This window comes from Pantherophis guttatus, chromosome 18, assembly GCF_059756535.1.
Source record: "Pantherophis guttatus breed Tessera chromosome 18, ASM5975653v1, whole genome shotgun sequence".
NCBI lineage: Eukaryota > Metazoa > Chordata > Lepidosauria > Squamata > Colubridae > Pantherophis > Pantherophis guttatus.
Genome location: NC_142080.1, coordinates 12304716 through 12376571, shown reverse-complemented (window position 1 = coordinate 12376571; position 71856 = coordinate 12304716). Strand labels below are relative to the sequence as shown.

Genomic DNA, 71856 nt, shown 5'->3' with positions numbered 1-71856 from the left:
CTCTTCTTGAAAGCCTCCAGGGATGAAGCTCCCACAACTTCTGAAGGCAACTTCTGTTCCATTGGCTGATTGTTCTCACTGTCAGGAAATTCCTCATTTCCAGGTTGAATCTCTCCTTGGTCAGTTTCCATCCATTATTCCTTGTCTGGCCTTCAGGTGCCTTGGAGAATAGCTTGACCCCCTTCCTCCTCTCTGTGGCAGCCCCTGAGATATTGGAAGATGCTCTCCTGTCTCCCCTGGTCCTTCTCTTCTCTTCACTAGACCAGCCAGGCCCAGTTCCTGCAACTGTTCATCATTTGTTTTAGTCTCCTAATCCTCCTGGTTGCTCTTCTCTGCACTTTTTCTAGAGTCTCAACATCTTTTTTATACTCTGGTGACCAAAAGTGGATGCAGGACTCTAAGTGTGGCCTTACTACGGCTTTATAGAGTGGTATTAGGACCTCCCTTGATCTTGATTGTATCCCTCTGTTAATGCAATTTAGGATTGTATTGGCTTTTTTGGCTGCCACCACACACTGCTGGCTCATGTTTAAGTTATTGTCCACTGTGACTCCAAAATCCCTCTCACAGTTCCTACTATTAAACCTGGTTTCCCCCAGTCTATATGTGCACTTTTGGGTTTTCTGGCCTAAGTGTAAGACTTTCCTTTTCTCTACATTGGATTTCATGTTGTTAGAGAGGGCCCAGGGTTCAAGTCTGTCAAGATCCATCTGGATGTTGAGCCTATCATCTAGGGCAGTGATGGTGAACCTTTTCAACACCGACTGCCAAAAAGGGAGCACGCACGCGTCTGGGCCACAACCAAGAAGAGGAGCTTCTGCGTGCCTGAAATGAACTTCCGGTTTCAGCTACTGAACTTCTGGTTTCAGCCAACTACTCTTCCGGGTTCCTGGCGCACATGCGCACGCAACGATCAGCTGGCCGGCGTGCACGCTCAAGCAGGAAAACAGAAGGCCAGCTAGAAGATCTTCTAGTTTCCGGTCCTGCAGCATGCTGATGTCAGACTGCAGTGCTATCTCAAAATTAAATGAATTTCCAAACTGCCAATCTTTAAGGAAAATCTTTCTTTAATTGAGCTCAGCCACCGGATCATGACTCCGCGCGGACAAGACTGACCTTTTGCCTCCCAATCCCTCCCTTTCCGATCCCCAAATCTCTGCTTCTTATTGGCTGTCTTCCAAGTCATTCTTCAGACTTCTTTTCCTCCTCATTTCTCAGGAATGTGCCCCCCTCCCATCATTTCCACGACAACCGGGCTTCAAAGGGATTTATCAGGCAAAAGTTTCAGAGTTTATCTTTCGCTCTCCTCTGCTCTCTCTATGCCAGCGTCGCAACGCTGACATCTGATTGTCGTGTGTGCATGCGCGCCAGAAACCCGGAAGAGGAACGGGCGATGCCGTGCGTGCCAGGCGACATGGCTCTGTGTGCCACTTCAGGCACATGTACCATAGCAGCTGTTAAATCTACTTACCTTCCTTACCGGTTCGGAAGTGCGCGCGCTGTGCGTGCCTCACATGTGCGCGCAGACTTTCTGCACATGCACAGAAGGTAAAAAAGACACATTACTTCCTGGTTAAAACCAGGAAGTAACGACACCGGGGTGGGGGGGGCAGAGCTTTGCTCCACCATCACTACCAGATCGCTGAATCACACACCATGATCGCTACCGGATTGCTCAATCCGGTCCGAACCGAAAGCATTTCACCCCTGTAGCATAGGTTTGCCATCACAGATCTAGGGTGTCGGCTATTCCTGCCAGCTTAATATCATCCGCAAATTTGATAAATTCCCCTTCTAATCCCTCATCTAAGTCATTTATGAAGATATTGAAGAGTCCTGGGCCTAAAGCGGGGCCTTGTGTTACCCCACTGCTTACTTCCCTCTTGGTTTGGGGTCCTGCTCTCCAGGGTGATGTAGAGAAGGTCCTCTCCTTCCTGGTGATGACAGCTCTTGAGATCTGAGAGAAGGTCCACTCCTTCCTGGAGATGACAGCTCTTGAGAGCTGCTATCTCAGGAGGAACGCAAGGGGACGTACTCTTCTGCATACCAGAAGGAGAACTTCTGGGCAGCTTCAAAGGGCTCTTCCACCATTCTTATCAGGACTGTAACTGGAGAAGTATGTCCTTACATGGTCAGGGCTTTGAAGGACAACATTTAACTTGTGCTCAGTAATTTGGTCTTCATGGAAACCAGTACAGACCCTCCAGGAGACAGAGAGAATCCTTGTAGACCCAATCAGCAGCCTGGTTGCTCCAACCTCTGGACAATTTTCAAGGTCAACGGCCAAGGGGTCACTACCAAACTTCAAGACAGAACCCAGACCAGCCAGGAGTCAACTCAGTTTCCCTTCATGTAGACGTAGCCCAGGGGTGGGTTTTACTTACCTTTACTACTGGTTTGCAACGGGGCCGTGCATGTAGAAACTTCCTGATGACATTGGGGGGGGGGGGCACAGCCTCCTGCCAGTTTTACTACTGGTTCTTGCGAATCGGTCCGAACCGGGGCAACCCACCACTGATGTAGCCCCATTAAGGACTACACATTGAGTTCAGTTAGTCAACCACATGAATCCATCTGGTGGTGATGCTGTCTATCCCAGCATTTTTTTAGCTTACCAAGAAGTAGGTTGTGGTCTACTTTGTCAAACGCCTTACTGAAGTCCAAGTATACTATGTCCACAGCATTTCTCTGGTCCACTAATTCAGTCACTTTGTCAAAGAATGCAATAAGATTTGTTTGGCATGATCTGTTTTTAACAAACCCATGTTGGCTTCTGGTTATAACTTTGCTTGCATGTTCGTAGATCTGTTGCTTGATTATTTTTTTTCCAGAATCTTCCCAGGTATTGTTGTCAGGTTAATAGGTCTGTAGTTTTGTGGATCTTTTTTTTGAAAATGGGAAACACATCAGCTCTTTTCCAGTCCTCAGGTAAATCTTTGAAAGATTTGGGTCAGTGGTTCCGAGATCACATCTGCCAGCTGAGATTCTGTTGCTCTGACCTGCCCCAGAATGCAAATTTGTCACAGTCGGACACCAAGCTTTTGTTCAATCAAATAAATTCGATTTACAAATAATGTAATATGGCAAGGCCTTGACTGGAGCAATTAATGGATTCCCCCCAAATAATCACATCAATCACATCTGCACCATTCAAAGTAATGTTTCTATGGAAAATAGACCACAGGTAGTCTTTCAAACTTTCAAACATTCAAAATTATGGGGGTGCTGAGTGACTTACCATGGATCCTCGCACTTACGACAGACGCAATGCTATCATGTGATCAACTTTTGGGAGCTTGGATACAGGCATGTAATTATGACAGTTGCAGCATCCCGGAGATTATTATGATTGCCATTTGTGACTTTTCCTTCAGGTTCTGACAAGCAAACCCAGGAGGGGTCCCCACGATGTAAAAAAGAGGTTGAGAATCTGGAAAGAGTACAGAGAAGAGCAACCAGGATGATGAGGGGACTGGAGGCTCAAACATACGATGAACGGTTGCAGGAAGTGGGCCTGGCTAGTCTAGGGAAGAGAAGGACCAGGGGAGACAGGAGAGCATCTTCCAGTATTTGAGGGCTGCCACAGAGAGGAGCAAGGGGGTCCAGCTATTTTCCAAAGCACCTGAAGGCCAGACAAAGAACAATGGATGGAAACTGACCAAGGAGAGATTCAACCTGGAAATAAGGAGAAATTTCCTGACAGTGAGGACAATTAATCAGTGGAACGACTTGCCACCAGAAGTTGTGGGTGCTCCATCCCTAACAGTAACAGAGTTGGAAGGGACCTTGGAGGTCAACTGGTCCAACCCCCTGCTCACGCAGAAGATCTGTACTAGGGATTTGAACCGCCGACCTTTCGGATCGACAAGCTCAGTGTCTTAGCCACTGAGCCACCTAGTCAGGCTATCCCTGGAAGCTTTTAAGAAGAGATCGGACAGCCATTTGTATGGCATGGTATCTTGACCAGCGAGTTAGACTAGAAGACCTCCAAGATCCCTTCCAATTCTGTAATTCTGGAGGATTTATTTAACAAGAGTGTAAAATTGGGGCCGACTCGCTTAATGACCGCCTTGCTTAGCAATGGACGTTCCAGTCCCCACTGTGTTCCTAGGACTATCTGTAATTGGTTTCAGCCGAATGGAAAGAGACCGTGAAAAATTTTGAAACCCAATTTTTATACAGGCACGTGAATGAAAGATTAAAGGGTAAAAAGACAATACACATTTATTTCAATTTATTGTTAACGGAGTCACAGAGCGGTTTACAGAAAGGAGCCTCGCGTTGGATTAGCTTCGTTCTGGGAGTGATAAATGCAGGGAAAAACAGATTTTTCCGCCTTGTGATGTTGGAGGCCGCTCAATTCAGAGTCACCGAGTGCAGCTCGGTTCTCTCCGCTGAGTCAGAAACTTTGCAGAAACATATCCACTTCCCCTGCTCCGTTTTCTTTTAGTTCCCAATGAGTTCCCCTCAGGCTTGTGCGTCACCCCACAAAGATATAGCCGCACTTTAAAAATAACCTACCGGTGGTTCTCTGACCAAAAAAAATACCTGGTGCATTATTTCCCGATCTTGGCAATCTGAAGATGTATGGATTTCGATTCCTAGACCAAGCCAAGTCCAAAAACGCCAGACAATTCTTGGAAGCTCTCAGACAAATCGGCCATCAACAGGCACATAGAGATAAAGCAACGTTTGCACACCATTCAAAAGAGACAAGCTAAAAGCCAAAAAGGAACAAAAAAAAAAAAGACCAAAATATAGCAATTGACACCCGGATAAGTAGATGAAGACCAAGATTAACATTAGACCCTCAATCAAGAAGTAAACCATATCCCAAACAAGGAACTGCCAACTCAAACAAACAAGCTAATATTAAACAACAGGCCAATCCACGAACCTCCCAGGAGAAAACCACACTCCCACCAACAGAGAAGTAATCCCACTCCTTTTTAGCACTGATGATGTTACCTAGTTTGGTAATGAAAGGTCTGCACGAAAACAACCAAACTCAGAAAGCACCAATGTTGTCTTCCTCCTCCTCCTCCTCCTCCTCCTCCCAAACCTCACTTCCTTCTAGCCCTGATGATGATACCTAGCTGGGTCAGGAAAGGTCTGCAAGAAAACCACCAAACTCAGAGAGCACCAAGGATCCCTCGTTTCAACCCCAAGCTACAAATATTATCTTCTATTAATACTTTTTTCTTTTTTTTACCATATTTCAGTCCTTGAGACTTATTCGTTTTTCAAAAACTCATTTTTATTCTGAACCTTTCACTTTCACCATGCAAACGGCATCTCTCAATACATGGATTTTTCACCGTTGTCTTCTTAAGATAAATTTGCATAGAGAACTTTAGATATTTTATTAGATCGATAGATTAGATTTACATCCCACCTTTGCGATTTTTAGAAATAACTCAAGGTGGGGAACATTTATGCCTTGTGGTAAGATTTTTCTTAGCCTGGCTCTTAAAATTTCCGAGGTAAAGCAAAGGAAATATAAAAACAAACAGACAAAATGTTTTGAACTTAGCAACTACTTTCAGAATTGCTCCTCTTTCTGGGGTGTCCTGTGTTTTCCAAGAAAAATGTGGTCGTGACTGTATATAGATGTCTATAACTGAAAATAATTCCTATTTTGTAAGCACACTGGAGCCTGGATCTTTGCTCTGTTTATTCTGCCTTGTTTTCATCTCTACGAACTGATTGCTTAATCTCAGCTTTGCGGTCTGGCTGCAAGAACATTGTAATCTAACCAGAGGAACAAAATATTTGCTTAGCTGTTTCCAGAAGCCAAACACCGCTTAGACCAGCTGTTCCTTTCTCTTCTCCTTTCCCTGCAACAGACTTTTCAACCTTAACTACTTTAAGACATGTGGACTTCAACTCCCAGAATTCCCCAGCCTGAATGCTTTAAGAGGGGTGGACTTCAATTCCCAGAATTCCCCAGCCTGCATGCTTTAAGATGGATGGACCAACTCCCAGAATCCCTCAGTCAGCATGCTTTAAGATGGGTGGATTTCAACTCCCAGAATCCCCCAGCCAGCATGCTTTAAGATGGATGGACCAACTCCCAGAATCCCCCAGTCAGCATGCTTTAAGAGGGGTGGACTTCAATTCCCAGAATTCCCCAGTCAGCATGCTTTAAGATGGATGGACCAACTCCCAGAATCCCCCAGTCAGCATGCTTTAAAATGGATGGACCAACTCCCAGAATCCCCCAGTCAGCATGCTTTAAGATGGGTGGACTCCCAGAACTCCCAGAATCCCCCAGTCAGCATGCTTTAAGATGGGTGGACTCCCAGAACTCCCAGAATTCCCCAGTCAGCATGCTTTAAGATGGGTGGACTTCAATTCCCAGAATCCCCCAGCCAGCATGCTTTAAGATGGGTGGACTTCAATTCCCAGAATTCCCCAGCCAGCATGCTTTAAGATGGATGGACCAACTCCCAGAATCCCCCAGTCAGCATGCTTTAAGAGGGGTGGACTTCAATTCCCAGAATTCCCCAGTCAGCATGCTTTAAGATGGATGGACCAACTCCCAGAATCCCCCAGTCAGCATGCTTTAAAATGGATGGACCAACTCCCAGAATCCCCCAGTCAGCATGCTTTAAGATGGGTGGACTCCCAGAACTCCCAGAATCCCCCAGTCAGCATGCTTTAAGATGGGTGGACTCCCAGAACTCCCAGAATTCCCCAGTCAGCATGCTTTAAGATGGGTGGACTTCAATTCCCAGAATCCCCCAGCCAGCATGCTTTAAGATGGGTGGACTTCAATTCCCAGAATTCCCCAGCCAGCATGCTTTAAGATGGATGGACCAACTCCCAGAATCCCCCAGTCAGCATGCTTTAAGATGGGTGGACTTCAACTCCCAGAATCCCCCAGTCAGCATGCTTTAAGATGGGTGGACTTCAACTCCCAGAATCCCCCAGTCAGCATGCTTTAAGATGGGTGGACTCCCAGAACTCCCAGAATCCCCCAGCCAGCATGCTTTAAGATGGATGGACCAACTCCCAGAATCCCCCAGTCAGCATGCTTTAAAATGGATGGACCAACTCCCAGAATCCCCCAGTCAGCATGCTTTAAGATGGGTGGACTCCCAGAACTCCCAGAATCCCCCAGTCAGCATGCTTTAAGATGGGTGGACTTCAATTCCCAGAATCCCCCAGCCAGCATGCTTTAAGATGGGTGGACTTCAATTCCCAGAATTCCCCAGCCTGCATGCTTTAAGATGGATGGACCAACTCCCAGAATCCCCCAGTCAGCAAGCTTTAAGATGGGTGGACTTCAATTCCCAGAATTCCCCAGCCAGCATGCTTTAAGATGGATGGACCAACTCCCAGAATTCCCCAGTCAGCATGCTTTAAGATGGGTGGACTTCAACTCCCAGAATCCCCCAGTCAGCATGCTTTAAGATGGATGGACCAACTCCCAGAATCCCCCAGTCAGCATGCTTTAAGATGGATGGACCAACTCCCAGAATCCCCCAGTCAGCATGCTTTAAGATGGTGGACTTCAACTCCCAGAATCCCCCAGTCAGCATGCTTTAAGATGGGTGGACTTCAACTCCCAGAATTCCCCAGTCAGCATGCTTTAAGATGGGTGGACTCCCAGAACTCCCAGAATCCCCCAGCCAGCATGCTTTAAGATGGATGGACCAACTCCCAGAATCCCCCAGTCAGCATGCTTTAAAATGGATGGACCAACTCCCAGAATCCCCCAGTCACCATGCTTTAAGATGGGTGGACTCCCAGAACTCCCAGAATCCCCCAGTCAGCATGCTTTAAGATGGATGGACCAACTCCCAGAATCCCCCAGTCAGCATGCTTTAAGATGGGTGGACTTCAATTCCCAGAATCCCCCAGTCAGCATGCTTTAAGATGGATGGACCAACTCCCAGAATCCCCCAGTCAGCATGCTTTAAGATGGATGGACTTCAATTCCCAGAATTCCCCAGCCTGCATGCTTTAAGATGGATGGACCAACTCCCAGAATCCCCCAGTCAGCATGCTTTAAGATGGGTGGACTTCAATTCCCAGAATCCCCCAGCCAGCATGCTTTAAGATGGGTGGACTTCAATTCCCAGAATTCCCCAGCCTGCATGCTTTAAGATGGATGGACCAACTCCCAGAATCCCCCAGTCAGCAAGCTTTAAGATGGGTGGACTTCAATTCCCAGAATTCCCCAGCCAGCATGCTTTAAGATGGATGGACCAACTCCCAGAATTCCCCAGTCAGCATGCTTTAAGATGGGTGGACTTCAACTCCCAGAATCCCCCAGTCAGCATGCTTTAAGATGGATGGACCAACTCCCAGAATCCCCCAGTCAGCATGCTTTAAGATGGATGGACCAACTCCCAGAATCCCCCAGTCAGCATGCTTTAAGATGGGTGGACTTCAATTCCCAGAATCCCCCAGTCAGCATGCTTTAAGATGGATGGACCAACTCCCAGAATCCCCCAGTCAGCATGCTTTAAGATGGATGGACTTCAATTCCCAGAATCCCCCAGTCAGCATGCTTTAAGATGGGTGGACCAACTCCCAGAATCCCCCAGTCAGCATGCTTTAAGATGGATGGACCAACTCCCAGAATCCCCCAGTCAGCATGCTTTAAGATGGGTGGACCAACTCCCAGAATCCCCCAGTCAGCATGCTTTAAGATGGATGGACTTCAATTCCCAGAATCCCCCAGTCAGCATGCTTTAAGATGGATGGACTTCAATTCCCAGAATCCCCCAGCCAGCATGCTTTAAGATGGATGGACCAACTCCCAGAATTCCCCAGTCAGCATGCTTTAAGATGGGTGGACTTCAACTCCCAGAATCCCCCAGTCAGCATGCTTTAAGATGGATGGACCAACTCCCAGAATCCCCCAGTCAGCATGCTTTAAGATGGGTGGACTCCCAGAACTCCCAGAATCCCCCAGCCAGCATGCTTTAAGATGGATGGACCAACTCCCAGAATCCCCCAGTCAGCATGCTTTAAAATGGATGGACCAACTCCCAGAATCCCCCAGTCACCATGCTTTAAGATGGGTGGACTCCCAGAACTCCCAGAATCCCCCAGTCAGCATGCTTTAAGATGGATGGACCAACTCCCAGAATCCCCCAGTCAGCATGCTTTAAGATGGGTGGACTTCAATTCCCAGAATCCCCCAGTCAGCATGCTTTAAGATGGATGGACCAACTCCCAGAATCCCCCAGTCAGCATGCTTTAAGATGGATGGACTTCAATTCCCAGAATTCCCCAGCCTGCATGCTTTAAGATGGATGGACCAACTCCCAGAATCCCCCAGTCAGCATGCTTTAAGATGGGTGGACTTCAATTCCCAGAATCCCCCAGCCAGCATGCTTTAAGATGGGTGGACTTCAATTCCCAGAATTCCCCAGCCTGCATGCTTTAAGATGGATGGACCAACTCCCAGAATCCCCCAGTCAGCAAGCTTTAAGATGGGTGGACTTCAATTCCCAGAATTCCCCAGCCAGCATGCTTTAAGATGGATGGACCAACTCCCAGAATTCCCCAGTCAGCATGCTTTAAGATGGGTGGACTTCAACTCCCAGAATCCCCCAGTCAGCATGCTTTAAGATGGATGGACCAACTCCCAGAATCCCCCAGTCAGCATGCTTTAAGATGGATGGACCAACTCCCAGAATCCCCCAGTCAGCATGCTTTAAGATGGGTGGACCAACTCCCAGAATCCCCCAGTCAGCATGCTTTAAGATGGGTGGACTTCAATTCCCAGAATCCCCCAGTCAGCATGCTTTAAGATGGATGGACCAACTCCCAGAATCCCCCAGTCAGCATGCTTTAAGATGGATGGACTTCAATTCCCAGAATCCCCCAGTCAGCATGCTTTAAGATGGGTGGACCAACTCCCAGAATCCCCCAGTCAGCATGCTTTAAGATGGATGGACCAACTCCCAGAATCCCCCAGTCAGCATGCTTTAAGATGGGTGGACCAACTCCCAGAATCCCCCAGTCAGCATGCTTTAAGATGGATGGACTTCAATTCCCAGAATCCCCCAGTCAGCATGCTTTAAGATGGATGGACTTCAATTCCCAGAATCCCCCAGCCAGCATGCTTTAAGATGGATGGACCAACTCCCAGAATTCCCCAGTCAGCATGCTTTAAGATGGGTGGACTTCAACTCCCAGAATCCCCCAGTCAGCATGCTTTAAGATGGATGGACCAACTCCCAGAATCCCCCAGTCAGCATGCTTTAAGATGGATGGACCAACTCCCAGAATCCCCCAGTCAGCATGCTTTAAGATGGGTGGACTTCAATTCCCAGAATCCCCCAGTCAGCATGCTTTAAGATGGATGGACCAACTCCCAGAATCCCCCAGTCAGCATGCTTTAAGATGGATGGACTTCAATTCCCAGAATCCCCCAGTCAGCATGCTTTAAGATGGGTGGACCAACTCCCAGAATCCCCCAGTCAGCATGCTTTAAGATGGATGGACCAACTCCCAGAATCCCCCAGTCAGCATGCTTTAAGATGGATGGACCAACTCCCAGAATCCCCCAGTCAGCATGCTTTAAGATGGGTGGACCAACTCCCAGAATCCCCCAGTCAGCATGCTTTAAGATGGGTGGACCAACTCCCAGAATCCCCCAGTCAGCATGCTTTAAGATGGGTGGACCAACTCCCAGAATCCCCCAGTCAGCATGCTTTAAGATGGATGGACCAACTCCCAGAATCCCCCAGTCAGCATGCTTTAAGATGGATGGACTTCAATTCCCAGAATCCCCCAGTCAGCATGCTTTAAGATGGGTGGACCAACTCCCAGAATCCCCCAGTCAGCATGCTTTAAGATGGGTGGACCAACTCCCAGAATCCCCCAGTCAGCATGCTTTAAGATGGATGGACCAACTCCCAGAATCCCCCAGTCAGCATGCTTTAAGATGGGTGGACCAACTCCCAGAATCCCCCAGTCAGCATGCTTTAAGATGGGTGGACCAACTCCCAGAATCCCCCAGTCAGCATGCTTTAAGATGGGTGGACCAACTCCCAGAATCCCCCAGTCAGCATGCTTTAAGATGGATGGACTTCAATTCCCAGAATCCCCCAGTCAGCATGCTTTAAGATGGATGGACCAACTCCCAGAATCCCCCAGTCAGCATGCTTTAAGATGGGTGGACTTCAATTCCCAGAATCCCCCAGTCAGCATGCTTTTGTTGTTGTTGTCCTAATTGATTTTGCTTTGTTTTTCTTCTGATGTTTGCATTTTAACTTTAGAAATAAAATAAATTTAATACAGGTATAAGAAGATGGGTGGGTGCCCAAATTTTTTTTGCTTTAATACAAATCTACCACATATGATAAAATGATCATCTTTTGATTACGTTCAGGGGTGGGGGGGGGTTCTCTGAGGGTTTGCAGGGGTTCAGGAGAACCTCTAGCTAAGATTCTGTGCCGTTCGGAGAACCCCCAAATCCCATTCCTGGCTGGCCCTACCCACCCCGCCCCATCCTGCCCCTCTCAGGAGTCCCCATGCAGCCCGTTTTGGATGCAGTTAAGTGCAGGGCGCGTGCAGAGGCTCGGGGAGGGCAAAAAACGGGCCTATTGGAAGTTCGGGAAGGGATCAAACGGGCCCATTTCCAGCCTCCAGAGGGCCTCCAGAGCCTGGGGAGGCCATTTTCGCCCTCCTGGAAACTTGAGAAAAGCCTCCGGAGCCCGGGGAGGGCAAAAACGCCTCCCTGCCCGTAGTGCAGGAAGCCGACTAGACCACACCCACCATGGCCACGCCCACCCAGCAACCTGGCAGAGAACCCCTTGCTAAAATTTTTGAAGCCCACCCCTGATTACATTTCCAACATTTGCAAGACCTATTTTTAAACTTGTTAGCTAACCTAGCAGGTGGTAAATGCCATCGATAAAACAATTTATATCAGTTTCCATTGTTCCTTTCCCGTACATTTTGCCATTTCTCTAATTCTATGCTATAGCCAAAGTTTTTCTTCCGATTGTACCGTTGTGTCTTTTATTTATTCATCTTCCGTTTTTAAATTTACTAAGAAGTTGTATACCTCCTTAATTAATTTTTCATCAGAGTTCAACAGTGTCTTATCGAAAGGTGTTTGTCCTTTATAAATTTCCATAGAAGCCTTTCCTCAACACTTAATCTTGAATCCCTCTCTAAATAAGTAAAGTCTTACACTTAGGCAAGAAAAACCCAAAGTGCACCTAAAAACTGGGTGAAACAAGGCTTAAGAGCAGTGACTGTGAGAGGGACCTTGGTGTCTTAGTGGACAACCAGCTAAATATGAGCCAGCTGCCTGCAATTACTGCTGGTTCGAATCTCGCCAAGGCTCAAGGTTGACTCAGCCTTCCATCCTTTCTAAGGTAGGTGAAATGAGGACCCAGTTTGTGGGGGCAATAAGCTGACTTTGTATAAATATACAAAAGGATGAAGGCTATTGCTGAGCACATTGTAAGCCGCCCTGAGTCTCCGGAGAAGGGCAGCATATAAATTAAATTAAAAAAAAAAATTGTGAAGCAGCAGCCATAAAAGCCAGTGCAATCCTAAACTGCATTAACAGAGGGATTCAATCAAGATCCAGGGAGGTACTACTACCACTCTCTAAAGCCTTAGTAAGGCCACACCTAGAGTCCTGCATCCAGTTTTGGTCACCGCACTATAAAAAAGAGGTTGAGACTCTAGAAAGAGTGCAGACAAGAGCAACCAGGATGATGAGGGGGCTGGAGGCTGAAACATACGATGGACGGTTGCAGGAACTGGGCTTGGCTAGTCTAGTGAAGAGAAGGACCAGGGGAGACAGGAGAGCATCTTCCAATATTGGAGGGGCTGCCACAGAGAGGAGGAAGGGGGCCAAGCTATTTTCCAAGGCACCTGAAGGCCAGACAAGGAAGAATGGATGGAGACTGATCAACGAGAGATTAAATTTAGAAATAAGGAGGAATTTCCTGACAGTGAGAACAATCAACCCATGGAGCAGAAGTTGCCTTCAGATGTTGTGGGAGCTTCATCACTGGAGGCTTTCAAGAGGAGACTGGGCTGCCATCTGTCAGAAGTGGTGTAGGGTCTCCTGCTTGGGCTGGGGGTTGGACTAGATTACCTACAAGGTCCCTTCCAACTCTGCTAATCTAATCTAATCTAATCTAATCTAATCTAATCTAATCTAATCTAATCTAATCTAATCTGGAACATCACCGTGACCTGTTTTTACACATAATTGCGGTGACTTTATTGTGTGCCCCGAGATGGAAAGATTTGGCACCGTCCGTAACGGAGGAATGATTGGTAATGATGATGTAACTGGCTGAGAAGGCCCAATTGTTCTCTTTGGCCATAGAAAACGTCCTATCTGCCTTTATTGCAGATTGCAAACTCTTTATGGACCTCTTGCATGAAAGAGAAATAAAATAGAAACTCGTGATTCAGACTTTGGAGGATTAGACAGGCCAGATTGTAAAAAGAAGGGAGGTACGTTGCAACCCTAGAGCAAGCAGTAAATTGATCATGGCACTTACAATTGATATAACAGAATAACAGAGTTGGAAGGGACCTTGGAGGTCATCTAGTCCAGCCCCTCACCCAAGCAGGAGACCCTGCACCATTTCTGACAGATGGCAGTCCAGTCTCTTCTTGAAAGCCTCCAGTGATGAAGCTCCCACAACTTCTGTTCCATGGGTTGAATGTTCTCACGGTCAGAAAATTCCTCCTTATTTCTAGGTTGAATCTCTCCTTGATCAGTTTCCATCCATTCTTCCTTGTCTGGCCTTCAGTTGTTTTGGAAAATAGCTTGACCCCCTTCCTCCTCTCTGGGGCAGCCCCTATAAAGATCAGATGCTACAGATAATCCTCAATTTACAACAGTTCATTTAGTGACCATTTGAAGTTACAGTGGTACTGGAAAAAGGGACTTATGACCGGTGATCAAAAACGCTTGGCAACTGGCATGTATTTATGACAATTGCAGTCTCCCAGGGTCATATGACCTCCCTTTTGTGACCTTCTGACGAGCAAAGTCAGATTCATTTAACAACCGTGTGACTAATTTAACAACTGCAGTGGTCCACTTAACAACTGTGGTAAGAGAGGTCATAAAATGGGGCAAAAGTCACTTAACAAATTTCTCAGTTAGCAACATAAATCCTGGGCTGAATTGTGGTCCTAAGTCGAGGACTTACCTGTATACCTATCTCAAGCGTTTTGTTCAGATTACAGAATTAAACCACAATTGGGACCAGAATTCTGTTCACTGAGCAATGTGGTGGTTAAGCAAGTCATCCCAAAACTGGGCATTTTAAGATAATTTTGACGGCGAATCTGATTTCCCCCACTTAGTTAGTCACAACCGTGTGACTAACTTAACAACTTTTTTTTTAACAGTAACAGTTGGAAGGGACCTTGGAGGTCATCTAGTCCAACCCCCTGCTCACGCAGGAGGAGACCTGTACTAGGGATTTGAACCGCTGAACTGCCGACCTTTCTGATCAACAAGCTCAGCGTCTTAGCCACTGAGCCACCTAGATCAACTGCAGTGATTCACTTAATAACTGTGGTAAGGAAGGTCATAAAATGGGGCAAAACACACAACTATTGTCTCGCTTAGCAACAGAAATTTTGGACTCAATCGTGGTCGTAAATTGAGGACTTCCTGTACTTCTTTGCATTTTCTCTTTCTAATTTTTCTTGTTGTTTCTTTTTATCTTTCTTTTTTAACAATCTCTAATAAAAATTATGTGTGTGTGTGTGTGTGTGTGTGTGTGTATGTGTGTATGTATGTATGTATGTTTTTTGCACTTATAGCTTTCTCGCTGCTTTTCTCTGCTTTTCTTTTTCTCTTGGCACTGGTTTTTATCTTTGTTTTTTAACAATCTCTAATAAAAATTATATATATGTGTGTGTGTGTGTTTGTGTGTGTGTGTGTATATGTGTTGTGTTTGTGTATGTATGTATGTATGTTTGTATGTATATATGTTTTTTGCACTTATAGCTTTCTCGCTGCTTTTCTCTGCTTTTCTTTTTCTCTTGGCGCTGGTTTTTATCTTTCTTTTTTAACAATCTCTAATAAAAATTATATGTGTGTGTGTGTTTGTGTGTGTGTGTGTGTTGTGTTTGTGTATGTATGTATATATGTTGTTTGCACTTTTAGCTTTCTCGCTGCTTCTCTCTTCTTTTCTTTTTCTCTTGGCGCTGGTTTTTATCTTTTTTAACAATCTCTAATAAAAATTATATTTTTGTGTGTGTGTGTGTTTGTATATGTGTGTGTTTGTGTATGTATGTATGTATGTTTGTATGTATATATGTTGTTTGCACTTTTAGCTTTCTCGCTGCTTCTCTCTTCTTTTCTTTTTCTCTTGGCGCTGGTTTTTATCTTTTTTAACAATCTCTAATAAAAATTATATTTTTGTGTGTGTGTGTGTTTGTATATGTGTGTGTTTGTGTATGTATGTATGTATGTATGTGTATATTCTTCTTTTGGATTTTGTATGTTGCACTTTTGAATAAAATAAAATGGAGACGAGTAATTAAAAATGACATATCCAAACATTTAGAAAGGAATTCCGCTTTGGCCCAGAGAGGCTCAGGGTCGCCCTTCCGATCTGCCCAGCAGCTGCTGAGAAAAACGTGGCTCCTTTGCTACGTGACCAAAGGCAGGACGAGCCTCAACCTGTGATTTATGACACCTGTCCTCACCTTCCTCCAGGCCAGGGACCTTCTCGGCCACCCCAGAGCCAGGCACATCCTCTCGCAGGCTCATTTCAAATCCGAAGAATTCAGCAGACGAAAACAAAATAGCTCTCGCCTTGCCCCACATCCAAAGAAGAAATTATTTTTTTCCCCCAAAATTTCAGCTTTAGGTCAAACGCCCCTGTGCTAACTTTTTGCAAATTATTTTTTTTTTTTGCAAAAAAAATCAAAAACCCCCCAAAAATGAAAAACTGCAATTGGGAGATTGCATGATAGGTTGTAGCCCTTACAATTATTTGTTTAGTGATTGTTCCAAGTTACAATGGCACTGAAAAAAAGTGACTTATGACAGTTTTTTAGACTTACAGCCATTACGTCAGTGGTGAAATCCAAATTTTTTACTACCAGTTCTGTGGGTGTGGCTTGGTGTGCAGAGCTTGGTGGGCATGGCAGGGGAAGGATACTGCAAAATCTCCATTCCCACCCCACTCCTGGGGGAAGGATACTGCAAAATCTCCATTCCCACCCCACTCCTGGGGGAAGGATATTGCAAAATCTCCATTCCCATCCCACTCCAGGGGAACAATACTGCAAAATCCCCATTCCCTCCCCACTCCAGGGGAGGGATACTGCAAAATCCCCATTCCCTCCCCACTCCTGGGGGAAGGATATTGCAAAATCTCCATTCCCATCCCACTCCAGGGGAACAATACTGCAAAATCCCCATTCCCTCCCCACTCCAGGGGAGGGATACTGCAAAATTCCCATTCCCTCCCCACTCGTGGGGGAAGGATACTGCAAAATCCCCATTCCCACCCCACTCCATGGGAAGGATACTGCAAAATCCCCATTCCCTCCCCACTCCTGGGGGAAGGAGATTGCAAAATCCCCATTCCCACCCCACTCCAGGGGAAGGATACTGCAAAATCCCCATTCCCTCCCCACTCCTGGGGGAAGGATACTGCAAAATCTCCATTCCCTCCCCACTCCTGGGGGACGGAGATTGCAAAATCCCCATTCCCATCCCACTCTGGGGCCAGCCAGAGGTGATATTTGCCAGTTTTCTGAACTACTCAAAATTTCTGCTACCGGTTCTCCAGAACCTGTTAGAACCTGCTGGATTTCACCCCTGCAGATGCTTCAGATGCTTGGCAACTGGCATGTACTTACGACAGTTGCAATGTCCCAGGGTCACGTGATCCCCTTTTGCAACCTTCTGACAACAGGGAGGCCAGATTCGCTTAACAAGGGTGTTGTTAACTCAATGACTACAGTGATTCACTTAACAACGGGGGCAAGAAAGGTCGTAAAATGGGGCAACACTCACTTAACAATTGTCTTGCTGAGCAACGGAAGTTTCGAGCTTAATTGTGGTCGTAAGTCGAGGACCACTGTCCCTGCAGGGGACAAGCCACAGCTATTTAACAGAAATCTGGAGGACCCCTAGACTCTAACTCTCTGCTGCCATCTCGTGGTGGGTGAGAGATTTTCAGTCTGTATCTCAAAGGAGGCTCAAAGAAAAGCTAGCAGTATTTACTGACTTCACACAGAACAGAATAACAGAGTTGGAAGGGACCTTGGAGGTCATCTAGTCTAACCCCCTGCCCAAGCAGGAGACCCTACACCATTTCTGACAGATGGCAGTCCAGTCTCTTCTTGAAAGCCTCCAGGGATGAAGCTCCCACAATTTACACAGTTTTTCAATTCTGGTTTTCTTGGAGAACTCTTTGGGGGGAAAAAAAACCAACCCCACATTTCCTGAAAAAGCAGGTTGGTATCAAGAACAGCATTTCTCAACCATGGCAATTTGAAGGTGGGTGGATTTCAACTCCCAGAATTCCCAGCTAGCACGCATGCACTTCAGTTCCCAGAATTCATGCTTCAAGTTTGTTGAGAACCTGTCTTATGGCTGGGTTCACACATCATCTTCTTTTAACGACGCCATAATCGCTTGCGGGGTGGAGTCTGGACAACTGAATGGAGCTAGCTGAGTGTTTTACTGGCCAGATGCTCTTCCTGTCGCCAATGAGGAGTTTTGTTCAGCAGATATATTCTCAGTGTGCCCAGAGAGAGAAATATCTGCCTCTACCTAGGATCGAACTCACAGCCTCCGGATTGTGAGGCGAGAACTACCCGTCTAGGCCAAGGCACCACTCCAATGCCTGAGTTCACAGATGCCAACACATAACGTATGACCTCGGCCTAGTCCTCTTTCTTACACACTCACACCCACATCGGCACGTGTGTGCGGTCACTGCATTAAACCACAATTGTTTTATTTGGTTTTGGCGTCACATGAGGTGAGCAAGTTAATGGCTTATGGCTTAGTGCACAGGTAAATAAACCAATTGTGGTTTGGTGATTCAAATAATCATGGCTTAACGGTAAGGGTAAAACTAATAACACATGCTAACACAAACATTGTCTGACTTCACACGTAGCCCTAAACAAGTATTTCTCAATCGTGGGAACTTGAAGATGGGTGGAATTTCCATCTCCCATCAGGTAGGGGAATTCTGGGAGTTGAAGTCTGTCCATCTTCTATTTATTTATTTATTTATTTATTGTTTATATATCGCCCTTCTCCCGAAGGACTCAGGGCGGTGAACAGCCAACAGATAAAACAGTATTAAAATCCGATTCAAGGCGCCTCGAGGTCGATCTCTGTCCCCCCTTATACTTATAAGGTTGAGGAACTGTGGCTGGCTGGAAAATTCTGAAGAGTTGAAGTCCAAATAGAATAGAATGGAATGGAATGGAATGGAATGGAATGGAATGGAATGGGAAATGGAAGAGGAGAGAAGAGAAGAGAAGAGAAGAGAAGAGAAGAGAAGAGAAGAGAAGAGAAGAGAATGGAATAGGAAATGAAAGAGAAGAGAAGAGAATGGAATAGGAAATGAAAGAGAAGAGAAGAGAATGGAATAGGAAATGAAAGAGAAGAGAAGAGAATGGAATAGGAAATGAAAGAGAAGAGAAGAGAATGGAATAGGAAATGGAAAAGAAGAGAAGAGAATAGAATAGAATAGAACAGAACAGAATAGAATAGGAAATGGAAGAGAAGAGAAGAGAAGAGGAGAGGAGAGGAGAGGAGAGGAGAGGAGAGGAGAGGAGAGGAGAGGAGAGGAGAGGAGAAGAGAAGAGAAGAGAAGAGAAGGAGAGAGAATGGAATGGAATGAAATGAAAGATGAGAAGGGAAAATAAAAGTAGAATAGAATAGAATAGAATAGAATAGAATAGAATAGAATAGAATAGAATAGAATAGAATAGAATAGAATAGAATAGAATAGAATTCTTTATTGGCCAAGTGTGATTGGACGCACAAGGAATTTGTCTTTGGTGAATAAGCTCTCAGTGCACATAAGAAGAATAAAATACATTCATCAAGAATAAAAAGATACAACACTTAGTGATAGTCAAGGTTACTAATAAACTATCAAATGGTATTAGAAAACAAATAAAAGCAATATAAATTGAAAGATACAAGAAAGATGGTTATAGTCATAAGTGGGAAGAGATAGATACTAGTAAGGAAGAGAAGAATAATAGTAACACAATCTTAGTAAAGAGTTTGAGAGTGTTGAGGGAATTAGTTGTTTAGCAGAGTGATGGCGTTCGGGGAAAAACTGTCCTTGTGTCTAGTTGTTCTGGTGTGCAGTGCTCTATAGTGTTGTTTTGAGGGTAGGAGTTGAAACAGTTTATATCCAGGATGTGAGGGGTCTGTAGATATTTTCACAGCCCTCTTTTTGACTCATGCAGTACACAGGTCCTCAATGGAAGGCAGGTTGGTAGCGACGAAGATTGGGGAAAAATGGCTAGCTGGGGAATTCTGGGAGTTGAAGTCCTGGCCTCTTAAATCATGTTAGCTGAAGAATTCTGGGAGTTGAAGTCAGCCCATCTTCAAGTTGGCAATGTTGAGGAACGCTGTCTAGGGAATTCTGGGAGTTCAAGTCCTCATAGCATAAAGCATGATTAAGATTGGGAATACAATGGATAGCTGGGGAATTCTGGGAGTTGAAGTCCGCCCATCTTCCACTTGCTAAGGTGGAGAAGTGCTGGCTTCAGCCCCAGGAGATAAACAGGAAGAGGCAGGAAGGATCCAGCAGAATCCACTCGGCTGCTGTGTTGCAATCAACCCATTTGTAGAGTTTTGGATTCCAGCCAGACTGGAAGATAGCAGGGGTGGTGCCCAGCCTCCCAGCGGTATTATCGGAGCCAGAGTGTCATGGGACTGGGAGAAACAGCCCTCCTGCACGTAGTCCTTGGAGAGCACAGGCTGAGAATCCTCCCAGGGCCGAGAAGCAGACGTGGGGCAGGTCCACAACCCAGCGGCCCCTTCCCCAAAAGCCGGGAATCAAGCAGAGACCAAGCGCACCAGCACACCCTCGGTCCCCCCTCCTCTCCTCCAGTTGCACAGGAAAAGCAAGATTTATGGCAAGCAGCCTTTCACAACCGCCAGCCAGCCGTTTTGCTCCGTTTAATCAACAGCTTTTCCTTCCAGTCTCTTTCAATCAATCAATCAGAATAGAGCTGGAAGGGATGCATGGAGGACTTCTAGTCCAGCCCCCTGCTCAAGCAGAAAACCTGATACCTTCCTGGTTAAAAATGGATGTCCAGTCTCTTCTTAAAAACCTCCAGTGATGGAGCACCCACAACTTCTGGTGGCAAGCCGTTCCACTGGTTAATTGTTCTCATTGTTAATTGTTCTTCTGGATTCCAGGTTGATTCTGTCCTTTGATTAGTTTCCACTGCTTCTTGTCCTGCCTTCTGGTGCTTTGGAGAATAATTTGGCCCCCTCTTCTTTGTGGTAGCCCTTCAAATACTGGAAGGCTGCTATCAGGTCCCCCTTAGTCCTCTTCTCTAGACTGGCCAGACCCAAATCCTGCAACCGTTCTCTATGTTTTAGTCTCCAGGCTTTTAATCGCCTTAGTTGCTCTTCTTTGCACTTTGTCTCAACGTTTTTTTTGTTTTTTTTTGTAATTTGGTGACCAAAATTGGATGCAGTATTCCAGGTGTGGCCTTACTAAGGCTTTATAAAGTGGTGCTAATACTTCATGTGATCTTGATTCCATGCCTCTGTTTATGCAACCAAGGATTGTATCAGAAAGCTCAAACGGCCCAAGCAGCTGCTGATCCAGTTCTACAGAGGAATGATTGAGTCTGTCATCTGCACCTCCATAACTGTCTGGTTTGATTCTGCAACCCAACAAGACAGACAGAGACTTCAGAGGATCATTAGAAGTGCAGAAAAAACAATGGCTACCAACCTGCCTTCCATTGAGGACCTGTATACTGCACGAGTCAAAAAGAGGGCTGGGAAAATATCTACAGACCCCTCACATCCTGGACATAAATTGTTTCAACTCCTACCCTCAAAACGACGCTATAGAGCACTGCACACCAGAACAACTAGACACAAGGACAGTTTTTTCCCAAATGCCATCACTTTGCTAAACAAATAATTCCCTCAACACTATCAAACTAGTTACTAAGTCTGCACTACTATTACTATTAATCTTCTCATTGTTCCCACTACCCATCTCCTTCCACTTATGACTGTATGACATAACTTTGTTGCTGGTATCATTTGTCCCCTATGACTATCATTAAGTGTTGTACTTTATAATTCTTGACGAACATATCTTTTCTTTTTATGTACACTGAGAGGGTATGCACCAAAGACAAATTCCTTGTGTGTCCAATCACACTTGGCCAATAAAGAATTCTATTCTATTCTATTCTATTCTATTCTATTCTATTCTATTCTATTCTATTCTATTCTATTCTATTCTATTCTATTCTATTCTATTCTTAGCTTTCTTGCCTGCATATACACACACTGCCCTTCTCCGGAGACTCAGGGCGGCTTACAATGCGTTAAGCAATAGCCTTCATACTTTTGTATATTTTATACAAAGTCAGCTTATTGCCCCCACAAACCGGGTCCTCATTTTACCCACCTTAGAAAGGATGGAAGGCTGAGTCGACCTTGAGCCTGGTGAGAATTGAGCTGGATGTTAAATGCTGCCTTAGTAGGAGGCATTAGCCTCCTACGCCACTCAGGCTCCTAATTTGTATTTGTACCTTTGGTTTTTCCTGCATAGGTGGGAAACCTTCCTTTTCTCCACATTAAATTCCATTTTGTTGGATAGGGCCCATTGTTCAAGTCTGTCAAGATCTTTTTGGATCCTGAGCTTGTCTTCTGGGGTGTTGGCCAGCTTTAGTCATCTGCAAATTAGATGAGTTCCCCTTCTATTCCCTCATCTAAGTCATTTATGAAGATATTGAAGAATAGTGAGCCTATGATGGAACCTTGTGTTACCCCAATTGCTAACGTCCCTCCATGTAGCTGGAAACTTTAAGAGAATGGCCTCATCTCCCAGAATTCCCCAGCCAGCATCCCAGGCATAGCTATTCTAGTGAAGGGAAGGACCAGGGGAGACAGGAGAGCATCTTCCAATATTTGAGGGGCTGCCCCAGAGAGGAGGAAGGGGGCCAAGCTATTCTCCAAGGCACCTGAAGGCCAGAGAAGGAAGAATGGATGGAAACTGAACAAGGAGAGATTCAACCTAGAAATAAGGAGGAATTTTCTGACAGTGAGAACATTCAACCGATGGCACAGAAGTTGCCTTCAGAAGTTGTGGGAGCCTCATCCCTGGAGGCTTTCAAGAAGAGACTGGACTGCCACCTGTCAGAAATGGTGCAGGGTCTCCTGCTTGGGTGGGGGGTTGGACTAGATGACCTACAAGGTCCCTTTCGACTCTTGTCTGAAGAATTCATGCTGGCTGGGGAATTCTAGGAGTTGAAATTCATCTATATTTAAACATCCAAGATTGAGAAAAGCTGGTCTGAAGGGGAAAGGCTGAAATTGTTGACTTTATGTTAAAGGAAGAAAAAAGTGCAACGATTGTTGGAAGAGACTGGACTGTCCTCTGTCAGAAACGATGTAGGGTCTCCTGCTTGGGTGGGTGGGTGGGTGGGGTTTGGACTAGAATAGATGACCTCTGAGGTCCTTTCCAATCTATTAATCTGACTTAATTTGACTTTAAAATATGCGGACTTCAACTCCCAGAATTTCATAGCCAACATGTTTTAAGGATAGGTGGACTTCAACAGTTAAATTTGTGCTTTGCATAGGATTCCCACTCGTTCTCTTTCCTTACAGTTTGATAAAATAAAACTTGATTTGATTTGATTTGATATTTATTCATTCATTCATTCATTCATTTATTTATTTATTATGATTTGTCAAACAGAAACAAAAACAGGAATAATATAAAAATGCAATGATAAGGACTATAGGCACATTAGTGTGCTTATGCACTCTATGGACCACTTAAGCATGAAGTGAGGTCCACGGAAGTCAATTTGTGCCTAAAACTGTGAAAACTTTAAAACAATGTTTTGGTTGGAAGCCTGCTGACTGGGGAATCTTTATGGTTGCGAAGTTTGAAAAAACAAACAAACATTAGATTACCAATCATAGCAATATCACATCCGGCTGAAAAACCCTGAAGAAAATGCTGCCATCTAGTGTCATCTTCAGGTTTTGCAGCCTGGACAAGACACTTCCTTTCATGTGTGAATCAAGCATTGTGGTTTGCAGGTGGTTTATGACTGAAGGGCAACATTGGATGAGGAATAAGGGCTATCCCACCTCACATTTTGCACAGAGCCTATTTATTATTAAATTTATCTTGCCACCAGGCGGCCGTCTCTGTTTTCCCCACATTATTGCTTTATAAAAAGCGCAAAGGCCATTTTAGGTCTCTCATTAAAGGTTTTAAGCAGCGCCAACTCCAAACGTAGAAGGAAATACAAGTCCTCAAATTACAACCATTCCTTTGGTCAGAGGTCTTCAAACTTGGCAGCTTTAAGACTTGTGGACTTCAACTCCCAGAATTCTCCAGCTTTGCTGGTTGGAGAATTCTGGGAGTTGAAGTCCACAAGTTTTAAAGCTGCCAAGTTTGGGGATCTCTGCCTTAGGTGACCATTCGAAGTTATGACGGCACTGGAAAAAGTGACTTGTGACCATTTCCCACCAGTGAGAACAATTATCCAGTGGCACAGCTTCCCTCCTGAAGTTGTGGGTACTCGATCACTGGAGTCTTTTAAGAAGAGATTGGACAACTATTTGTGTGAAATAGTATATAGGGTTTCCTGCCCAAGCAGGGGGTTGGACTAGAAGACCTCAAAAGTCCCTTCCAACTTTGTTGTTCTGTTCTGTTCTAACCTCTGCTCAAGCAGGAGGCCTTATACCATTCCAAACGGATGTCCAATCTCTTCGTAAAAACCTCCAATGATGGAGCACCCACAGCTTCTGGTGGCAAGCTGTTCCACTGATTAATTCTTCTCACAGTTAGGAAATTCCTCCTTAGTTCTAGGTTGCTTGTCTCCTTGATTAGTTTCCATCCCTTGTTTGTCTTCTGGTGCTTTGGAGTATGATGTCAGCGTTGCAACGCTGGCATAGAGAGAGAGCAGAGGACAGCGAAAGATAAACTCTGAAACTTTTGCCTGCAAAATCCCTTTGAAGCCCGGTTGTCGTGGAGATCAGGGGAGGGGGCACATTCCTGAGAAATGACGGGGAAAAGAAGTCTGAAGAATGACTTGGAAGACAGCCAATGAGAAGCAGAGTCTTGGGGGTCGGAAAGGGAGGGATTGGGAGGCAAAAGGTCAGTCTTGTCCGCACAGAGTCATGATCCGGTGGCTGAGCTCAATTAAAGAAAGATTTCCTTAAAGATTGGCAGTTTGGAAATTCATTTAATTTTGAGACAGTACCGCAGTCTGACATATAAATTGATCTTCCCTTTCTTTGTGGCTGCCTCTCAAATACTGGAAGACTGTCACCCCTTGTCCTTCTTGTCATTAAACTAAAGACATGATGGCAAACCTATGGCACGTATGCCAGAGGTGGCACGCAGAGCCCTCACTGTGGCCACGTGTGCTGTCACCAGCTGCTTTTCTGGTTTCTGGGGTGCCAGCCAGCTGGTCTTTGCAGGTGGCAGAGCGCTGGAAAACAGCCTGAAAAACGGCTGGAAAACAGCCGAAAAACTGCCTGAAAATGCCCCAGAAAACAGCCAGAAAATGGCCTGAAAACAGCCCAGAAAACGGCCAAAAACCAGCCTGAAAACGGCCCCAAAACCAGCCTGAAAATAGCCTGAAAACAGCCCAGAAAACACCCAAGAACCGGCCTGAAAACCGGCCTGAAAACAGCCCAGAAAACTCCCAAAAACCGGCCTGAAAACAGCCCAAAAACCAGCCTGAAAATGGCCTGAAAACAGCCCATAAAATGCCCAAAACCGGCCTGAAAAGGGCCTGAAAACCGGCCTGAAAAGGGCCCAAAAACGGCCTGAAAACAGCCCAGAAAACGCCCCAAAAACGGCCTGAAAACGACCCAAAAACCAGCCTGAAAATGGCCTGAAAACAGCCCAGAAAATGCCCCAAAACAGCCTGAAAAGGGCCTGAAAACCGGCCTGAAAAGGGCCCGAAAACCGGCCTGAAAACAGCCCAGAAAATGCCCCAAAACTGGCCTGAAAATTGCCTGAAAAACAGCCTGAAAACAGCCCAGAAAACGGCCAAAAACCAGCCTGAAAACAACCCAAAAACCAGCCTGAAAATGGCCTAAAACAGCCCAGAAAATGCCCCCAAACCAGCCTGAAAACGGCCCAAAAACTGGCCTGAAAACAGCCCAGAAACAAAACCGGCCTGAAAACAGTCAAAAAATGGTCAAAAAAACAGGCACGTGTGTGCCAGCCAGCTGGTGGTCTTTGACTTTCCGGTGCTCCAGCGCACACGTTTCAGTTTGGGCACTCGGCGCCGAAAAGGTTCACCGTCACTGAACTAGACCGTTTGACTGGTATGGTATAAGGCTCCTGCCTTGAGCAGGGGTTGGACTAGAAGACCTCTTGAGGTCCCTTCCAGCCGTAGGTTTCGATGTGACTGTGCACACCATTGTGGTTTTTTTTAAAATTAAAGGCTTGGCATGAAGCACAGGAGGTTATGTAACGTATCAACAAAACTTTAACTGATAAAAACTGGGAGTCAGTCAGCAGAGAATTATGTTCCGAGTAATTTTGATTAGATCTCCTTCTCCTCCTCCTCCGTTCCATTTAATAAATACCAGAAAGCCTGAGATGATAACAACAAGATAACACCTGCACACGAGGCCTTCTTATCCAATTGCGACAAAAAAACCACAACATCAGCAACACTTGCAAAAGAGAAAGCCAGGAGGAGAGAGACAGAAGCGGGCGAAAGTCCTTGCCAACGCTTAAAACTCTGGTGGTCGGCCATAAATAGTTAGCACTTGAGATAATAACGATAAAGACTAGTAGTAATTAGAGAATAATTTACTCAGGAAGAATATTCCAGGGGTCATAAAATGACTTGTTCAAGCACATTCGATCAGATAATGGATGGCTTTTACTATGAAGGGCACACAGGCAGTCCTCAGGTTACAACCGTAAGCATATGACATACAGGTAATGCTGGATTCATTTAGTGAACGTGTGAAGTTACAACAGCACTGAAAAAAGTGATTTAGGATCCTTTTTCACACTTACGACCATTGCAGTATCCCTTTGGCCGTGCAATCAAAATTGGGACGCTCAGCAAGTGACTCACCTTTTTTTTTTAAATAAATTTTTATTATCGTTCAAAAAAACAAAAAGAAAATGTATAATAGTTTTTCTATCACGGTGTAACATCACCAAAATATCCATGTATATATACACCAATAATCAGAAAGTAAAAATAGAAACTATTTACATATTCTTATATACAAATTTACATTTCCAATACTTATTACCATAATTATACTATCATCCATAATTATAATCCAACATTATCCTCTCTCTCTCTCTCCCATCATTTCTGGATCCAATCATACCACGTTCCAACTACTATAAAAATCTGAGTCTCAAGTGACTCGCCTTTATGACGGTGGCAGCGTCCCGTGATTCCCTTTTGCGACCTGCTAACAAGTCAAGTCAATGGGGAGGCCAGATTCCCCTAACAACCAGGTTAACTAACTTATCAACTGCAGTGACTTACTTACCAACCGGGGGCAAGAAAGGTTATAAAATGGGACAAAAGTAATTTAACAACTGCCCTGCTTGGCAACGGATGTGCTCAATGTTGGTTGTGAGTTGACTTACCTGTACGTATTTATGTATTATTACCGTATTTTTCAGACTATAAGATGCACCGATGTATAAGACGCACCAAGATTTTGAAGAGGTAAGTAAGAAAAAAGAAGTTTTGCCCTCCCCAGGCCCCAGGAGCACTCTGCAGGCCTCCCAAACACTCTGTGCATCCAGTTTTTGTGAAAAACGGGCCCATTTTTTGCAAAAATAGGACGCGCGGGGTGGAGCTTCGGGAGGCCGAAAATGGCTGTATTCGGTGTATAAGACGCATCAACATTTCCACCCTCTTTTAGGGAGGGGAAAAGTGCATCTTATACTGCAGAAAATACGGTGTATGTATGTGTATGCTCAAGCAGGAGATCCTAGTCCATTTCAGATAAGTGACTGTCCAGTCTCTTCTTGAAAACTTCCAGTGATGGAGCATCCACAACTTCTGGTGGCAAGCTGTTCCACTGGTTAATTGTTCTCACTGTGAGGAAATTTCTCCTTAATTCCAGGTTGCTTCTCTCTTTGGTTAGTTTCCATCCATTGTTTCTGTCTAGACTAGATAGAATTCTTTATTGGCCAAGTGTGATTGGACACACAAGGAATTTGTGCATACGCTCTCAGTGTACATAAAGAAAACATAAAATATATTCGTCAAGAATCGTAACATACACGACTTAGTCATAGTCATAGGATACTAATAAGCAATCAAATCATACTAGGAAACAATACAATTCTTCTCCTGCCTTCTGGTGCTTTGGAGAATAATTTGACCCCCTCTTCTTTGTGGCAGCCCCTCAAATCTTGGAAGACTGCTATCATGTCACCCCTAATTCTTCTTTTTTAAAGACTTAGCCAAACCCAAAATCTGCAGCCATTCGTCACATGGTTTGGTCTCCAGGCCTTTGATATATACGGCAAGAATTATCTGTATTGTGACCCCCAGACAACTGTCGTAAATACTTGTCAGCTCCCAAATTTTGATCACATGACTGTGGGAACACTGTGATGGTTGTAAGAGCGAAGACAATTGTAAGTCACAGTGCCGTCCTAAATTTGAACGGCTGCTAAACAAAATGGCCGTAAGTCGAAAACTATAACTGGTTAATTTTATTGTATTAAAAACCCAAGAGAAGAGTTGATTTATAACCCGGTTAAGTGGTCGGTCCAGACACAATAATTTCCACCAACTATTTATTTATTTATTTATTTATTTATTTATTTATTTATTTATTTATTTATTTATTTATTTATTTAATTAATTAATTAATTAATTGAATTTCTATACTGCCCTTCTCCCGAAGGAGTCAGGGTGGTGTACAGCCAAAAATAAAACCATGACAATATAAAAATTAAAAACAATTTAAAACAATTAAATAAATTGGCCAAAAAACTCTAATAAAACAACCCATTAAAATAGTAAAATGTTATTATTTAGGCCAGCCCTGCTTCTTGAAATAATAATCTTTTTAGGGCGCGACAAAAGGTACGAAGGTCGGGAATCCTACGAATCTCTGGGAGAGATTCCCTTTTAGGGAGGATTTCCTTTTAAATTCTTTTTTAAATGTGTTGTCTCAATTGTAAAAAACTACAGCCAAAATTCTCTGGAAACTGGGGTTTTTTTTGTGTGTATGCGTGCAAGCAGTACCACTACCCGTTCACCCTTCCCAAGTTCCTGTTTTGGGCGAGATGCTTCCTTTTTTGAATTAGGTTCCCGAGACCAGAAGTCCCGACTGACTCAGCACCCTCAGCCACAACCTGTCCTGTCCCCGTAGGAGTGAGCAGCGGCTTCCCACAGGCCTTCCTTACAAGGCTGGCGTTGGAAAGTGGAGATTAAGGTCAGCAGGTCAGGTCCCAAAAGCCAAATCAAAAAGAGATTAATTTACTGGGCAGAGAACCAGCTGTAGAAACAGCGTCCTCAGCTTATGACCATTCGTTTAACAGCAGTTCAGAGTTATGACGGTGCTGAAAAAGTGACGTACAGCTGACCCTCGCCCTTGTGATAGTTGCGGCGTTCCCATGGTCCCCTCACTGCGATTTGGACACTCGGCAAAACGCTTACACCAATGACATTTCGGGTGTCCTGCAGATCACCATTTGCAACCTTTCCCTGCCGGCTTCCGACAAGCAATGGGGAAGACGGCAGGAAGTCGGACGTCGCAGCCCTATGATAAAGGTCGTTCTCGACTTACAACCACAATTGAGCCCCCAATGTCCGTCGCTAAGCAAGACAGTTGTTAAGTGAGCTTTGCCCCATTTTACGACCTTTCTTGCCACAGTCGTTAAGGGAATCACTGCTGCGGTTGTGAAGTTAGTAGCAGGATTGTTAAGCGAATCTGGCTTCCCTCCCCATTGACTTTGCTGGTCAGGAGGTCACAAAACCACACCTAGAGTCCTGCATCCAGTTTTGGCCACCACACTATAAAAAAGATGGGGAGACCCTAGAAAGAGTGCAGAGAAGAGCAACCAGGATGATGAGGGAACTGGAGGCTCAAACATACGATGAATGGTTGCAGGAACTGGGCCTGGCTAGTCTACGGAACAGAAGGACCAGGGCAGACAGGAGAGCATCTTCCAATACTTGAGGGGCTGCCATAGAGAGGAGGAAGGGGGTCAAGGTGTTTTCCAAAGCACCCGAAGGCCAGACAAGGAATAATGGATGGAAACTGATCAAGGAGAGATTCAACCTGGAAATAAGGAGGAATTTTCTGACAGTGAGAACAATCAACCGATGGAACAGAAGCTGCCTTCAGAAGTTGTGGGAGCTTCAACATTGGAAGCTTTCAAGAAGAGCCTGGACTGCCACCTGTCAGAAATGGTGTAGGCTCTCCTGCTTGGGTAGGGGGTTGGACTAGATGACCTTACAAGACCCCTTCCAACTCTGTCAGTCTGTTAATGATCCGGCGACACTACAACTGTCATAAATATGAACCAGTTTTCCAAGCATCTGAATTTTGATCAACGTGACCGTGGGGTTACCGCAACGGTCGTGTGAAAAAAAATGCTCACAAAATTCGCTTTTTTTTTTCAGGGCTGTCACAACTCCAAATGGTCCCTTAAACAAAACAGTCGTTAAGTCTGCCTGTATCTTGTTCATGAGCATGGGTGATTTGGGTAACAACCATGGCAAAAAAAAGAAGAGGATCTGCTGCAGTCACATGGTGCCTCACTTAATGACCACACGGCTTAAGAGTCCCAATTGTGGTCGTAAGTCGAGGGCTACCTATATTAGGCCCAAAACTTTGCAAGCTTTTGGCCCAGCCAAATTTCACACCTGCCCAGAAATTCCTATTCATCATTTGAACGGCAGCTTGATCAGAGGGCTGGACTAGAAGACCTCCAAGGTCCCTTCCAGCTCTATTCTATTCCTCTTCTATTTCCCCTTCAGGAAACAAAGGGCCAGGGAGACCTTGGACAGAAAAAATCGGGGTGGCCTGACACCCAACCAGGGTCCTACACACTCACTCCCTTCCACCTGGAACCTCCACCTGGGCAGGTGGGCAATTTTGAGCTACAAGAGATGGCAAACTCCTCCTATCATTTTATTTCCGGATCAAACATGGCACCCAGAGGCCCCTTTGTATAAATATCCAACTTCTGACTTTCTTTTAAGTCAAAGGAGATTGACACGGGCATCACCCCCGAATTCACAAGGTTAAGCCCAAAGACTCATTTCTGCCGAAAGGGGAAGTTGGAGAAACATGAAACAGAGGTTTAAATTGCAATCTGAAATTTTGCAAGCGCATTTAAAAGAAGAGAACTCATGAAAGCAAACACCCCACCTCTCCCACCTCCCCCCCAAAAAAAGGCCTCAATTTGGCAGCTGATGAGCTTCAGGATCCAGAAAAATATCTCGAGTTTACAGCACAAATTGTACTATTTTTCCGACAGCAATGAAAACCTGAAAAATCACTCCAAACTCGTGTCTACAAAATTGGGTTCCTCTTTCCTCAAGTTGGGGCTAAACCAGCGTTTTTTTTTTCAACCGTGGTGGCTTGAAGAGGTGAACTCTGGGAGTTGAAGTCCACCCAATCTTGAATCATGCTGACTGGGGAATTCTGGGAGTTGAAGTCCACCCATCTTCAAATGTTCTTGCTTATTTATGTGGAGGGCCCTTTCTGTCCTTTCCTCTATTGTGAACCAAAAATTAAAAAAAAAACAGGGGGGCATCCACCCCCTGCCCTTTCTGCAGAATCCCCCTCTTCAGTGGGGTCCTTTTCTCCCAGCACTCTCCAGACAATCCAAACTGACCCACAGAGCAGATCCAGCTCTGGATGAAAGTTCTTGAGATGTTCCTCAAAATTCAGAAAGTCCTGAGGAGGAACTTTCTCCCTTCTTCTGCTTTGGACCACAAGCAACTCAAATCCTGCTGGATCAGAGCCTGCTGGTGGGACTGGCCAAGGAGGATGGGTCATGGAATCCAATGCAGGCCAAGGATAGGTCACGTAATCCAAAGCAGGCCTAGAAAAATAGGTCAAGTCATCCAAAACAGGCCAAGGAGGATAGGTCATGTCATCCAACACAGGCCAAGGAAGATAGGTCATGTCGTCCAACGCAGGCCTAGAAAAATAGGTCAAGTCATCCAACACAGGCCAAGGAAGATGGGTCATGTAATCCAACACAAGACAAGGAGGATAGGTCATGTAATCCAACGCAGGCCACAAAGGATAAGTCATGTATTGCAATGCAAGTCACGTCATCCAACACAACCCCATTCCCTCAGCTCCAAAGATTGTGGTTTATGGATGTTTTTGGAGACTTCCAAGCAAAGTCCTGGAGAACTTCGGAGCAGCACAAGAATCTGCTCCACGTAGACCCTTTTCGGAGGAAGACTCCATCATTGGGAGGTTGAATGGCGAATGGCAACATGGAGCAGAGATGCCATCTAGAGCAGGGGTCTCCAACCTTGGCAACTTTAAGACTTGTGGACTTCAACTCCCAGAATTCCTCAGCCAGCTGGCTGAGGGATTCTGGGAGTTGAAGTCCACAAGTCTTAAAGTTGCCAAGGTTGGAGACCCCTGCTTTGCTGGCTGAGGGATTCTGGGAGTTGAAGTCCACAGGTCTTAAAGTTGCCAAGGTTGGAGACCCCTGATCTAGAGACTGGACACCCCTTTCGAGACCCCTCAAGGATGAGATCGCCAGAAACTTCGCCAGGCGGCCTCTGCAACCGGCCAGCCCACTGACGACCTCAATAGATGGCTTCGTCCATATTATCATCGCTGTCACCCCCAAAATCTTCTCCGTTGTCAAAATAGGACATGATGTAGTCCGTCTCCTGCAGCAGCAAAAACACAACAACAAAAAAGGAAAACAGATGAAATCCGACACTTTCAGAGCCTGCTAAAAATACTTATTCAGGTGGATTGGAGATTTAAATTTTAAATCCACTTTTGTCAGAAGCTGGGATGCGGTTCCAGGCCACAGAGATGCCTGCGTTGGAGACGTGGTGCAGACTACAAACAGCAAATTGGTCAGGATGGGCAGCATTTAAAGTTTAAAAATAAAAAAAGAAAGTAAAGTAAAGTAAAAATATAATAATATAATGAAAAATATTAAAATTAATTGAAAAAATTAATAAAAAAAAACAAAACAAAAAAAACAAAATAATAAAATAAAACAAAATAAAATAAAATAATAAAATAAATAAAAATACACTAAAATAAACTAAAATAATAAACTAAAATAAAGTAAAATAAACTAATAAATTAAAATAATAAAATAAAATAAAATAAATAATAAAATAAATAATAAAATAAAATAATAAACTAAAATAAAACAAAATAAACTAAAATAATAAATTAAATAAAAAATAAAATAAAATAAAATAATAAACTAAAGTAAAATAAACTAATAAAATAAAATAAAATAATAAAATAATAAAACAAAACAAAATAAATAAATAAAATAAAATAATAAACTAAAATAATAAAACAATAAAATAAATAAATAAATAAATAATAAACTAAACTAATAAAACAAAACAAAACAAATAAATAATGAACTAAAATAATAAAACGAAAAAATAAAATGAAATAAATAAATAAGAAAACAAAACAAAACAAATAATAATATAAAAATATAAAATAAAATAAAGTTGCGGGAGCTGCATCACTGGAAGCTTTCCAGAAGAGACTGGACTGCCATCTATTCAGAAATGGTGTAGGGTCTCCTGCTTGGGCGGGGGGTTGGACTAGATGACCTACAAGGTCCCTTCCAATTCTTGTTATTCTGTTCTATTCCTCCAATTCAGCGTTTCTCAACCGTGGCCATTTCAGGATGGACGGACTTCAGCTCCATGGTGGCTGAGGAATTCTGGGAGTTGAGGTCTACCCATCTCCAAATGGCGGACATTGGGAAACGCTGCTCCCACTAAAACTCAGAGGCAGCCATTTTGGGGCCTTTGCCTCTGCGGTAGTTTCTCTTACCTCTTCAAACTCTTCTTCATCATATTCTTCCTCCTCTTCCTCCTTGCCTTCTTCGCCCTCTTCCTTCTCCTCTTCCTCTTCCGATGTCACTTCTTCCTCTTTCTTCTCCAGCGTCTAGGAAAACAATTAAACAAACCTGATCAAAATTTTGGGTATTTGGCAACCGGCGCACATGATGATGACATTTGCAGAATCCTGGGATTGTGTGATTGAGCCATTTGCGACCTTCCCAGCCTGCTCCCTACAAGCAAAGCCAAGGGGGGAGCCATATTCACTTAATGACCAGCGATTCGCTTAACAACCGTGGCGAAAAGGTTGTAAAATCAGGCACAGCTCTCTTTAACAAACGCCTTGCTTAGCAATGGAAATTCTAGTTCCAATTATGGTTGTAAAACAAACCAAAGTTTGTATGTAGGCAAACGCCGTTGCTCCATCTCTTGATATTGTGGTTAGATGCTGTGCAATCCTGGAAACGGGGAGGATTTTCATCTTGAGAAATGTACGAAAAGAATTTGGAAATAAAAAGTCAATCCTTGATTTATGGCCACAATTTCAGTTGCTAAGTGAGACAGTCGTTAAGTGAATTTTGCCCCATTTTACAACCTCTCTTGCCACAGTTGTTAAGTGAAACCACCGCAGGTCTTAAGTTAGTAGCATGGTTGTTAAGTAAATCTGACTTCCCCACTGACTTTGCTTCGCATAAGGGGATCACGTGACACCACGACCGTCATAAGTATGAGTCAGTTGCCAAATTTCGAATCATATGACGATAGGGATGCCGTTCGGGTCGTAAGTCTGAAAAACGGTCATAAGTCACTTTTTTCCGTCCCATTGTAACTTCGAAGGTCACTAAAGGACCGGATGTATATTGAGGACGTGTATGAGAAGAATTTCAAAAAGGGACGCAGTGACTCAGTGGCTAAGACGCTGAGCTTGTTGATCAAAAGGGTTGGCAGTTCAGCGGTTCGAATCCCTAGTGTGCCGCACAACAGGGTGAGCTCCCGTGACTTGTCTCAGCTTCTGCCAACCTCGAAAGCAGGTAAAAAATGCAAGTAGAAAAATAGGGGACCACCTTTGGTGGGAAGGGAACAGCGTTCCGTGCGCCTTTGGCATTGAGTCATGCCAGCCACATGACCACGGAGACGTCTTCGGACAGCGCTGGCTCTTCAGCTTTGAAACGGAGATGAGCAGCGCCCCCTAGAGTCAGGAACGACTAGCACATATGTGCAAGGGGAATCTTTACCTTTACCAATGAGAAGAATTTGGAAATAAAGGAGGAAAAAACCGTATTCTGTCCCAGCCCGGTTCCTTCTTCAAAGGAGTCTCCCTTACCTCCAGCTTCTTAATGGCTTCCTCCTTGTCTGCGGGCACTTTGGGTTTCTGTTTGGGAACTGGAACCACCTGCCCTGCGCCAGAAAGAAACCAGAAATGCTGATTATTCTGGCCAGCCACTCTCCTGCGACTGTTTTCGGCCAGGCTGCAATCAAGGAGCCGATTCATAGAAAAGCAAAACTCTTAAAAGTCATAGGTCAGTTGCGGGCACCCTGCGGGCCTGAAAAAAGGCACAAAATACAGAATAACAGAATTGGAAGGGACTTCAGAGGCCTTCTAGTCCAACCCAATGCCCTTGCTCAAGCAGGACACCTGATAACTTTGTGGATAAAGGGCTGTTCAATCTCTCCTCGAAAACCTCCAGCGATGGAGCAGGAAGGAAACCGTTCCACTGATTAATTGTTCCGTCCGGAAGTTTTTCCTTAATTCCAGGTTGCTTCTCTCCTTGATTAGTTTCCATCCATTGCTTCTTGTCCTGCATCTTCAGGGGCTCTGGAGAATAATTGGACCCTTCCCTCTTCTTTGGGGCAGCCCCTCAAATACTGGAAGACTGCTATCATGTCACCCCCAGTCCTTCTTTTTTTTTTAATTTGATTTATATGCCGCCCTTCTCCGGAGACTCAGGGCGGCTTACAATGCGTTAAGCAATAGTCTTCATACTTTTGTATATATTTATACAAAGTCAGTGTCAGCACTTCAACCTGCATTTACTCTAGTGCTGACATAAGAAGGAGAAGAGGGGGCAGCTGGCAAGAGGACGTTTGACTTCTCACCTACTTATTTTCCCTGAAGATAATATCCCCTAGGAGATGAGATGGGAGGGGGGACATTCCTGGTAGCTGAAGTAGTAGATATGGGGGAAGTGATTTGGGGTCAGGAAGTCAGTATTGGCTACGCCACAATCGGGGACAGGTTGTCGTGCTTAATAAAATGAAAGATTTCTTCAAAGACTATTTGTTTGGAAATGCAATTTATTTTATTTGAGACGACATCGAAACCTGACAGTCAGCTTATTGCCCCCACAAACTGGGCCCTCATTTTACCTACCTTAGAAAAGGATGGAAGGCTGAGTCAACCTTGAGCCTGGTGAGATTCGAACTTACAGTAATTGCAGACAGCTGGTGTTAATTATAATGCTTTTAGTCTGCTGAGCCACCAGGCCCCTAGCCATGCCAAATTCCTTCATCACTGGAGACTTTCAAGAAGAGACTGGACTGCCATCTGTCAGAAATGGTGTAGGGTCTCCTGCTTGGGCTGGGGGTTGAACTAGATGACCTACAAGACCCCTTTCCAACTCTGTTAATCTGTAATCATCCTGCAACTGTTCTTCGTATATTTCTACCTCCAGCCCCCTAATCCTCTTTGTGGCTCTTCTCTGCACTCTTTCCAGAGTCTCAACATCTTTTTTTATATCGTGGCGACCAAAACTGGATGCAATATTCCAAGTGTGATGGATGCAATATTCCAACCCTAACCCTAACCAAGGCATTATAGAGTGGTAATTAACACTTCACGTGATCTTGAGTCTATCCCTCTGTTACTCAGGCTGGAATTGAATTGGCCTTTTTGGCAGCTGCTGCACACGGCTGGCTCCTATTTAAATGGTTGTCCACTAGATCCCTCTCAATGTCCTTAAACATCAGCTGGCAGCCGACAACATCTGTTGGATGACATCAAACGTTGTCCTCACACACTGACCGAAGTGATGGGTATTCTAGTCTGAAGCTCTTGGACAAAGGAACATTGGATGGACTGATGCTCTCTGATCCAGCTTTCAGATTTGATCAAATAGCATCTTCCCAGTGTGCCCAATGGCAATGAGAATAGAATAGAATAGAATAGAATAGAATAGAATAGAATAGAATAGAATAGAATAGAATAGAATAGAATAGAATAGAATAGAATAGAATAATATACAGAATGAGAGAAGAGAAGAGAAAAGAGAGTAGAATAGAATAGAATGGAATGGAATGGAATAATATATAGAATGGAAGAAGAGAAGAGAAGAGAAGAGAAAATAGAATAGAATAGAATAGAATAGAATAGAATAGAATAGAATAGAATAATATATAGAATGGAAGAAGAGAAGAGAAAGAAGAGAAGAGAAGAGAAGAGAAGAGAAGAGAAGAGAAGAGAAGAGAAAATAGAATAGAATAGAATAGAATAGAATAGAATAGAATAGAATAGAATAGAATAGAATAGAATAGAATAATATATAGAATGGAAGAAGAGAAGAGAAAGAAGAGAAGAGAAGAGAAGAGAAGAGAAAATAGAATAGAATAGAATAGAATAGAATAATATATAGAATGAGAGAAGAGAAGAGAAAAGAGAAGAGAGAGAAGAGAAAAGAGAATAGAATAGAATAGAATAGAATAGAATAGAATAGAATAGAATAGAATAGAATAGAATGGAATGGAATGGAATGGAATAATATATAGAATGGAAGAAGAGAAGAGAAGAGAAAATAGAAGAGAAGAGAAAGAGAAGAGAAAATAGAAGAGAAGAGAAAGAGAAAGAGAAGAGAAAATAGAATAGAATAGAATAGAATAGAATAGAATAGAATAGAATAATATATAGAATGGAAGAAGAGAAGAGAAAGAAGAGAAGAGAAGAGAAGAGAAAATAGAATAGAATAGAATAGAATAGAATAATATATAGAATGAGAGAAGAGAAGAGAAAAGAGAAGAGAGAGAAGAGAAAAGAGAAGAGAAGAGAATAGAATAGAATAGAATAGAATGGAATGGAATGGAATGGAATGGAATGGAATGGAATAATATATAGAATGGAAGAAGAGAAGAGAAGAGAAAATAGAAGAGAAGAGAAAGAGAAGAGAAAATAGAAGAGAAGAGAAAGAGAAAGAGAAGAGAAAATAGAATAGAATAGAATAGAATAGAATAGAATAGAATAGAATAGAATAATATATAGAATGGAAGAAGAGAAGAGAAGAGAAGAGAAGAGAAGAGAAGAGAAGAGAAGAGAAGAGAAGAGAAGAGAAGAGAAGAGAAGAGAAGAGAGAAGCTGGAAGGGACCTCGGAGGTCTTCTAGTCCTTCCCTCTGCTCAAGCAGGAGAACCTATATCATTTCAAACAAATGACTGTCCAGTCTCTTCTTGAAAACCTCCAGAGATGGAGGCACCCACAACTTTTAGTGGCAAGCTGTTCCATTGGTTAATTGTCCTCACTGTTAGGAAGTTTCTCCTTAATTCCAGGTTGATTCTCTCTTTGATCAATTTCAAACCATTGCTTCTTGTCCTGCCCTCCAGCACTTGAGAGAATAATTTGACCCCCTCTTCTTCGGGGCAGCCCCTCAAATACTGGAGTAATGCTATCATGTCACCCTAATTCTTCTTTTCTCTAGACTAGCCAGACCCAAAACGTTCTTCATAGGTTTAAGTCTCCAGGCCTTTGATCCTCTTAGTTGCTCTTCTCTGAACATTTTCCAAAGTCTCAACATCTTTTTTGTGGGGACCAAACCTAGTTGTTCAATTCCAGGGAATTGAATGTTTCCATCATTATTAGCTCCACCCATCAAAAACAGCCTGAAATCAAACCGGCAAACTTTGCTCGCATTAAGTGAGAATTTCCTTACAGAAAGAAATGGGGTCAGCTTTCCTGCTGCAGGAGTTTGGGGAAATTATATTTTTCCTCCACAGATAATAAAATTACTTACTTTGTTTTCGAGTCTTCTTCACGCGAATTTTTAGTTCTGGAGGTAGCTGCTTCCAATCTGCAGAGATCAGCAAAGATTTAATTGAGCAATTAAAATTTAGCCACTTGGGCTCCAATGTGCTTTGGTGGGATTTAAAAAAAAATAAAATAAAATTAGAAACTCTGCATCTCTTGGGCATAACTTAGAGCAGGGATGCCCAATCTTGGCAACTTTAAAACTTGTGAACTCCCAGAATTCCCCAGCCAGAATGATTTCGAGACAAGGTGATTCTTAATCCTTCCCCAAGATTAAGGGGGAGAAAACCCCAGTTTTGGCTCCTGTACCTTTGTCACTATCAAACTATTTAGTACAGTAGTCCTTGACTTACAAACGTTCGTTTAGTGACCGTTTGAGGTTACGTCACTGAAAAAACAGACTTCACATGTATGACTGTTGTTCTATGGTCACTTAATCAAAATTCGGACACTTGGCAACTTACTGACTCATATTTATGACGGTTGCAGTGTCCCAGAGTCACATGATCCCCCCCCCTTTTTTTAAATTTGATTTGTATGCCGCCCTTCTCCAGAGACTCAGGGGGGCTTACAATGCATTAAGCAATAGCCTTCATACTTTTGTATATTTATACAAAGTCAGCTTATTGCCCCCACAATCTGGGTCCTCAGTTTACCTACCTTAGAAAGGATGGAAGGCTGAGTCAACCTTGAGCCTGGTGAGATTCGAATTTACAGTAATTGCAGGCAGCTGGTGTTAATCACAAGGCTATCAGTCTGCTGAGCCACCAGGCCCGTTTTGCGACCTTCTGACAATCGAAGTCAATGGTGGAAGCCTGATTCACTTAACAACCATATTACTAACTGAACAACTGCACTGGTTCCCTTAACAACTATGGCCAGAAAGGTCTCAAAACGGGGCAAAGCTCACTTAATGAATCCCTTAGCAATGTAAATTTTGGGCTCCATTGTGGTCGTAAATCGAGGACCTTCCGTATAAGAATCCCCCCAGAAATCAAAACATTTTTTCCCAGCCTCACCTGGGTTCCACTCCATGGCGTTGTCCGCTGGACCCGCCATCTGATACTTGTCGGAATAGCGCTCGATATCTGGAGAAATTAAAAATTTGGGAATTAGCGATGCCCTCTTTAAATAACGGAGGGTGAGAAGATGGAGGAGGCGAGCAGGCCGAGATGGCGGGCGGGGTAAAAGCCGTCATTAGTTGGGAATCACGGCGCAGTCACAAATGTGACACAAAGTTTAGCTCCCTTCCCTTGAATTCCGCTGACCCTTCTCTAAGCGCCAGTTTAGCTTGACTATTAGCAGGCCAGATACTTGTGTACAAGATCTGCAGATATTTTGAATGATGGGAAAACTAGCAGGTAGAAAAGAAAAAAAAGAAATTAAAGAAGGGGAAAAAAAGAAAAAAGAAGCGAAAAATCCCATGCGCGATTCGATGACATCACAGAAGCTCAGCCAACCACGAGGCAGAAATTATTTCAAAGGACCTCACGGTTTTCTCGGCCGCTCGATACCTTTTTTGGGGGCCGAAGGTTTGATGAAATACGGCAGATTCTTCATGGCCCCCCTCAGCTCCTGCTTCAGGGCCAGCATGTATTCCACCTCCTCTCCGGCCAGCAACGGAAGCGGCTTATATTCCAGCGGCTACAGAAACAAGCCAGAATCAAGACAAAACGTGAGAAAGCTTCGGCTCCCTTCCCCACAGCACGTTTCATCGGGCTATTAAATTAACCCGTTTTCTTATTGATAGGTTTAAGACCCTGAAGCAGCAACAACCCGACCGGTGAGTTCCCACAATCCGGTAAGCCACAATTAAACAAACCACAGATGCTTCATGTGTTGTGGGAATGCAGCCAGTATTCCTTTCGCCGATCCAAGAAAGGGGGAGCCTTAAAAATCGAATTTGGTCTGGTTACAGGTAGTCACTTAGTGACCGTTTGAAGTTACAATGGCACTGAAAAAAGTGATTTATGACTGTTTTTTGTTGCAGTATTCCGCGTGGTCACCTAATCCAAAAAAATAATTTTCAAAAATGGAAGAGGAGCAAGTAAAAGAAACTATGATAGCACAGTAGCTAAAAATTTTGGATTCTCTATAGCAGTGATGGCTAACCTTTTTGCCATCGCGTGCCAGGAAGGAGGGGGGCGGGGGAGGTTCGCGTATGCATGTGCCCACACCCATAATTTTATGCACCCCGCCCTGCGCATGCGCGCCCAACCTCCCCTCCCCCCCTTGCTCCTGGCCCGTTTTTCTTTGTCACCTGGCTCCAGATCCTCTCTATGCATCTGGGGAGGGCGAAAATAGCCTTCCCCATCTACCCCCAGGCCCTCCAGAGGCAGAAGACAGCATGTTTCCCTACTTCTGGTGGTCCCAAAAGGCCTAAAAATCAGGTGGCCGGCACGCACATGCGTGCCAGAGCTGAGCTGGCGTGCCCACTGATATGGCTATGCGTGCCACCTGTGGCACGTGTGCCATAGGTTCGCCATCACAGCTCTATAGAATTGGACAAATGGCAAAAGTTGCGGGACAGAAACTATAAATTGACATTGTCCACTGCATATAAAGAAAACTTATACAAAATGTTTTATAGATGGCACTTCCCTTCAGCAAGATTAGCTAGAATGTTTAAGAATATGTCTGCTAAGTGTTGGAAGTGCAAGCAAATGTGATGGACATGCCCAAAAGCAAAAAAAAAAAAAAAAAAAAAACCACTACTGGACCAAAGTACGCACCAGGCTAGAAAAAATGATAAAGAAACATATAGATTTTAAAACGGAAATATTTATGTTGGGCATTATACCAGACAAATAGAGTAAAAGAAATGCATACTTAATAATACATGTGTTAACAGTGGCCAGAATCATGTTCGCATTGGAAGGGCGATCAGATCCCCACAGAAGAAAAGATAATAAAAGTTTAGAATGTACAGAAATGAATAAACTAACATTTGAAATTAAGGAAAAGGAAGACACTGAATATTTGTAGGTATGGGATCTGTTCTATCGATGGCTAAATAAGAGAAATAGGAGTTAGAACTTCAAAAACAATAAGAGAAAGATTAATCTTATTATTAGGATTGTTTACCGTAACTTATTAACTTTGATTAATTTTTATTAGTATTAAGAGTAGAATAGAATAGAATAGAATAGAATAGAATAGAATAGAATAGAATAGAATAGAATAGAATAGAATAGAAAAGAGGAAAAGAGAGGAGAGGAGAGGAGAGGAGAGGAGAGGAGAGAAGAGAAGAGAAGAGAAGAGAAGAGAAGAGAAGAGAAGAGAAGAATAGAATAGAATAGAATAGAATAGAATAGAATAGAATAGAATAGAATAGAATAGAATAGAATAGAATAGAATATTCTTTATTGGCCAAGTGTGATTGGACACACAAGGAATTTGTCTTTGGTGCATATGCTCTCAGTGTACATAAAAGTAAAGATACATTCGTCAAGAATCATAAGATACAACTAATGCAATTAATATGTATTGATGTTATGAGGGAAAAGCACTGTTCTTATGAGATTACTATTAGAGAATACTATTATCATTACTGTGATGCTTATTACTCAAAGGAACTGTAACCAGACAACTCTATATGGATTTTGAATATGTTGCTCTTTTTTATTTATATTAATAAAAATTATTTTAAAAAAAAAGAAACAAAAAAATAATTTTCAGCCTGTAAGAGCCACATTGAGTCCGGGAGTGTAGCTATGTCTTAAAGACTTCAAAAGTCCAAAAAGGGTGAAACCACACTCGAACTTAGGACCCATCACAAAAAAGAAAATTTAAATGGACGGGCACTGAAATATATTCAAAAATCTCCCAAAATCTACCTCTGGAGACAAAAATGGACGGAATTATTTTTACGTTGAAATGACCTAAAGATCATTCAGTGATATTTCCTTATAAAATACTCTGTTTCCCCGAAAATAAGACCTCCCCTGATAATAAGCCCAATTGGGCTTTTGAGCGCATGCACTAAAATAAGCCTCCCCACCCCTTGAAAATAAGCCCTCCCCAAAAATATTTAAACGCAGAGTTGGAAATCAGGTAAGACGGCAAGAGGAGTCCCATATTGTTCCACGAGCTCCAAAATAATAAAACCTCCCCGAAAATAAGGCCAAGCGCTTATTTTGGGGTTCAAAAAAAAATAAAATAAGACAAGGTCTTATTTTCGGAGAAACACGGTAGATTGTCCTCGAGTTATGACTGTTTGTTCGGTGACCTGTTAGGACCTGTGCTGAAGGAAGGGGCCTAGGATGGTCCTGGAAGTGCGGTAAGATTTTCTGAAAAGCAGTTTTAACAACGAAGGGAAAAATTTGGGGAGCATCCAAGGAAGGAATTCAAAGGCAACTGAGCAACTCACAGGGAAGAGGGGTGATGGCTTCAGGGTGGGAGGGGGCAACGCCTCCCCCTTCCCGATGCCCACCGCCTCAACATTGAAGGTCATGTGGGCCCCCCGACCCCTTCCTCTTCCACCTCTTCCAGCCATGAGGAGACCCTGGTTGGGGAAAAAAAAAACCCATTAAAAAGATTACACAGTCTTAGAAGTCAAGAAGTCCCAAAATAAGCGAAATCAGGAATTTCTGCAGACGATAGTCCTTGACTTCTAACAGTTCCTTTAGTGACCATTTGAAAAAAGTGACATGGCCGTTTTTCAGACTTACGACCGTTGCAGCATCCCCATGGTCACATGATCCAAATCCAGCTGCTTGGCAACCGACTCATATTTATGACGGCTGCAGACGGTTGCGACCTTCTGACCGGCAAACTCAATGGGGAAGCCAGAATTAGCAACTGGGTTACTAATTTAACAGCTGCAGTGATTCACTTAGCAACTGGGGCAAGACAGGTCGTAAAACGGGGCAAAACTCACTTAACAACTGTCTTGCTTAGCGACAGAAATTTTGGGCTCAATTGTGGTCGTAAGCCGAGGACTTACCTGCGTTCAATTGCTGCATTATTATTTGTATGGGACTCCACTGCTGTGACATGAACCAGAGTGTCCCATTCAGACATTACTAAATTGTTTGTTGATCTGGGTTTACACAGGTCAGTGATGGCTAACCTTTTTGCCGTTGCGTGCCAAAAGCGGGGGGAGTGCGGGGGGGGTTTGTGCGCCTGCGTGCCCACACCCATAATTCAATGCACCCCGCACACGTGACACTCCCACGCACTCCCCGCTTTTGGCATGCGATGGCACGGTGGGCCTGGTAGACCCGTTTTTTCGCCCTCCCCAGGCTCCAGAGGCTTTTTTGGAGCCTGGGGAGGGCAAAAACTGCCTTCCCCACCCACCCCAGGAGGCCCTCTGGAGGCCAGAAATGGCCCATTTCTTGACTTCCAGTGGGCCCGGAAGGCCCATTTTTCGCCCTCCCCAGGCTCCAGAGGCTTTTTAGGAGCCTGGTTAGGGCGAAAACTGCCTTCCCCACCCCCCCAGAGGCTGGAAACAGTCCATTTCCTGACTTCTGGTGGGCCCGAAAGGGCTGAAAATCAGGTGGCTGGCGCACGCATGCATGCTGGGAGCTGAGCTAGGGCAACGCTCATGTGCCCACAGATACAGCTCCGCGTGCCACCTGTGGCACATATGCCATAGGTTCGTCATCACGGACATAGGTCATGAGAACACAGCCTGGGTGGGGGGCGCGTTTTCCCCACCGCTGCTGCTCATGGCTCCCCCCTCCCTCCCTTAGGGTCTCAGAAACTAGGTCTAAGCGACTGCAGCTAGAAATACAGTTGTTCAACGCAATCTTTGTGACTTTCCCAGCAAATATGGGAAGGAGAGAATGGAATGGGTATGCTAGATCTGGCTGCAAACATGCAAGCGACCACCAGAGGGCAGCAAAGACACGGCAGTATCTGCAAGGCAGGCGTCATACTTGGGGGGGGGATCACAGTTGATTGACATGAAGACAAACCATTAAAAACAAAGAGTTTTTCAAACTTGGCCATTTTTAAGATGCATGGACTTCAACTCCCAGAATTCTCCAAAGAGCATCCCTTTGCAAGACAAGGAGCCTTGGTGGTGCTGTTAAGTAGCTGCCAGCTGCCTGCAATTACTGCAAGTTCAAATCTCACCAGGCTCAAGGTTGACTCAACCTTCCATCCTTCCGAGGTAGGTAAAATGAGGACCCGGATTGTGGGGGCAATAAGCTGACTTTGTATAAAAAAGAACATCGCTAGGGGGGAGGGCGAAAGCCCTACTAAGCAGGTATGCACAAAAGTATGAAGGCTATTGCTTAAAAGCATTGTAAGCCGCCCTGAGTCTCCGGAGAAGGGCGGCATATAAATCGAACCAATCAATCAGTCAATCAATCAATAAATAAAGGAGGGGCATGGAAGGTATTTCAGTTTGCTGTGATCTTCCTCCACCTTAATAATAGCAGGAAAAGCCATCCTAGAAATGGGCTCCCTGCAAGCTGAAAGATAGCTCTGCAGGCAAACAAAAGGAATTTTTTTTAAAAAAAAAAAAAAAAAAGTTTATTCAAACTTGGTCACCTAAAGATGGGTGAACTTCCGTCCACTTTAACTTGGCCAAGTTGGAGAAACTCCAATTCAAACTGTCCTTATTTATCAAATGGGCAGCACACAGCAATAGATAAAACACAAACAATAGCAAATACTATACATATAACAGTAATGTATAAATTATATCACTGGAGGTTTTCAAGTAGAGACTGGGGATGGTATAGACTAGACTAGAGCCTAAACGCTTGAGCTTGAGAAACACGGGCATAGAAAGACGCTGCAGCTGTCCCAAAGGGGCCTGCAATGCTCAAGAGGCTCCTGGCCCACCCATTGTCAAGGACTTAAATGTCCAGCGGCCATTTGAGGCAACTGGACTCCCTTGTTTTTCTTTGAAGACGTTTTGCTTCCCATCCAAGAAGCTTCTTCCGCTCTCACCGGATGGTGGGGAATGTGGGTACCGGCATCTCGGTTCCGGGAGAATATTCCATCGTTGGCTATAGGGGGTGAGGTGTTGCCCCCTGTAGAAAGGGTGTGCAATTTAGGCGTCCTCCTGGATTCACGGTTGACTCTGGACGATCATGTAACGACCATGACCAGAGGGGCATTTGCGCAGATTCGTCTGGTGCGCCAGTTGCGCACCTACCTGGAACGCGATGCCGTACGCACAGTCACTCGTCACCTCCCGGATCAACTACTGCAATGCTCTCTACATGGGGCTGCCCTTTTTTTTTTTTTTTTGTAAATATTTTTTATTTATTTTTTCAAATTTAAACATAAAAACATAACTTTCAAGAGCAAAAATCTCGATCCGGTCATAGATGGTTACCACGCTTACATTTCTTTCACAGGCTCAATTCACAATTTCCATTACATCTTTTATAAACAAACAAAAAAAGAAAAAAAAAAAGATAAAAAAGAAATTCAAAACTTAAGAAAAAACCAATTTTACCTCAAATTTCACATTTTCATCTATATAAATCCATTATATCTATCCAAAATTAGTTTCAAATTCACTTTCACTCATTTTTACATCTGCATAACAATTCTAAACATATCTTTATTCTTCTTTACCTTATATCTTATACAAGGCATATCAAAATAATTTTTACAATATTCTAACCTCTTGTTAAGTGTTCACCTTACAATTTTATCACCATTTATTCTTAGTTTCAATTCAATACCACTCCATTTTTATTATATTTTATAAAACAACATTTTATCTCATTTTAATCCTTTGACCCTTATCCTCAAATCAGTTTACCTTAGTTTTTTTTCCCTCCCAGTTTACATATTACACAGATTTCTCACAAAGGCATATTTTATTTACTCCAATTTCTAATATATTTTCCATTATATCTCCCTCTAATATTTAACTATCTTCCAGCTTGTTCACATGGGGCTGCCCTTGAAGACCATTCGGAGGCTTCAGCTGGTGCAGAATGTGGCCACGCGGGTAGTGATGGGAGCGTCCGGACACTCTCATGTTACACCCTCCTGCGGGACCTGCATTGGCTACCAGTTGCCCTCCGGGTGAGATTCAAGGTGCTGGTAATTACCTATAAAGCCCTACATGGCTTAGGCCCAGGATACCTGGCGGACCATCTGCGGCCAGCGACAGCTCCCCATCGCCCGGTGCGTTCCCACAGGGAGGGCCTCCTTGGGGTCCCGTCGGCCAGAGAGCATCGACTGGTGACTCCCAGGGAGCGGGCCTTCTCTGTGGGCGCGCCTACTCTGTGGAATCAGCTCCCCCTGGAGCTCCTGACCTTCGCTCCTTCCGCCGTGATCTTAAAACATGGTTATTTGGCCTGGCCGGATTGGACTGAAGGGGTTTTAAATGTGATTTTAACGGGTTCTTATATTTGTTATATTTTATAATTGAATTTTGTATTTATTGTATTATAGCCGCCCTGAGTCCTTTGGAGAGAGGGCGGCATACAAGCCCAATTAATTAATTAATTAATTAATTAATTAATTAATTAATTAATGGAAGGGTTTATATTCCTTGCAGACAATCTGGTCCTTTGCATCCTTTTTAGAGGGTCGTTGAGGCCACTTGGACCCTGAGAACACAGATAAAACTCCGAGTGGCCTCAACGACCCTCTAAAAAGGATGCAAAGGATCAGATCGTCTGCAAGGAGTATCAATCCTTCCGTTCTCCACCATCCGGTCAGAGCCGAAGAAGCTTCTCGGATGAGAAGCGAAACGTCTTCAAAGAAAAAAACCAGAAAATCCGGTTGCCTCTTGAGAAAAAAAAAACATCTTTGGGAAAACCGTGGCCTGGATGACGGAGAATCTCGACAAACTCTGCTTCCGTAAAAAGCCTCCAGGCCTGGCAAAACCTCCAGAGGATCTTCTGGAAAACCAAATCCAGGAATGCCTGAAGAGCTAACTTTCTCCTTGCAGGAGGGAATCTATTTCTAGGCTGGCTATTTGCTGTTGTTATTACAGATAAACAAGGGTTGGAAGGGACATTGGAGGTCACCTAGTCCAACCCCCTTTCCGAGCAGGGGACCCTACATACCGTTTCTGACTGATAACAAATTAAGAGTTGGATGGGACCTTGGAGGTCATCTAGTCCAACCCCCTGCCCAAGCAGGAGACCCTACATACCATTTCTGACAAATGGCAGTCCGGAAAACCAAGGCATGTAGCCCCCCCGCCTTTCGACCCCCCCCCTTACCTGCTCCGACCCAGCAGAGGACTTCCTAGCGCGCGTTCTCTCCCTTCGATCCGCGCCCGACGCGAATCGAACGCCGCCAGAGAAGCCGGATACTCTACGTTCGAAAGGGGCGGAGCTTCTGGTTCGGCCAGCCAGTGAGAGAGGCGAGAGCCGCTCAGGTTCGATACGCGACGTTCGAAAGGGCGGGGGTTGGGGGAGAAAAAAAAAACTCTGGTTGAGGTAGCCAATCAGGAGGAAGAAGGCGGGGGAAGGGGGCGTGGCTTGCGGGGCTGTTGAAAAAAAAAAGGCGAGCTGAGCAGAGCTGTTTGCGTAAGGAGGAGCCGCTAAGCCACTCTGTTGAGTTCCCATCATCCACAGCCTTGTAATGGTTGCGTTATAAGTAAGGGGAATCAAATCGATATAAAATAAGGGTCTGTTTTATAGGCGTTTCGTTGATCTTGGAGTTGTTTTGGGAGTTTTAATGGCAACTTTACGACCGGTGGACTTCAACTCCCAGAATTCCTGAGCCAGCTAAGCTGGCTCAGGAATTCTGGGAGTTGAAGTCCACCGGTCGTAAAGTTGCTATAGTTAAGCCCCCGCCTTAGATCATCCCAAATTTCCCTTTAAAGCTCCGCTAGGGGGCAGCCTCGCCTCTCCAGAAAAGCTCACTGAGGCTGGAGTAGGAGAATGAGACGGGATGGGATGGGGCACCACCTGGAAATCCTAGGAAGTAGCTTCCTCTGAATTGAAGAGTCTCTCTTAACCTTTTCTTCGCTGGAAAAGCTGGCCGAGAAAACAACCCGGCTGGGTTCTGTACCAGGGGTAATAAACCAAGATCTCTTGAATGATGGCTTAACATGCTGGCTTACTTCGCTCAACATAAGTGCAGCACCGTTTGTCCAAAGCGGATCTAGCGGGTTGGATGAACGCAGCCAATGGGGTGGTTGGCCTGGGGGAAGCCAACCAGATGTGTGTTCACAGGGGTCCTGTCGCTGGGTTTACAGATGCAGATTAACAGAGTTGGAAGGGACCTGAGAGGTCATCTAGTCCTACCCCCTTTCCTCCTTATTTCCAGGTTGAATCTCTCCTTGATCAGTTTCCATCCATTCTTCCTTGTCTGGCCTTTGGGTGCCTTGGAAAATAGCTTGGCCCCCTTTCTCCTCTCTGGGGCAGCCCCTCAAATATTGGAAGACTGCTATCATTTTTTTTTAGCTTTAGTACAGGTAGTCCTCGACTTACGATGGAGTCATTTAACAGCCGATTAAAGTTTCAATAAACGCCGGGTCTGACAGCTGAATGGGGGGGGCTCTCTCTCCCCCTCGCTTTGGACATGTGACCTTCATTTGGGGAGCTCAGCAACCCGTCTGCATTTAAGGCCATTTGCCAGGTCCCCATGATTGCAATTTATGACAGTTTTCTGCCATCCCCTCCCCCCACATAGGGATCAATGGGCTCACTTAACGACAGCTGCAAAAGTTGGGGAAAAGGGGTTTGATCGCATGGGTGATCTTGACGATCGTTCCGACTTGATAACCATAATGAGCGGGCTCTATGGGTAGTCCTCGGCTTACGACCACAATGGAGCCCCAAAATTTCCACAATCCACAGTTGTTAAGTGAAATCATGCCCCGTTTTACAACCGTTCTGGACACAGTTGTTGAATAACAGCAGTTGTGACTAAAACGGCTTTAAGTGAATCTGGCTTCTCCATTGACTTCGTTTGTCAGAAGGTCGCAAAAGGGGACGGCAATGACCCCAGGACATTACGACTGTCGTTAATACGAGTCAGTTGCCAAGCGTCTGAATTTTGATCTCGTGACCATGGGGACGCAGCGAACAGTCATTTTTCAGCAATGTGGTAACTTCAAACGGTCACTAAATGAATGGTTGTAAATTGAGGACTACCTGTATTATGGTCATAAGTCAAGGACTATCCGTAATGCCTTCCCCAACCTCCCCCAAAGTATTACGCTGGTACTGCCAATGGGTTAACTCAACAACTAGGTTACATATTGTGGGAATGCAGTTCCTGAGTTCTCTTTTGCCAGAGAACTTCCTTTCTTAGTTTTCGCGCAGGGAGAAAAAAAATGGGTGAATTTACAGACCCATTTTTGAGTATCAATTTAGAATAGAATGAGTTGGAAGGGACCTTGAAGGTCTACTAGTCCAGCCCCCTGCTCAGGCAAGAAAGCCCTATACCATTTCAGACAAGTGACCATCCAGTCTCTTCTTAAAAACCTCCAGTGATGGAGCACCCACGATTTCTAGTGGCGAGCTGTTCCACTGGTTAATTGTCCTCACTGTCAGGAAATTACTCCTTTAATTCCAGGTTGCTTCTGTCCTTGATTATTTTCCATTCATTGTTTCTTGTCCTGCCTTTAGATGATTTGGAGAATAGGTTGACCCCAGGGGTGAAATCCAAATTTTTTTACTACCGGTTCTGTGGTTGATGGGCATGGTGTGGCTTGGTAGGCGTGGCGGGGGAAGGATACTGCAAAATCTCCATTCCCACCCCACTCCAGGGGAAGGATAGTGCAAAATCCCCATTCCCACCCCACTCTGGGGCCAGCCAGAGGTGGTATTTGCCGGTTCTCCGAACGGCTCAAAATTTCCGCTACCGGTTCTCCAGAACCTGTCAGAACCTGCTGGATTTCATCCCTGGTTGACCCCCTCTTCTTTGTGGCGCCCTCAAATATTGAAATACTTCTGTCATGTACCCCCTATTCCTTCTTTTCTCTACACTCGCTAAACCCAATTCCTGCAACCGTTCTTCATATGTTTTAGTCTCCGGGCCTTTTAATCCTCTTAGTTGCTCTTCTCTGCACTTTTTCCAAAGTCTCAGCATCTTTTTTGTAATGTGGGGCCCAAAACTGGATGCAGAATTCCAGGTGTGGCCCTTACTAAGGCTTTATGAAGCGGTACTGATACTTCACATGATTTTGATCCGATGCCTCTGTTTATACAACCCAGGATTCTATTAGCTTTTTCGGCAGCGGCTACACACAGCTGGCTCAAGAATCAAAAAAATATCAGGGAGAACAACTGGAGAAAGAGAATTGGTGAGGATTTTGGTTATAATGGGGAGAATTATAATTGCTAGATATTGGAAATTAAATGTTGACTTAAAATTAGAAGAATGGTATAATGAAACATGGAAATTTGCATTAAATGATAAATTGACTTGTGATATTAAAATTAGAAGTGGTATATATAAAGAGAATGTTTTTTGGAACACTTGGCAACCATTTGTGGACTTTGCCAGTACCTTATCAAAGAGATTTCTGGAAGAATTGAAGACTTTAATTTCCTAAAACTTCCTTTCCATTTGTATAGCACGTTGGGGGGAAAAATTTTTTCTTTCTTTATTAGTGATTTTTGTATTGTTTTTTTTTTCTGTTATTCTTTAACAATAAAAATACAATAAAAATTTTTAAAAAAAGAATCAAAAATATCAAGCTATCAAGAAACTGAATCTTTCCTATTATCCCATTTTCATAGAATTTTCTTTTTCCTGCCAGAGGAATTCTGGGAGTTGAATTTTACCCCTCTTAAAACGAGTAGCCTGGCCTGGCTGAATTCACCTAATTGGTCTTTTTTTTTTTAAGATTTTTTTTATTTTAAAACAACAACAAAACATAAAACCATCATCATTCCAATTACAGACAGTGTGTCGATCGGTTAACATTCTTTTGTGCATAATCCCATCTTCAAAGTACCAATATATAACAAAAGTTTATTACTCATAAAAAAAGAACTTCACATATTTTATCTTTACATCAACTTCATATTTCATATTTCATCTCCATGTTTTATTATCTATCCATTGATAGAACAAATCCCATATCAATAATATTGTTTATCTTCCTGTTCTCTAATTTCAAATGTCAATTTACTCATTTCAGCACAGTCCATAATTTTCTTGATAACTTCATCATCAGTAGGTATCTTCTCTCCTTTCCAGTTTTTGGCAAATACAATTCTAGCCGCTGTTAAAACGCTCACAATTAAATATTGCAATTCTTTATTATATGTCTCTGGTGAGATCCCTAACAAAAATATCTCTGGTTTAAAGTCAGTATGTCTCTGTCATTTTTTCCAACCACGTGTGTAGCTTAGTCCAGTATCTCCTTGCTTCTATGCATGTCCATCACATATGCTAATAAGATCCTGGAGTCTGATGACACTTCCAACACTTCTCCGATTTATTCTGGAACATTCTGGCTATCCTCGTCGGGGGTAGATGCCACCTGTAAAACATCTTATACAAATTCTCCTTATATGCTGTAGACGTTGTCATTTTATAATTTTGCAACCACAATTTTTGCCATTTTTCTAAATCAAACCCATGGCCAATTGATCTTAATCTTACAGAACAACAGAGTTGGGAGGAACCTCGGAGGTCTTCTAGTCCAACCCCCTACTAAAGCAGGAGACCCTATACCAGTCTAGACAAATGCCGTTCCAATCTCTTTTTAAAAACCTCCAGTGATGGAGAACCCACAATTTCTGGAGGCAAGTCATTCCCCTGGTCCAGGGGTCAGCAACCTGTGGCTCTGGAGCCGCATGTGGTCCTTTTCATCCTTCTGCTGCAGCTCCGTCACTCAAAATATGCATCATGGAGCTTTTCAACCCCCTGGTAGGCCAACCATGGATAAATCCAAGAAAAATTTCAGAAGAAAACAGAACATTTAATTCAACTACCTAGGATAGTTTTGTGGCCGCTCAAGGAATAGTCAGGCACAGGAAGAGTTTTGTGGCTCCCGGTGTTTTCTTTTCTGTGGGAAACGGGTCCAAATGGCTCTTTTGAGTGTTTAAGGTTGCAGACCCCTGCCCTGGTCCATTGTTCTCATTGTTAGGAAGTTTCTCCTTAATTCCAGGATGCTTCACTCCTTGGTTAGATTCCATCGGATGCTTCTTCTTGTCCTGCCTTCGGGTGCTTTGGAGAAAGGTAGACCCCCTCTTCTTTGTGGCAGCTTCTCAAATATTGGAAAACTGCTATCATGTCCCCCTTAACCCTTCTTTTCATCAAATTAAGAACATACCCAATTCCTGCCACCAATTCGTATGTTTTAGCCTCCAACCCTCTAATCATCTTGGTTGCTATTCTCTGCATATTTATTTATTTATATTATTTTATTATTCATATTTCCATGCCGCCCACTCTCCGAGGACTCTGGGTGGCTTACACCAAAGACAGTATACTAAATAGCATATTGCCCCCTAACAATCTGGGTCCTCATTTGACCCACCTCGGAAGGATGGAAGGCTGAGTCAACCTTGAGCCGGTGAGATTTGATCCGCTGATCTGCTGAACTAGCAGTCAGCTGAAGTAACTGCAGTACTGCACTCTAACCACTGCACCACCTCGGCTCTTAAATATTAATATTATTAATATTATTAAATATTCCAACCTCTTGTGCAGAACTTCTGTCATGCACTGGGGCCAAGACAGCTCCCCCAAAGGTCCTCCCTCCCCCAACCCCGTTCCTCTGACCATGGGCAGAGTCCTCTCTCTCTTCCTATCGGATGGTACCAATGAGTCCCTCAGGCTCACTGCTCCTTTTCTCCTTCCATACGACCCTTTGGGATTACATCCGGTTTCTGACGCCAGCCCCTCCTCATTTGGTCATTCACCCCACAAGCCCCCCCCCAAAAAAACCCTTTTAAAAATAAATAAAAGAATAAATAAATCCCTACTCTGCTCAGCTGATTCATGCTGCCGAACCAAGCTCAGAGTAGCCTCCCAACTGCAGCATGGTAAAAATAAACTAATTTTTTCCCTCTTTCTAATGCTCGGGATTTGTATTAATAGCGGAGCTGCCAACACATGGCCGGTTCCTTTGGGTGCACCGGGGGTGGCATGCAGGAACGCCAGAGATCTGGAGATCTGTTTCTCTGCTCCATCTGTGATGCATCTCAGCCACCCATCACCCGGGGATACCTATGTGCCCAGCTGGGAGGTTGCCACGGCAACGGTGCGCACAGAAGGAGGGGGGGCGCCAAAGATGGAGGAGGAGGAGGAGGAGGAGAAGTGGACATGCAGGAAAGGAGAGGGCGAACAAAGGGTGGAGGAATGAAGCCTTTCCCGGGGGGGTGGGGGTGGCATGCTTCTGTCCAGCCAGGTCGAGTTTAAAAAAGGACTTAAATGCTTTGTGTGGTGCTAGTTGCGCATGGCACATGGGGCGCAGGCTAGTCTCGGTGCGCTGCCGGCCAAGGGTCCGTCTGTCGAACAAGACCCTTTGACCGCTCTTTTGGGAAAAGAAGGGCAAGAGAGGTAACAGAATAACAAAGTTGGAAGGGACCTTGGAGGTCTTCTAGTCCAGCCCCCTGCTGAAGCAGGAGACCCTGGTTCAGTGGTCTCCAAATCTCGCCACTTTAAGAGTTGTGCACTTCAACTCCCAGAATTCCCCAGCCGGCGTTGCTGATTGACCTCAGATGGGTCAGATAGCCATGTGGCCTGGGGGGGAGGCGTGAGATGCCCAGGTCTCTTCCATGGGGAGGAATTTCCTGCTAGAAAAGGCTGACCATTCTCCCCACATACAGGTAATCCTTGAGTTACGACCGCAATAAAGCCCGACATTTCCATCGCTGAGTGAGACGGTTGTTAAGCGAGTTCTGCCCCATTTCACTACCTGTTTGGCGATTCACGGTTGTTAAGTGAATCGCCGAAGTTGTTAGTAACCCGGTTGTTAAGCGAATCTGGCTTCCCCATTGACTTTGCTGCTGGTCAGAAGGTCGCAGAAGGGGATAATAGCCACCGTCGTAAATATGAGTCAGTTGCCAAATGTTTTTGCTCACGTGATCAGGGGGATGCTGCAACAGTCGTGAGTGTGGGGGGGAAAACAGCTGTAAGTCCCTTTTTCCAGTGCCGTTGTAACTTCAAACGGTCACTAAATGAATTGTTGTAAGTCGAGCACTATCTGTAATCATCTTCCCAAGTCTATCCAAACAGGGGGCTCTTTCTGAGCCCCATAAAAGCATCCGATCCGGACTCACGTGCAGGACAGCGATGGAGTGCAGGAAGCGCTACTTGGGGGCTCCGTCGCTGATTCAACCTCTCTGGCCGTCTCCGCTCACCAACCGTGTCTCATTGTAGCGCCCGCAAATAGTCCAAGACAGCTCCCAACGGCAAGTTTGAGCAATCCTGACCACAAGCATGGTTTGCAAGACACACAATCCAAATTTGTTGACTTCCCGGCACAAACAAGCCACAAAGTTTGAAAGAAGAAATTCAATGTAGAGAAAAGGAAAGTCTTACACTTAGGCAAGAAAAACCCAAAGTGCACATACAGACTGGGTGAAACCAGGCTTAAGAACAGTGACTGTGAGAGGGATCTTGGAGTCTTAGTGGACAACCAGTTAAATGTGAGCCAACCGTGTGTGGTGGCAGCCAAAAAAGCCAATGCGATCCTAAACTGCATTAACCTCTGGATACAATCAAGATCAAGGGAAGTACTGATACCACTCTATAAATCCTTGGTAAGGCCACACCTAGAATCCTGCATCCAGTTTTGGTCACCACACTATAAAAAAGATTTCGAGATTCTGGAAAGAGTGCAGAGGAGAGCAACCAGGATGATTAGGGGACTGGAGGCTAAAACATACGATGAACGGTTGCAGGAACTGAGTTGTGTCTAATCTAGTGAAGAGAAGGGGAGACAGGAGAGCATCTTCCGATATTTGAGGGGCTGCCCCAGAGAGGAGGAAGGGGGTCAAGCTATTTTCCAAAACAGCTGAAGGCCAGAGAAGGAAGAATGGATGGAAACTGACCAAGGAGAGATTCAACCTGGAAATAAGGAGGAATTTTCTGACAGTGAGAAGAATCAACCGATGGCACAGAAGTTGCCTTCGGAAGTTTTGGGAGCTTCATCATTGGAAGCTTTGAAGAAAAGATTGGACTGCCATTTGTCAAAAAGGTGTAGGGTCTTCTGCTTGGGTGGGGGGTTGGACTAGATGACCTACAAGGTCCCTTCCAACTCCAATCTTTTAAGTACTCAGCATGGCTAGTCTAGTGAAGAGAAGGCCCAGGGGAGACAGGAGAGCTTCTTCCGATATTTGAGGGGCTGCCCCAGAGAGGAGGAAGGGGGTCAAGGTGTTTTCCAAAGCACCCGAAGGCCAGACAAGGAATAATGGATGGAAACTGATCAAGGAGAGATTCAACCTGAAAATAAGGAGGAATTTTCTGACGGTGAGAACAATCAACCGATGGAACAGAAGCTGCCTTCAGAAGTTGTGGGAGCTTCATCCCTGGAGGCTTTCAAGAAGAGACTGGACTGCCATCTGCCAGAAATGGTGTAAGGGTCTCCTGCTTGGGCAGGGGGTTGGACTAGATGACCTCCAAGGTCCCTCCCAACTCTGTTCATCTGTTAAAAAGAGGGCATTTTAATATGGAACATTTGGTTCGCTGTATTTTGGATTTCCTTCCGTAGCAGAACTGAACTCCTGGTTCTTTTGCCCACACAAACCATCTTCCTATCGCTTCCTGCCCTCCCACCACCACCACCGGTGCCCTCAATTTCAGCAGCCTGATCGGGGGGGGGTGTCACTCTTGTTAAATTCATGAGGACGGCCACCCCCCCCCCCACACACACACACATTTCCCTTGCCGGCAGGACTCGCACTGCCTGCTTCTCCCTGCATCACTCGGGCACTTTGGTACTAAAATAGCAGGATGTAAAAATAACCTAGCTAACGGAAAAGCAGACATCCAATTCCGGCTGCGAATTGCCATGATTATATCTCAGTACAGGTAGTCCTCGACTTACGACCATTTGTTCAGCGTCCGTTTGAAGTTATAACGGCACTGAAAAAAAACCTGACGTATGGTCAGTCCTCGCACCTATGACCAGTTGCAGCATCCAGGCTCCCGTGACCTTCCTGGCCAGTTTCCGAGAAACAAAGTCAGTTGGGGAAGTCAGATTCGCTTAGTGACTGTACAATTCACTTAACCACCACGCCCTGAGTCTCCGGAGAAAGACAGCATATAAATTGGACTAAATAAATAAATAAAATAAAGGTGGTAAAAATTAGGCGTGGCTCACTTAACAACGGCTTTGCTTGAAGCTGTGTGTTTCACTCAGTGACCATAGTGGTTCGCTTAATGACTACAGCAAAATAATAATAATAATCAGCCACAATTAAGTAAACGGCTGCCTTGCTTAGCAACGGAAGTTTCTATCCTGATTGTAGTCGTAAATCAAGGACTACCTGTATAGGGGGGGTCCCTTCCTCTTTGGGGAGAGCCACTTCTAATCCTTCGCTTTGCTTTCCATGATCAGAAGGACCAATCGATCCTAAGGGCACGGATTCCCAAGCTTGGCAACTTGATGGACTTCAATTCCCAGAATTCCTCAACCAACTAAGCGCAAAAATTTAAGGAATGCAGAGTCTCCAAAACTGGCGATTTTAAGACTTGGGAACTTCAACTCCCAGAATTCTCCCAGTTCTCAGATTTAAGCCAAGCTGGGAGTGGAATTCTGGGAGTTGAAGTCCACACATCTTCAAGCATGCTGGCTGAGGAATTCTGGGAATTGAAGTCTTCACACTTAAGCCATGATGACTGGGGAATTCTGGGAGTTGTAGTCCTCAGATTTAAGCCAAGCTCGCTAGGGAATTCTGGGAGTTGTAGTCCTCAGATTTAAGCCAAGCTCGCTAGGGAATTCTGGGAGTTGTAGTCCACATATCTTCAAGCATGCTGGCTGAGGAATTCTGGGAATTGAAGTCTTCAGCTGCTGGCTGGTGAATACTGGGAGTTGGAATCTTCACACTTAAGCCATGCTGGCTGGGGAATTGTGGGAGTTGTAGTCCTCAGATTTAAGCCAAGCTCTCTGGGGGATTCTGGGAGTTGTAGTCCACACATCTTCAAGCATGCTGGCTGGGGAATTGTGGGACTGGGGGAGGGAGGAAAGCTGGCCCAAAGGGAAAGAAGCCCCCTCCCCGCCCCCCCAATCTCAGCTGGCCAAGGCTACTCCCAGACCCAGCGTTCCCTCCCTAACCCTGGGCAGCCAAGCCTGAGAAGCCGCCTCTTTCCTCTTGGGGCCCCGGGCCCCTCCTTTCGCCCTGGACCCCCAAGCAGGGCCGGCGGGGCCGAGGGAGCCCGACCCCCTTTTCAGGCCGGGGGGCTCCGGGAGACAGCCACGTGCCTGATGCGCAAAAGGAGGCGGCGCTGCGGCCGCCCAGCCCGGCTCAGTCCGCCTCCCGGAGCCGAGGAGCAGGCAGCCCGGCGAGCGGCGGCGCCCCTCCCCGCCCCGAGGCCGAGGCAGGTAAGGGGTCCCGCAGGTGGGAGGGGGCGGCCGGGCGGGCGGGGCGGGGGAGGCTAGGCGAGCCAGGGCGGGGCTGGGGGCTGGGGGTGGGGGTGGGGGTGGATCGTGCCCACAAAAGGGGTCGGGGGTCTGCTCGGACGCCCCCCCCACCCCTCCCTCTCTCCGCGCTTCAAGTTGCGCGCTTGGAGGCCAGGCGGCATCCCTCCAGGTGAGCAGCTCCTGCAAGGATGCTCTGCTTCGGGGCCAGCGAGGCTCTTGCAAGGCGCGCAGCCGCCGGGATGCTCGACTGCGCTTCTTCGCGCCCCCCCCTCTCCCCCACCCCGTTTCGCTTGCAGGCCCTTAGATGCGGGGGGAGGGGGGGAGAGGAGGGTGGGAAGCCCCCTCCCCTGCAGCCCCCCCCCTTCCCCCCCTCTTCTCCCTTCGCTTCGCCCTCCCAGAGACGACCCTCCCTCCCCATCTGGCTTCTTCCCTCTGGATCTTTCTACAGCAATAGGACCCCTCCCCATCTGCTCTTTCTCTCCCCCCCTCCCCGCAATTTTCTTTCCCTCCTTCCCAATTCCTTGTGTGTCCAATCACACTTGGCCCATAAAGAATTCTATTCTATTTTCCTCTTCCCTTCCCTTCCTTTCCTTTCCCTTCCCTTTCATTTCCTATTCCATTCCATTCCATTCCATTCCCTCTATTCTATTCTATTCTATTCTATTCTGTTCTGTTCTATTCTATATGATATATGATATATGATATATGATATATGATATATGATATATGATACATTCTATTCTATTCTATTCTATATGATATATGATATGATATGATACATGATACATGATATATGAAAGATGAGATGAAAGATGAAAGATGAAAGATTATACATGATACATGATATATGATATATGATATATGATACATTCTATTCTATTCTATATGAAATATATGATATGATATGATACATGATACATGATACATGATATAATATATGATATATGATATATATGATACATTCCATTCTATTCTATTTTATTCTATATGATATATGATATGATACATGATATATGATATATATGATACATTCCATTCCATTCCATTCCATTCTTATTCTATTCTTCCTCCGGTGCGTCTCCGGCTTCGGCTGCTTGGCTTGCCTTGAGCGCCGCATCACTTACACCCAGCTTCTAATTTTAATTGGCCAATCCGGGTTTTTTTGGGGAGGTGGAGAGAGGTTTCTATTTCTGTTCCTCTAAAAAAAAAATTCTCTTAAAAGAAATAAATAAATGATTCTCTCCAGCCAGGCCTCATTCGGCTTTGCAGCACCTGGTGGATTTTTTTGGGTGGGGCCTGGGAGGAGAGAAACAGGAGTTGGTTGATTTCGGAAAAGGGGGCAGATGCGCCCGGCTTTCCCTTGGAAGAAAGCAACCAGAAATTCATCAAATTGTTCACTTTTGTGCAGTTATGTAACTCAAGCAGAGTCGACACTCCCCAGTCGACACACATATTTGTGTGTGTACACACACCGAGAGAAAGAGAGAAAGAACTAATTTTAATTGCTCTATTTTTAAATGCATATTCCCCCCCATCACACAAAGCCTAACATTCCATCAATAAATAAAATGCCACCACTAAGGATCAATTTGATGGGGCTCTGATCCTTGAGGAATCCATGGCAGAAATTCCAGTGGATCTCTTTAGAGCTCCCTTGCAGCCAGATTCTGCTTCTTCCTTCTCAGAATAAGAAAGGTGCAATTTTATTATTATTATTATTTGCAAAACTGACACTCTGCCTTTCAACAGCCAAATCTGCTCCTTTCCAACCTTCGCATTAAATGACCTATTAATGAAGCCTCTTCGGGATTAAGAATTGTGCTTCCATTAAAAATGGGAGTTAGGCCAGGTGCTCCTTTTGATGCTCTCCAAATAAATTTGCTTTTAAATATGTCTGTGTCAACAGCAGCTGCAGCAGCAACCATGGTGATGAGGAATAAAAAGATAAATTAAATTTGCTGCAAATTTTCGAGCCACGCTGGCTCAGAATAAAATTGCTGGAGATTCCTAAAACATGAAACGGGGGAGTTTATTTCACTCCTAGTGTGAGATGCACATTTCCCTGATCTTTGGATTTCAAGCTTGGACAGTTTTTATTTGAGTGCCTCCCTAGGGAGACTCAGGAAAATAATGAGTAGGGGGAGTCGGACTAGGAAATTGCTGGTATGAGCGATGGGTAATTCCTCAGCCTTCGCTTGTTTCTCAGGCAATAAAATTAAATTAAATTAAAAAATAAAATAAATAGACTAGACTAGACTAGACTAGAACAGAAAAATAAAATAAAATAAAAAATAAAACAATAATAAAAAATAAAAGAAATAAAATAAAAGAAATAAATAAAATAAAGTAAAAGAAAATAATAAAAGAAAAGAAAATATAAAAGAAAAGAAAAGAAAAGAAATAAAATAAAATAAATAAAATAAAATAATAAAATAAAATAAAATAATAAAATAAAATAAAATAAAATAAAATAAAATAATAAAATAAAAACATCTGCTTGCAAACAGCTTGGCAGCAGATGGAGTGCTCTTGCTCTGAGTATCTCCCAAAATAGGTAATCTGATATTAAATGCCTGTGGCTTCTGGTGAAACAACTAAATTTTGCTCTCGCGGATAAAAATTCTCATTTAAAAAAAAAAGAAAAGAAATCGGGAGGTGGCTTGTTGGGAAAGAAAGTATCTTGAATAAGGGGTCCGCCACCTCTGGACTGTGGACCGGTGCTGGGCCATGGCCGGTTCGGAACCGGTCCGCAGAAGCAGTGGACGAGCGAGCGACACTTTATCTGCGCATGCGTGGGAGCTATGTTGTGCGTGAAATCATCCCGGCCCCCCTTGCTCCCTCGGTCCATGGAAAAAATATGTCTTCCACAAAACCAATCCTTGGTGCCAGAAAGGTTGGGGACCACTAATTCTGAGCATTCCTCTAAGGCAGTGATGGGGATCTTTTCAGCACTGAGCACCCAAATCCGAACATGCCTATCCAACCAGGGGAATTCTGCGGGTTGAGATAGTCCTTGATTTACGGCCACTGTTGTGGTCCATCAGCAGCCTGCGGAGCTGGCAGCGGAGTCGGACAGTGAGGAGGCTGGGGAGGACCATGGGCCAGTCCTGGAGTCAGGGGAAGACCCGGACGAGGGCTCTGCATCAGAGGCCAGGGCCATCTGGGAGCGATGCGTGGACTCCGGAGCCTCCAGAGGCGGATAGCAGAGAGGCAGAGGAACAGGAGGAGCCTGTTCCTAGTGCACGCGTGCGAAGAGCTGCCAGAAGGCTTAAAAGAGCAGCAAAGCCTCTTGGGCTCTTTGTAGGAAAGCAACATTGCTACATTTGTTTCTTGTCGGCGTCTCTTGTTTCTGAACTTCGTGGGGCTTTGCCAAGAAAAGACTTTGGCAGGGTGTCAAAGAAGATAAAGGTTTGTGATAAAGCCGAAGGACTTTTTCTGAAGGAATAATGTTTTGGACTTAATTTGGACTAAGCTGAGAATGATGTAATTCTCAGCTGTTCTAATAAAATATGTTTGTTTAGGACTGATTCTGTCCTATTAATGTCTGTAATAACTACTTGGGCCTAGGTCACAACAGCCACAACTGAGACTAGGATTTCTGTGGCTAGGCCAGATGGTTGTTCAATGAGTCACACCTGATTTTATGAACTGTTTTGCCACGGTTATTCAGCAAATCCCTGCAGTTGTTAAGTGAATCACACCATTGTTAAGTGAATCGGGCTTCCCTTGCTGACTTAGCTTGTCAGAAGCCAGCTGGAAGGTGCAGGTATATATTTTGGTCACTACACTTTAAAAAAGATGTTGAGACTCTATAAAAAGTGCAGAGAAGAGCAAGAAAGATGATTAGGGGACTGGAGGCTAAAACCTATGAAGAATATTTGCAGGAATTGGGTGCGTCTAGTCTTTTTTTTTTTTTTCCAATTTTTATTTATAAGTATAAACTAAACAGAACAATGAAACATACAAAACATAAAAACATATAAACATCCATTTCAATACATGTCTAGTTTGTCGCAACTATAATATACATTTCTCTTTGTGTTTTGACTCTTCCTTATTTGGTCCTTCCCTTTTATCTATCTAATATTAATCTTCGTTGACCTATGTCTGTTCTTTGTTTCCATCATATTATATTTGGTCATTTTATTTACTTCCTATTGCTTCATCTCTTTCCTATCTTTCAACCAACTATACCACTTTTCCCATACTAAGTAAAAGTCATGTTCTTCCCTATTTTGTAATTCCTTTGTGAGTCTTTCTAATTCCGCACATTCCATAATTTTATTTATTACTTTATCTGGTGTTGGTATATCACTACTCTGGGTGCGTCTAGTCTAATGAAGATAAGATAACTTCTATTATCATTATTTTACTGCGAGCACACCGGCCCACATTAAAAATGAATTTCTGTTACCTGATCTCAAGAGAAAGTGTATATCTACCCAAACACATACATAACACACATGTACACATGCTATATACATGCATAAATTCCTCCTGCACCATACATATACCAGTATATATTAATATGTATTTATTGTCTCAATTCTTTAAAAGATCACCGGATCTGGATGGCTCTTCAAAAAACCACAACACTTTTGAAAGCTGAAGCAGCCACAGCCAAACAAGATTCCACAATTTTGAAAAAAAAAACCAACCAAAAAATCCAGAAGGACTAGGGGAGACATGATAGCATCTTCCAATATTTGAGGGGCTGCCCCAAAGAAGAGGGGGGTCAACTTATTCCACCAGAATGCAAGATGAGAAATGATGGAAACTAATGAAGGAGAGAAGCAACCTGGAATTAAGGAGAATGGATTATTATTGTAGCTAAGATTTTGATTAATCCAGGCAGAAAAACAATATTTTTAATTGATGAGATACTTAAATCAAGATACACTCTTATAGATTCTTATCGGGTGATTTATTTATTTTTTTTGAAAAAAGTTTTTTATTTTTATTTCCTATATCAATTTCTTACAAATTGTAAATGTACATCCTCTTATCCATAATTGATCATATATATATATATATATATATATATATATCTTCTTAAGTTTTCGCGGGTGTGCATATGCAAAAAATTAAAATCTCAGGTGTTTCCCGCATCATTATAAATAAACCCCCAACCAATCAGAACACACCTCCACCCAATCAGAACACAGCCAAGCTCCCACCCAATCAGTTCACACTCCTACTGTCAGTTAAAAGGAAGAAACAGCTGTGATCACACACATTGCTCCTAGAAGCACGAAGCCGAGAACACCAGCCTGAAGATGACGAATGAGACTCCGTCAAAACATTGCCAAGACACCTCCAATTTTACGCTGGAGAAAACCCGAATAACCAAAGACCTACACACACACACACACATACACACACGCACACACACACATATATATATACATATTTTTTCTAACGAAAGGATAAAAATAAGACATTTTAATCACATTTGGGGCTGCTCTTCTATCTCCCTTTTTTCCCAGTCTTTTCACAATAAACCTTCTCCTTCTTCTTTCTTTCCCCTCCCTCCCTCCTCTTTTATTTTCTTCCTCCTCCTCTCCTCTCCTCCCCTACTTCCCTTTCCTCTCCCCCACTCCTCCCCTCTTTCCCCCTTTCTCACCTTCCTTATCTGGTGATTTCTTATGGTCCATGGTTCTTAATATTTATTCTTAATCCAACAATGATGTTTCTTCTCATGTGACATACAATGCAGGTAGTCCTCGATTTACAACTACAATTGGGGCCAGAGTTTCTGTTAAGGGAGTTGCGCCCGATTTTACGACTTTTTTGGTGTCGTCGTTCAGTAAACCACTGCAGTTGTTAAATGAATCATGCGGTCATTAAGCAAATCCGGCTTGCCCCGATTGCCTTTGCTTGTTGGAAGCCGGCTGGGAAGGTCGCAAATGGTGGTCAGGGGATCCCAGCTTGTTGTAAATAAACATTGGTTGCTAAGTGCCCGAATCATGATTAAGTAACATGGGGATGTTGCGAGTGTGAGATCTAGCTATAAATGTCTTTTTTCCATGCCATTGTAACAATCAAACAATCACTAACTTCAGTTGTTGCAAACGGAAGACTACCTGTATACAGGTAGTCCTCAGACTTACAACGGTTCTTTTAGGGACCGTTCAAAGTTACAACGGCACAGAAAAAAGCGACTTACGACCGTTTTTCACACTTACAACCATTCCGGCGTCTCCATGGTGACATGATCAAAATTCAGACTCTTGGCAACTGACTCATATTTATGACGGTTACAATGTCCCGGGATTACGTGATTCCCCTTTTGCGACCTTCGGACAAGCAAACTCAATGAGGAAACCAGAATTCACTTAACAACCGTGTTACTAACTTATCCACGGCAATCATTCACTTAACAACGGCAGCAGGAAAGGTTGTAAAACGGGGCAAAACTCGCTTAATGAATGTTTCACTGAACAACAGAAATGTTGGGCTCTGTTGTGGTCGTAAGCTGAGGACTACCTATATTTAATATCTACACTTACGTAATAATATATGAGAAAGCAGTAATTAATGTCCATATGTTTTTTTCCTTAAAAGGCACTTTTATTTTTTTTTTTAGGAAAGGGGCTAAACTTACAACCATTCATTTAGTGACCAAAGTTATGACAGCACTGAAAAAAGTGATTTACGACCGTTTTTCACCCTTATGGCCGTTGCAACATCCCAGTGGTCACGTGATCAAAATTCAGACACTCGGCAACTGATTCGTATTTATGACGGTTGCAATGTCCTTGGGGTCACGTGATCCCCTTCTGACAAGCAAAGTCAATGGGGGAAGCCTGGCTCACTTAACAACTGTGTTACTTACTTAACAACTGCAGTGATTCACATAACAACTGGCGCAAGCAAGGTCGTAAAACGAGGCAAAAATCACTTAACAACTGTCTCGCTTAGCAATGGAGATTTTGGGCTCCATTGTGGCTTTAAGTCAAGGACTGCCTGTACCGGTCCAATTCCTGAGTGCTTGGTTCTGTTGTCAAAAATAGTGTAGGATCTCCTGCTTGGGTGGAGGGTTAGACTAGATGACCTACAAGCTCCCTTCCAACTCTGTTAATCTGTAAATTCACAGATCACAATCCATCATCTAAATTCCAATCGTATCTTGTTAAGGCTGCTTTTTTTCCCTTCCCCCCTAATTAAAAATATCCACCTTACAATTTCCTTGAAGGATGATTAAGGTTGCCTTAAAATGAATCAGACTTAAGCTTTTTGACTCTTCCAAAGAGACCTCCTGAGGTCATCCAGTCCAACCCCACTCCCTCTGTAGTTGCCAGAAAACTGTTTCCTTCCGGGAGTGATGAGGGCATCTTTGCACATCCCTAGAAAATCTGTGTTCCATCACCTCATAGTCTTCCTCTCTTCCTCTTTTGCAGGTCTCAAAACCAGCCTTTGCCGCCTCCGCCTCCTGACGGCCTCCCTCCCCCCCGGCCGGGCGGCCACCGCCACTCCCCTCACCATGGTGCACACCGAAGGCAGCGCCCTGCTGAAGGCCGTCTGGCAAGGGAAATTCCGGCTGACCCGCCTCTTGCTGGAAGGCGGGGCTTACATCAACGAGGGCAACGCCCAGGGGGAGACCCCGCTCATTGCCGCCTGCGTGGCCCCCTACGAGGACCCCCAGAACAAACCCCGCATGGTGAGGTACCTGCTGGAGAACGGAGCCGACCCCAACATTCCTGACAAGACGGGCAAGTCTGCCTTGATGCATGCGTGCGCGGAAGGCGCTGGGGCCGAGGTGGCCACCGTCCTCCTCAACCACGGGGCCGACCCCAGTGCCAAAGATTATTCGGGCGCCTCGGCCTTGGTGTACGCCATCAACAAAGGGGACCGGGCAACCTTGCAAGTGCTCCTGGACGCCTGCAAAGCCAAGGGCAAGGAAGTCATCATCATCACCACCGACACCTCCCCTTCAGGGACCAAGAAGACCAAGCAGTACCTCAACTCCCCGCCTTCTCCTGGTGTGGAGGACAAGCAGCCGCCCGCCCTGTGCATGTCTCCGTCGGACATCGAGGTCCTCACATCCCAATCTCCTGGGAACAGCGAGAAGGAAGAGGAACGGGATGTTTTCAACTTCAGCCTGGCCACCAGGCTCAGCTGCTCGCCCCACGCCAAGGGGAAGGAGATGGAGGAGAAGGGACACTCGGGGCTGCCCCCCAAAAGCCATCCCAAGCAGCTGAAGAGACTGAATTCTGAGCCGTGGGGTTTGGTCGCTCCCTCGGTCTTGGCCGCCTCCTATCAGGAGAAAGCCAGGAGCCCAGAAGATCGAGTAAGGATTGAGATGAACGGGTTGAGTATCACCAAAAGGCCTCCGCTGTCTCGGCGACACAGCGTGGAAGGCCAGGAGTCTTCCTGCTTCAAGATGGGGACCCAACAAGACGAGATCTCGGGCTTAGATTCCTCCTGGGCGGAGAAGGTCCAGTTGGGCCACCTCCACCAGACCCTCTCTCGACACAACACAGCCCCTGAAGCTCAAGAGGGTCTCCAAGCTCCTAGTTCCAGAAGTGTGGCGCATCACAAGTTGACCTGCTCGGAACATTTTGAGTCCGATTCCCTCTGTCCTGAATCCATTCCAGGTTCTCCAGAGTCTGGCCGGGTTTCGCTGGAGAGGAGGAGGTACAACGCCTCCCCGTTGACCTTGCCCAACAGCTCCTCCCGGGAGAGTCTAGAGAGCATCCCCAACGCCATCTCCCCGATTACCATCCGGCGTAGAGCCCCAGGGCTCCTGGAACGAAGGGGCTCCGGGACGTTGCTCCTCGATCACATTGCTCACACCCGCCCGGGCTTCCTGCCCCCTCTGCACTTCAACCCTCACCCTCCCCTCCGCGACATTCGACCCAATGGGAAGCCCCCTTCTCCGGCCCACAAGGGGCTGATCCCCATAGCTCCCTCCTCCCCAATGACCAAGCGGCTCATCCGAAGACACTCCATGCAGACGGAGCAGATGAAACAGCTGGTCAGTTTCCAGAGCCTGATTGCACAAGGGGACTCGGTGGCCACCTAAAACGGGCAGTCCCCGGAAACCAGAACCAACCCTAATCTTTGTCTTTGGCCTGGTCAAAGTTTAGAGGGCCCATCCTGTCTTCATAGTTGGGTTTCCATTGTCTTCCTCTCTTCTCTTGTTTGGTGTCCTACCTTGTAGTGGCCATATTTAGAATCCTAATCTAACTTGACTTTCTACGCCTAGCGTTGGAACCAGAAAAACCACCATGAAGTGGTGAAGGATCTTGAAAGGGCCGGACAATTCACCAGTTGCTGTCCAGTGGCTACAACTCTTGAGGAAACTCACCTATCTTTAGTCAGATTTTGAGACAGGAAGATCTCCGACGCAATGTTGGCCATGAAAATAGGAGATGGTTGATATCTAGACACTCTTTTCTGTGGTTTGGATGCTGAGTTGGCTACGGTGGATGCAGAAAATACGCAACTCTAGAGGAGGTTATTCCTCAAGTGGAGGTCCAAGGAGATTGGGACCTCTTGGACCACTGGATGGACTTTTGAGATGAGTGGCACAAGATAGCTTCATGCCTTGTGGATCTAGGACTTCTTCAAGGCTCCGTCGGCCTCAGAAGGCAACATTCTTCTGCTTCTCCATCAGGTCTGCTTTCCGAAAGAGATCTGAGAAAATTCGAGAACCAGAAAGTGACAGAGGTAAAGATGTTCTACGCATAGCAGCACCCAGGAAACCGACTCTCTCCCCGCTTCTCGTCCTCCAAGTCAAATCTGGGGCCTTCTGCCTTTTTAGATCCGTAGACCAGTGTTCCTCAACCTCAACGAGACGAAGCTGGTGGCAGGCAAGAAAGACCAAATCCACCCATGAAGTTTCAATGAAGCTGCTTTATTGCTAAAAGCCAATGCGCAGGAATCTTCTCAGCCCTCGGTTAGAGTTAGATAAGGGCCAATGGCCCTCAAGGGGAGGTTGGACTTAGTTCGCTTGTGGCTACGCAGGGATTCTATGCTGCTGCCTCTTTTCATTCTGACCCTGGGATCTGCCACTCCTTCTCCTACAGGTGGATTTCAACTCCCTGGGGAATTCTGGGAGTTGAAGTCCAGCCATCTGAAAGTTCCTGAGCTCGAGGGAGACTGCGATAGATTTACTGGCCTTTTTCACTGGTTCGTTGGGATTTGTTCTCACTGAAGGAGTACTTGAACCAAATATTCTTGTCCTGGGCCACTGCTATTTTTTTTTTCCCCTCCTGGATTTTGCTAGGGTTCCGTTTCTTCCGAAGGCTTTATCTGACGAGAGTCACCACTCAGGGTTGGCGGTTCAAGCTAGAGAGATAAACGGGGGAAAGTCTACCCATCCTCCAGTTCGGAGGACTGAGAAGTTAAAAACCAAAACTCTCTTTAATTATACTTTTTTTTTTTTTTTTTTGGCATCACCTCCAGTAAAAAAAGTTTTGAGTGGCGATCTTAAAATGTTTCTGGAGAAGAATTTGAGACTTTCGGGGGTTATTTCTCACCCAGCATGGATTATTTTTGGTCTTCCGGATGCTTTTGAACTGAACTTTTGAGTCTAAATTGTCACGGCAGCAGCAAGAACCTAGAGATTTCGATGATGAGGTCAAAATATTTACAAAAATGCTGTTTCCAGGAATGGACGCTCGTTTCTCTGGGTTAAAAAAAACCAGACAGAAGTATTCTCTTTATTTATATCGACAGGAAGTAGGTCGATTCCTGAATTCATTTCCCAGAACTGTGGTTGAGAACAGATCCAATGGGATGGATCTTATCTTTTTTATTTATTTATTTATTTTCCACCTGGACTGTCAAGCGGGACTTCCTGGATTGTTTTCATCTCTCTTGGCTGTTGTCCCTACAAAGGGGGACCTTGGAATTTCCAACTTGGCAACTTCTAATCTTCGACCTTCCTGTTAAACGGAGGATCTTCGGTTGCTTCCCAGAACTGTATTTGAATCTCATCCCTTATGCCATCAAGAGAATTCATTGTGTTTTTTTTTTTCAAACATGGTCCCTTTAAGATGGGTGGACTTCAGCTCCCAGAATTCCACAGCCAGCATAAGGAGGCTGGTTGGAAATCTGCTGGCTGTGGGATTCTGGGAGATGTAGTCCACCGCCGTCTTAAAGGGGCCATGTTTGAAAGACATGTTTGAAGGGGCCATGTTTGAAAGCGTTGTGCATTTCTAAAATTTAGAAATGGCCCAAAGGGAGGTTCCTCCTACTCATCCATGCCTGAAAAGAGGCTTGGTTGTCTTTGGTGCCCCCTGGCAACGTGGTGAGCTTGGACGTGACCTGTTCCTTCCAAGGCAGGGGTCTCCAACCTTGGCAACTTGAAGACTTGTGGACTTCAACTTCCAGAACTCTGGGAGTTGAAGTCCACAAGTCTTCAAGTTGCCAAGGTTGGAGACCCCTGTTCCAAGCAATAGAACTTGGAACCACCCTTAGAAGACCCCTGCCCATCTTCTGTTCTTCCATCTGAGCCCACTCCTGGGGTGCAGAAACAGCTGTATTGATGGGGGAAGGTGCTTGTTACCCAAGATATCTACCTTAACCCTTCTTTGCCAAAATTTGACACAAATGAGCCCTTCCCGACACTTGGATTTGGGAATGGATGGAGCCGTTTGGGGGCTACGTCCCGGTGACTGGCAGGAGGGACTACTCCTTGTTGGAGTTGCCATTTTTAAGCAACAAAATTTGGTGCAATTGGCTTCCCACCCCCCACCCCATCCAGTTGCCTTCTTAGACCCCCCATCCCCCCCAGCCCATAAATTATCGGTTGGCCCACTCTTGACTTAATAGAATACACCCCCCCTTGCTCTTAACAATCATCCGTTCTTTCGTATTCCTGCACAAATGTTGCACTTTGGGGCTGCAGTTTCTGCTTCTGCAGCACAGTACTTGGGACGGGTGCTCCTCGACTTACGACCACAATGGGGACCATCACCGCCAAGTGAGTTGCACCTAATTTTACAACCTTTTTGCCCCCACCGTTAAAACAAATCACGCAGCTGTTAAGCGAATCTGTCTTCTTGCCCCAGACAGGTAGTCTTCGATTTATGACCACAATCGGGATTAAAACTTCCATACCTGGGTGATGCGGTCATTAAGTGAGTCACACCCACATTTATGATTTTGCCACCGTTGTTAAGCAAGTCCAGCTTCCCCCATGATATTTGCATGTCAGGAGACCCCTGGGAAGGCGGCAAATGATGTTCCCAAGACTCTGGGACACTGCAATGATCGTAAATACATCCTGGTTGTCAAATGCCCAAATTCTGATCATGTAATCACAGGGATTTTGTGACGATCATAAATGCAAGGATTGGTCACATGACACTTTTACCAGGACCGTTGTAACTTCAAACAGTTGTTAAATGAATGTTCGTAAAGCGAGGACTACCTGTATTCCATTTTTGCCCATACAGGTAGTCCTCGACATATGACCACAATTGAGCCCCAAAGTTCTGTTGTTAAGTGAGACATTTGTTAATGTCGGCTTTTGCTCTGACTTTTCTTGCCACTGTTGTTAAGTGAATCACTACAGTTGATAAGTGAGTAACCCGGTTGTTAAGTGAACCTGGCTTCCCCATGGACTTTGCTTGTCCAAAGGTCGCAAAAGGGGATCACGTGACCCTGTCATAAATATGAAGCAGTGGCCAAGCGTCTGAATTTTGATCCCATGACCAGGGGGATGCTGCAAAGGTTGTAACTCTGAAAAACGGTCATAAGTTAAATTTTCAGTGCTGTCGTAACTTTGAACGGTCACTAAACAAACTGTCATACGTCGAGGACTACCTGTACACCCTTCCGAAAAATGGCTGGCAAATTTTAAGACAGGGTCCAGCTTTCCCATGCCACATCTGGAGGGAGAAAGTTACCAGCAAATCTTACTTCCTTAAAAACCTCACCCTTTTCAATTCTGTATGGATTACGGGGCTGGCGCTGTGTGGTCGTGGAGGATAAAATCTAGATTAAAAATCTAGAATTATATTTAAAACCGCCAACTGCCAAGGTTGGTGAGCCTTCCGTGGCATCAGGATCTAGAAATAAGCTCTGGGAAGGGAATGTACGGTGTGTATTTTCAACTACACAATCTCCCTTTTCCGTTGTATGCAGGCGTGGGATTCAGCCGGTTCGTATCGGTTCGTGTGAACCGGTAGTTGTGACCTGGGGGGTGGACCTGCCCCCGCCCCTCCGCCCCAGTGCTGTGCCATCCCATTTAGCTGCATTTTTAAGCCGCATGCATGCATGCAAGTGCACATGCGAGCAAAGCACAAGGCAGAAGGTTTGCACGCATGCACGCACGCTGACATTTTCGGTGCTGGGGCGAACCAGTTGTTAAATTACGTGGCGCCCACCTCTGGTTGTACGGTTCGCACCCGCTGCCAATGTGTGGGTGAAGAGTTTCGCATTTGGGGCTGCAGAAGTGTGATGGGACGTTTGTTTCTACTCTGAGCCTCTCCAGATGTTTCTTCCAGTCCTGCTGTATTGACTCGGCATCAACTGTCCGAGAGACAATCCTCTAGGACCTAAAAAAGATGCTTCCTTAAACAGCGGCCCTCTGATTTTCTTTTGCACTTGTTTCTCCTCTTCCGGTTGTGGTTTAAGCACAATGTTGCCCCTCGTGGCCAAATGCACAATTTGTTGGGAGGGATATGTGACCTCTTCTGTGCCAAGTCCGATACGGACCAATAGAAGTAGATAGATATTGAAATAATATATACAAATGCTGAACAAAAGAACGATGGTGTTTCTGTCCTTGTGGGTGAGTGTGTGGTTGTGTGGGATGGAGAAAGAGAGGGAAATTGCGGTGGTTTTACTGATAACTTAAAAGACACATTAGCACAATATGTGTCAGCCTTACCAGCTAGACCAGACACAACACAACCAGACAAGCTACTTTTATTTTATTGTAAAGTTACACTAACAGAATTTTGCAAGTCTGAAAATACAAATCTCCCAGCGTCTGTTTTACAGCCTTAGGAAGCTAAGGAAGTTCCCTTCTGAGCCTCTTTCTGCACCTGTTATGCAGCTGAGGGCTGTGCAGACTCTTATCCAGTGGTGGGATTCAGCTGATTCGCACCGGTTCGGACGAATTGGTTGTTAAATTACACCCAACCCATTATCAAAGTGGATCCTGGGCGCTGTGCTACAATGGAGTAACGGGCAACGGAGTGGCAGGCACAAGGGAAGGAAAAGGCCACTTTCCTCCT

At 44.8% G+C, this 71856-nt stretch overlaps 2 protein-coding genes across 2 annotated transcripts; one reads left to right on the top strand and one right to left on the bottom strand.

Moving 5' to 3' along the window:
• Nucleotides 1-30315: 30315 nt before the first annotated feature.
• POLR3GL (RNA polymerase III subunit GL) lies at nt 30316-47484 on the bottom strand. Its single transcript, XM_060682597.2, has 8 exons — nt 47382-47484; nt 42602-42736; nt 39747-39876; nt 39252-39320; nt 38219-38275; nt 34550-34623; nt 33218-33331; nt 30316-32067 (listed from the first exon to the last, which is right to left on the bottom strand). Exons 2-8 carry the CDS (start codon nt 42725-42727, stop codon nt 31981-31983), a joined length of 657 nt encoding a protein of 218 aa, XP_060538580.1. The 5' UTR covers nt 42728-42736; nt 47382-47484; the 3' UTR covers nt 30316-31980.
• Nucleotides 47485-65063: 17579 nt separating this feature from the next.
• Nucleotides 65064-71385, top strand: ANKRD34A (ankyrin repeat domain 34A). Its single transcript, XM_087881219.1, has 2 exons — nt 65064-68930; nt 69050-71385. Exon 1 carries the CDS (start codon nt 65145-65147, stop codon nt 66684-66686), a length of 1542 nt encoding a protein of 513 aa, XP_087737345.1. The 5' UTR covers nt 65064-65144; the 3' UTR covers nt 66687-68930; nt 69050-71385.
• The last annotated feature ends 471 nt before the right edge of the window (nt 71386-71856 follow it).

Coding starts and splice junctions, on each gene's coding strand:
- POLR3GL (XM_060682597.2), bottom strand. CDS start 42,727: ATGGCTGGAAGAGGTGGAAGAGGAAGGGGTCGGGGGGCCCACATGACC. Junction 38,276..39,251: donor CGCCATGGAGTGGAACCCAG/GTGAGGCTGGGA, acceptor TGATCTCTGCAG/ATTGGAAGCAGCTACCTCCA. Junction 32,068..33,217: donor ATGAAGAAGAGTTTGAAGAG/GTAAGAGAAACT, acceptor TTGCTGCTGCAG/GAGACGGACTACATCATGTC.
- ANKRD34A (XM_087881219.1), top strand. CDS start 65,145: ATGGTGCACACCGAAGGCAGCGCCCTGCTGAAGGCCGTCTGGCAAGGG.